This window comes from Pithys albifrons, chromosome 11 (genome assembly GCF_047495875.1).
Source record: "Pithys albifrons albifrons isolate INPA30051 chromosome 11, PitAlb_v1, whole genome shotgun sequence".
Lineage (NCBI taxonomy): Eukaryota > Metazoa > Chordata > Aves > Passeriformes > Thamnophilidae > Pithys > Pithys albifrons.
Window position 1 is genome coordinate 6,795,194 of NC_092468.1, and position 72,089 is coordinate 6,867,282.

General features: G+C 39.8%; 2 protein-coding genes across 10 annotated transcripts; both read right to left on the bottom strand.

Moving 5' to 3' along the window:
• Window positions 1-13,532: 13,532 nt before the first annotated feature.
• RBP1 (retinol binding protein 1) lies at window positions 13,533-28,549 on the bottom strand. Its single transcript, XM_071566438.1, has 4 exons — window positions 28,477-28,549; window positions 27,687-27,865; window positions 16,730-16,831; window positions 13,533-13,628 (listed from the first exon to the last, which is right to left on the bottom strand). Exons 1-4 carry the CDS (start codon window positions 28,547-28,549, stop codon window positions 13,575-13,577), a joined length of 408 nt encoding a protein of 135 aa, XP_071422539.1. The 3' UTR covers window positions 13,533-13,574.
• A 1,352-nt stretch (window positions 28,550-29,901) lies between these two features.
• Window positions 29,902-52,766, bottom strand: NMNAT3 (nicotinamide nucleotide adenylyltransferase 3). 9 transcript variants are annotated; one of them, XM_071566524.1, is made up of 6 exons: window positions 52,650-52,766; window positions 52,253-52,284; window positions 43,301-43,437; window positions 36,083-36,266; window positions 32,027-32,136; window positions 29,902-30,538 (listed from the first exon to the last, which is right to left on the bottom strand). In XM_071566524.1, exons 3-6 carry the CDS (start codon window positions 43,407-43,409, stop codon window positions 30,129-30,131), a joined length of 813 nt encoding a protein of 270 aa, XP_071422625.1. In that variant the 5' UTR covers window positions 43,410-43,437; window positions 52,253-52,284; window positions 52,650-52,766; the 3' UTR covers window positions 29,902-30,128. The 9 variants fall into 9 exon arrangements, with proteins under 9 accessions (XP_071422625.1, XP_071422624.1, XP_071422626.1 ...); XM_071566523.1 differs by lacking the exon at window positions 52,650-52,766 and adding an exon at window positions 52,488-52,541; XM_071566525.1 differs by lacking the exon at window positions 52,650-52,766 and adding an exon at window positions 47,523-47,567 and having other exon boundaries at window positions 52,253-52,279.
• Window positions 52,767-72,089: the final 19,323 nt, after the last annotated feature.

Here is a 72,089-nt window from a genome sequence, read left to right on the forward strand (position 1 = left end):
TCCAATATGTATGTTAAAAACTGAAGCTCTGAAACCTGTTGTGTCAGGTTTCAACACAGGCATAAGTTCTACGGTTGAATAGTGAGACCTTGGAAATAAAGCAAATAATGAAAAATCAAATTACTTTTGCTAAAAGCCTGAGTAATATTTTCAGTCTTTATTTGTGTGTGAAAAAACAAAGATGGCATTTCCTCTTTCCTATGGATCAGTATTGATTAGTGGCAGTTTGAAAAAAACTAATCTCATAGAAAGGGTCTGAACTGACAAGACTGAAAAGTGAGGCCCAAATGCTGTTTGTGTGGAATGATTCAGCAGTCATGGATGACATTGGCCTCCAGTTCCTCTCACTGTGTCTGAGACCCGGGCAGAAGAGAATTTCCATCCAGGCAGCTGAACAAATCTCAGCCCTCTTGCTCTCTGAAGGAGCTGGTGGTGCATTGTTCTTGGAGAGGTTCTGCTGTGAGACCCTGTTGGGAGCACCACATGAAGTGCAGAATGACAGGTCACACAGAATCCTTCCTGTGAACTTCTGGGCGTGGTGCTTTGCAGAGACAGCAGCATGCCTCCCACTCTGTCCTTGCCTCATTTCATTTCCCTGTTAGATTATCTAATATGCATATATAACACAGGAGAAAAGTGCTGTGTACTCCCCCGTTCAGCCCCTACACTCCTCATGCTTGACAGCTGGGACTTTTGCCTATAGTTACTTAGTTGTTGTTTTACACATAGAAATATGGCAAGTCGTGGAAGCTGTTCTTAGCAACTGAATTCCCCTGAGGGATCCAGACAGAAGCAGCATGGTCACAGACACCTATTATTATTTTTAACTTGTTATCACATGTGCATTCACTAGGTTCATTTTTATTTTTAAGACAATTAATCACTTGAAATGTATTCAGTGATGGCTGCTATTGCAAAAGCTGTCAAAGGTGCTGTCTCACCAGGCCTGGGGCTCTGTTCTGCACAAACATGAGGACTAACACGATGACAACTGAAAGTACACTAGGAGGAGGCACCCTGCTTCTTGTCAGTGTGTTGGGTGGCTTGGGAGTTCAGCTGGGTGGAGAGAGTCATCAGCTACTGGGCAGAGACCTTAGCAAGAAGTTGCAGGAGCAGCAGGAGAGGGAAGAATGAAAAGGTGTTATTTGCAAAATGAGCTCAGCAGAGAGGATTTCATGGCACCCTTGTTGGTTGCTGTCCCCTAGTACCAAATGTCATGGAAATCCCTTGGATATCCCTGGCTGATGAGCTTTCTTGCTGGGGCAGACACAGCTGAGTTTAAGCCAGACCACTTCAGTCCTTGGGGCTGGAGTTTTAGGTTCTGACTCTTGAGCTTTATTTGTTCAGGACCGCCCAGAGAAGGACTGAAAGCCTGACCAGTTGTGCTCATAGTTGTTGGCTAAACAATCCTTATTTGACATCAGTTCGTAGCTGGTCATGCCAAAACAGAAATCTGCAGGAACAAACTTTTTGTTGACACCTAAAAGAAGGGAGAATTCCTGCACTCACATCCCAGCAGAGGAGAGGAGTAGGTCTGATATGTTGATGACAGCCCAGGAGGGACAGGTGTCCAACAGTGCCGTGGGGTGAGGGTGTGCACATGGCACACATGGTTATGCCACTTCAGCACATTTTGTGTTTACCTTCAGCTTAAACAAAGATGCACAAAAATATGGTTTTAATCATTCCCTTAGAGAGAAAATAATTGGCTTTCTGCCATTGGATTTTTTGTCTTTTTTTTTTAATCAATGTGTTCAGTCATTTCTGTCTTGCTCCATCTGATTTTCCTGATGGAGTTGGATGCAGATGTTAAACACTATTAATTAGAAGCCTTATTCCTCACTAAGGACTTTGGCTTAGCTCTTAGAGACTTCATAATGTCACTAGTGGTCACGTTACTCAGTTTGATAATATTAAAAATATCCAGTAGATCCTACTTGGTTGAGAACTCACTTTCCTTAAAGTGGTTTACATTATGAAAAATGATGCTGTAGAGAAATATTAGCCAATGGATAAAATTGACCTTGGTTTTCAAAATAAATGGGGAATACTGAATTTATTTATTCCTTAATTCTCCTGAGCACTTATTCAATGCTCTTTACCCAGGCTTTGAGGAAGGAGGCAAAAATCATTAGCCTTTGTGAAATCAGAAGAACTTAGGGAGTGACATGGTCTGGCCAAGGTCATGAAAGAAGCCACTAGGCAAGGCATGTTAGTGAGTATAACCCTTTATGTTATCCCTAAAATCATGCTTCCTCCTGGGATGATTTTAATGTGGAAGAAAACCTGAAGCCAGTTTAAATGCTTTGTCGTTGCCATTAAGGCTGCTTAAATTTTCTCTTCAAGGGTTTTTTTTCAGGACCTGAATTTCCCACATGAGCTGCACATTAATATCTGTAGCTGTAATCTATAACTTAATTGTATTTATTCTGTGGCAAAGTTTTGTAATTGCAACTGCCACTTCTTATCTTCATCAGATAAAGGTTGCATTACTGAGACATTGGAGTGGAATACTGATGGATATGTTTTGAATTAAAAGAATCTATAGAAAGCAATTTGAGGTTTTTTCTTTGATACTTCTATGACAAGCACGATTTAACTGAGAAAATGTGCATCTCCTTTAGCTTGTTCCTGCCTGACCATAAAAGCTGAAATGTCATTTTAATGCAGGGTGTCATCCATTAGAAGAATATTTTAAAGAATCAATTATATCAAACAGAAAAAGCTCCTTTTACCTCAAGTTTTCATGCACCTCATAAGTGGTTTAATTCAATGATGGAAAGATTTTGCTTCAAGTTCTATAATCCAGATAAACAGAAAAAGTTGTGTCAGCTGTTGCAATTAGTGCACAAATTTGAATTCACTGTAGCCCTTCAAAAAAAGATTAAAACCATACTTGTGATAACCTGAAGGACCCAAAGCCACAGTCCCAGAAGAGATGTAAATTGGGTCCACACATATTGATGAAAATTCACAATAACAGTCTATCTGTTTTCTTTCATTGTACTGCTACCAGCGTGGAGCAGTTACAGAACTGCCACCTTAGTCCTGAGAAAATTCCTAGAGTGAGTGTATCTATTTCCTGAATGCTTCCTTTTTGCCACAAATCAGTTTTTACTGCTTCGGATAGAAAAACCCCACTAGCTCAGTAACCCAGGGCAAAGCCTTCACGGTAACTGAGTGCAATCAGCCCGTGTTGTTTCCCGTCTTGCAGAGCACAGGCCTGTCGCTATTTCCTGTTGATTAAGGGATGCTCCGTGTTGTAAATCTCCCAGTGCTCTGTGGTTATTCTTTTCTGGCTGCATCTCCAGCTTCACAACAGCATCCCTGCTGTGGGAAAGGCTCTGGCTTCATCCTACCCATATCTGTCTGAAGAATGAACCAGCATTTAACTCTCCAAGGCATCCTGAAACTTGTTAGAAAATAATTTGTTGTGGTAACAGTGGTGCGTAGATGTTTGCCTGTTCTTGTGGTGAATTTCTGGCTCTGAGTTGGCAATTATTTGATAGAAACAGCATTTCAGATGGAATTTTATAGTAATCTTTAAAAACAATGTAACTCGAAAAATCCAAGCATTGTCTGATGTAGCTAAATGAGTTGGTGTGCTCTGTGTTACTAAAATGCAACACAGCTGACCCTGCAAGCTGCCTCTTAAGGCAGGTGTGTAGTCAGTCCATTTGAGAACCATTGCTGGCGGGCCAAGCAATGTGACTAAGGACACACTGCTGAAGTGAAGATTTCTCCCAGACATCTGACAGGATGGGCTCTGAGCAGCAGTGAGACCACGTGGTTCAGGAGCTGGATGCACGTGCATGCAAAGCAGGGGGAAGGATCATTTATATTTGATTTATTGATATTGCCACTGGATGTCTGAATCCAAATATAGAATTGATAACTATGGCAATAGCAGTTTTCAGTAGAAAGCACCAAGAACATTTGATATAGAAGATAGAAAATAAATTTTTTTAAATTGTGCATTTTAGAAGAAAATGTGTACTTGTAGATATAGATATACCTATACCTACATATATAATATAGCAGAATGGCAGACTCTATTTCACTAGAATAGTAAAAGGAAAGATAAAAATAATTGAGAATTGAAAACCTGAGGCCTAAATAAAATATCAGATTAGGAAAGGATTCCTCAGAAACTCAGTCGTTCATGATGATATGTATCTCTAGTTTATGTGTGAAAATAAAATTAATCAATTGACCAGGAGAGTTACTTTCAAGAGAGCATTTGAAAGTTACTTTTACAAATTTCCATTATATGCTTCCTAGAAATTGGAAAATGATACAGGAAGGAAGGATGGAAACAAGGAAGCAAGGAAGGAAGGAAGGAGAAGAAGAAAAGGAAGGAAAGGAAGAAAGGAAAGGAAGGAAGATAAAGAGAGAAAGAATCCTTATTGATGGATTTTAAAATGCTTTTTATCTGCTATATAATTAGTATAACAGCTTTCCTTGAATATTGACAAAAGGGACTTAAGGGAGCTGAATGAATAACCATGTTTATCTCTGACTTGCTAAAACAATTTGCCACTTAGTGCAAAATGAAGGTATCCACTCTGATCTGTATTCCCACTTGCCCCTTTCAGACTGTATATGGAGTTATAGTTATCGTGGTTATTTGGCTTCATCTTGATTGTATGGGAATATCCAAATGACTGGAGGTTTGAGCACAGAAAAAACTGATATGGAAACAAGTATCTGCCTTTTAGGAAGGTAGACACAACTGTCAGGTGTGTGAAAGCAGTGCAAGTGAAGTGTCAGCTTTGACCTCTGTGATAGCAACCATTATGAGGAGTCTCCCTTCCTGACAGTGGGAAAACAGAGCCCTGTGCTGAAATGAAATGTGTTACTTGTAAAAATATAGATAACTGGGCAGTTTTTTCTGACTTGCCAAACATAAACAGAAGTCGTTGCAGTAAGTTATATATCTGTTAGAATGATGTTTATCATTGCCTTTGTTGCTAGTAAAAGACAACCCTGTCAGGGAAAAGAAAGTGTCTTGGTTACCAGGGTTTTGTGCTCCATTGCTTCCCAGCTGAAAGATGAGCCTTTTGGGAAGAGCACTGCTGCCTGAATTAGCTCTGTTATCAAGAGATTGCAACTAACAGGCATCTCAAGGTAGGAAAAATGTCTGTTAGAACAATATTCAGCATGAGAGGGGGAAAAATGATGCCTTTCCCTCTATGTGACTATTACAGTTACATCTTCAGCTAGCAGGCCTAAGGATTCATACAGCACCGTGTTCCAGCAGTGACAGTGACAAAGTGCAGCGTGGTTGGAAAGTCTGTGAGCCCTGTTAACAGACAGTGGGAAATTGCCTCGTGCCTGCCATTCCTTGAAACGTGCTCATGACCTTAGAGGGCTGATTTGCTCTCTCTGCTAAACAGAATACCCTTCACTCCTGAGTAAAGGTTATAGCACTGCGTGGCAATGGGACACAGCTGAAGTTTCAAAGAAATCAGATCATTATTATAACCATTTGTATGGTGTCTGTTACACACACACACTCATTAGACTGAGTCTCTAACTGGGTGCTCTGAAAGTCTGGATTTATAGAAAGCAGCCCAGAACTGCTCCTCTTATCCTGCCTTTTATCTGACCAGCTCAGAGACGTAACTTTTGCTTTCTGTCAGGGCATAGCATTGTGTTTTAATAGTTTTCATATCAATGCAGAGATCTCAGTACCTTGCAGAAACTACCACAATCCCATACAAGCACATTTGCAATGCAGACAGTAGGTTGAATTTAAGTGTTTAATTACAACAAGAATACATACCTGCATTAATCTTAAACATGGAAATACTTTTGAAACCTTTGGTGAAATTACAGGTAGTTTTGCTATCTTTTCAAGAAAAAAAGTATTTAAAAAGTGTGATTTCCAAAAATACTTTAATTGTGAAGAGATCAAATTATCAGCAAAGAAGCACCAAGGGGACCCATGGTACAGCTTTACAAGACTGAATTTTCTAAAAATAAGGAGCACTAGCACCATAAAGTAACGGAGTATGAAGAAAGGAAAATCTTACTTTGCCCAAGCTGTTCCATCAATAAATTTTCTGTCTGATGAAATGCACATTTTGCACAAAAAACAAAAATGCACTCCAGAAAAAGTTGTAGCAGGTCCAGGAAGAGCTTTACTTCACGGAGAAATATCTCTTATGAAAAGAGCCCTTTTCTGTTGACACCTGTTACATTTATTTTTCTCTCTTGGCTCATACAGACATGTTTAGGAGGAGAATTCACCAGTCCAGATAAGCAGTGTGCCATCCTGTGTTTAGGCACATGATCCAGTGTCTTGAAGTCTCATGCTTCAGAGATGAACTGTAGTGAACTTTTGGGCAGCTCTGTAATTGAAAGCTGTACTTATTTTGCTATTGATGATTTTGCTGTTGTAGGGCTTTTGTTTTCTTTTCATTGTGCAGGGAGGATTTAAAGAAAACCAGTGTTATTTATCTGGGGATTTACTCTACATTTGCCTCCACTTCACTAAGATTTAAGCATTCCTTTTTCAAATTTTTAGTGCCCGATGAGTACTGAAAACCAATCACTTCAGGGGAATATGTGACTGAGAAGACAGCAAGATGCTCCTGAAGTGGGAAGCGCTGCAGGACATCGGGACAGCTTTTCAAAACTTTGGCTGAAGACAGAAAAGGGCTCTCCTAAAAGAATCCATGTGATGTTCAAGCAAATTAGATACTTGTTACCTGTAAATTTTAACTAACAATTAAGCAACTGGTAAGGTTTTTGACTGACCTTCAGTGGTTTGAGTGCCTCCCTGTTTCTTTGGTCCCCAAAGTACTTTTGGAAATACAGTCAAAAATAGATGCCACCACACAGAGCTGGAAACAAAAAATGGAATTTTATGTAATGTGATACTTCAATTGTTTACAAGGTAGAATTGCTGTGTGAGAAAAATACATTAGAAAGGGTTGTGCATATGTTGAAAAAAACATTTTCTAAAATAATTCTGCCTCTGTGTTTGGGAGACATTTGCCTTGCGTTCAATTGCACAAAAGATGACAAGGAAAGTTTCTAATGGAAATTGGGGGTTTTTTTGTTCCTTAAGGAGGTGGAACCAGACTGTTCACTATTTTGCTGTGGAACTCTAATGTTCTACTTATTTTCTGTTTTGCTTGATAGGGAATGAGTCATCTGTTTCTGCATCATTTAGGACAGCGTGAAATGTAGATTGCAGTTCTTGTTTGTCTCTCCTAAGTCAACCCCCGTGTCTGAGATGGGCTGAAGTTGGTATGATGTGTTACTGCTGCAGAGTGTTGTGAAAGTCTGTTCTATGCTTTTGGCTGGTTTTTAGGTATAATAGGTCTAAACCTCACAAGTAATTCTTTCAGAGTAATCTGTGAGCAGCTTTTAGGAACTGAGGCAGTGTCTGTGTGTAGAGCTGAAATAATGGAACATATGTGTTGTAATACAGGAGTGGTGATGACTGGCTTTCCAGCTAGTGCTGTTTAGACCATATGTTGCCCTTAAGGATTGTCCTGAGTAATGAAGTGTCTCTGATGAACATTGGCATCAGTGATACAATGGAGGGGATCGACTGCATTGCAGAGACCTGCACTGTTGTACCTAAAAGCCAGTGTTTGGAGGAGGTGTGTGGTGCTGTGTTTGAGTAAGTTCTTTGCTGTGTTGCTGTAACATACATATAAAATGGCACCTTTCTCTCCTTTTCCTCTACAAAAATAAACTTGGAAATGTCAGCATCAAGAATGGCAGCATGTTTCTTGACAGGATGAGTGAAAGATCACACAGTCATTTCACACAAGTGCTGCTGAATTGTGTTAATGTCTTCTGCATGCCCTTTACATGCCCAGCTGGAGAGGAGTGTTGGAAATTTTAATGGTTATGGGCAATGAGCATCAGTGTTTTGGTTAGAAAATATAAATTGAATCATGCTGATTTAGAATTAGAAAATGGGAGCAAGGAACTACTGTAAGTCTTGTTGCACTTGACTGAATGTGAAATTTCAGTGAGCTCTCCCCATATGCTTTGGTTCTAAGCTCCACCAAGTTATAATGGTGACTGCATTGCATTATAAACCTCCTTTTTCAGTAAATCCACTGACTGACACTAGAGAAATATTTGGTGGGAACATCAAGAGAGAGAGGAACTTTTCAGTGTAAATGAAGCTTCAAATTTCAGTACAATTTTTCATTAGCTGTTTCTTCATCTTTTCTTGAGTTTCAGCTCTGCTCTTCCGTAGTGTTGGTTTGTGTAGCTGAAAGGGGAGGGGAAAGAAAGGCCAGTCAAATAGTTACAGGAAAACTTTGAAAGTGAGTCCACAATACTGATAAAAGCCTTTCTAAGGACTGCACATCTTTGAAGTGCACTGATGATAACAATGCTCTGTATGTTTCTGCACATGTAAAAAAAAGTTGTAAATGTTAGCTACTCTATAATGCTTTCCTCCACTCCTTTAACAAAAATGTTGCCATTGAAAGAGGGGATTTTATTTTGCCTCCAGGGTACAGAAACTTACTTGTCCTATTGAAGGGTTTGGTGAAGAATTGAAATGCCACTCTGTGTAAGTGTTCAGTGTGGATACTTCTAGTTAGCTCCTAATACAGGGAAAGTGCTGGCCCTGGCAGTAAAACACATGGCACTGATTTTTGAGTACTGACTTTTAGGAATACTTTTGGGCACTTTTGCTAGACAGGAGTAAATTATTCAAATGAATATTTGCCTTGAGGTCAAAAAACCTCCTGAAAATAGCAATAGTAGTACCACATAGACAGTATTCCAAGACAAATGTGCTACTAATAGAGGATGAAAGGATGAAAAACTGTGAGTCTGCTATGTGATTACAGATGAGGCTGTCCAAAAAAGAATATAATACAATATGATATATTCTAGGAAGTTTTATTAATGTTGTAATGGAGAACTGTTGCTTTTTACTGTCAACTTCAGTTTCATATAGTAGAGTCAACCAAATGATTGATGAAAGTGGATGTATCTAGTGGAGCACGTCATTCATGCCATGCCAAGATTATTGCCCTCTACAGCTCAGTCCCATGGGACACTTCTCAGGAATCTAATGTGCCCTCTTGTTTTAAGGTATTTGCCTTTCACCCCACTCCTGTTTATTTTACAATAAAACTGTTACATAGATCACACTAAACATCTCTTGCCCATCTTTTAAAGTTGGACTGTTGCATAAACAAAGACTGCAACCCCAACTCTTATTTCAATTCTGGTTTCCATGGCTTGTAAAAGTTGCTCTTAGTCCATGTGTTTCCATGGGTGTGGATTGAAGTGAGAACACTGATATTCTGATGTTTTAAAAAAAAGCCTCTAGGAATGAAAACAGACAAGGTTATACACTAGAAGGGGTAAAGAAAATCTATGAGGCATGGACCAGACAGAGAATGGCTGTTTGGTGTCTCTTGTGTCACAAGAATTAGGAGAAGGTACATTCTAATGGCAAGTAATAGGTTCAAGCAAACAAAAAGAGGTATTTTCTCAACAAGGGACAGAAGCTGTTCTGTTTACATTCATCCCACAAGTCATTGGAGAGTTTAATGAAAAAAAATATGGTGAAGACTTTTAAATCCAAAGATAACATATTCTGGCTTCAGCTACAGCTCAGTAAGGTCTGGGAGAACATTTTAGTATAATGTTAGTCACATTTTATTGCATAGAAATCCCAAACTGTGGGAACAGAAGTAGAACAATCAGGGAACTGAAGTAGAACAATCAGGTTTATGGAACACATTGGCCTTTGCTCTTCAGTTTTTGTCACCCTGTTATGGGTTCACCCAGGTGGGCCTAGATTTGGGCTCTGAAGTGTGGACTAGGCCGAAGCTGTCAGCTGACTTGAGCTGGGCTGAGCTAACAGCTGACCTCTTCTAGCCAGTAATTTTGTATTCCATACCACATTATGACATCATCTCCAGGGAAGTAGGAACCAGTGTGGGAGTGGTTAAGGCAGTCGCTTCTCAGCCCTCCTCTTGGGAGGACGCACGATGCTGTCCCAGGGGGGATGGAGAGGACCAGGCCCACCACTGGCTCACAGGGTACCTCAGGAAAGTAAAATGTGTTGTTCTGGGTCTCTCCTTTCTGCTTGGGTTTGTCTCCCTGGGGAATAAGCTTCTTCTTAAGTAATGTGTAGTTAGGACAGTAGAATTTGTGTGTTCGTTAAGAAGTTGAGGTGGGGAACTTGTTGTTGCAGACTTGTGTGAGTGTATATTTGTACTCTCTTCTAATTGTCTCTTTCTTTCTGTGAAAAATATATGTAGATTTAGTATAAATGCAGTTTGAAGTGTTTTTTTCTTTCTCCTCTCTTTTCCTCCCTTTCCCTGGTGTTAGGAGGGAGGCTTTTCTCTCTGTGCTTGGGGGGGTTGGCAGTTGCTTATCTCAAACCAAGACACACCCAGAGTTTTCTGGACTGAGAATAAAATCACAACTGAATTTAACTTTCAGGAATTGTGCAATGCACCTTTTTGCCTTTCCATTCACACTGTTGCTGTAGCTCGTGGTCTTTCCCTACAAAATAATAACATCCAGTATCTGGAAGTAATGCAGTTGTGCAGAAATGCAGATTTGGTATAGGCAAACTATAGCTGAAATTCTGTGGAAGATCAAGAAACTCAGTATGAAGTTTGATGCATGAGTAGGAAGCAAATCTGAATATGAATTCACTGTCAAGGTCTTGGCTACTAAGTGGTTATGAAAGTAGGCAGGGAGGCTGATGTTTGTGGAATGTTATACACTCAGCAAGCATCTGTTTTATGGAGAAAGTTTTTAACTACATTTATATGGTAACAGGTTGTTAAAGGTTCATGGAAACTGTGTGGTTATTTTATCCACATCAATTGGAAAGCAGTGTTGTGGAATCAATGAATGAACATAATTTTCCTCTTCCAAGGACCAGGGTTGCTGCAGTAGACATAAGAGGTTACAATTATGATGACAAGCAAATGGGATGATTTGAAGTGAACGTATTCAAAGGGAAATATTCCTGAAGTTTCTTTATTTTCCATCCATGAGCTGTGCCAGTGCTCTGTGAGTTTGCCTCCTCTCCATAATTAGCAGCAGGTTACATTGCTTCTGGTTGATAAGCCATTAGTTATTAGTACAGTGCTAAATTTGCCCTTGTACCAAATGACCCAGAGTGGAAAATCTGTCTGTTTGATTACAATAATAATAGCTTTTAACAATTGGATTTACTTAGCTAGATGTTAATTGATCCACTTACAACCTTCTGCAAAAAGAGTTTGTGAATGTTACACAGACTGCAGAGAGCTGCAGGCAAAAATTAGAAGACAGCTGGTGAATTAAGGGTTATGAACTGCCAAATTCTATTGTAGGAAAACTACATTTCAAAAAAGGTCTTAGTCACTGCTGAACATTAAAAGAATTATGCAAAGTTTAATTTTGGATAGTGGTGTGAACCATCAGTTTGTTACACAGGTATTTTCCATTGTTCTCTTGCTTTCCTTGAGGCTGCATAGTGAAGATACCTGGAGCATGTCCATGATTATGAAATCCATAAGTAGAAACTTGAAGGTAAGAAGTTTCTGTATCAAATAATCTTTGAAGAAAAACAAACAACAGATACACTGAAATTTGGGAACTGGGATATCCTCAACCTTGTGTTGGATGATAAACAGCATATTAAATAGACAACTATTTCAATTTCACTTAAGCAGAGCAGTATATTAAGCTGAATTCCCCAGGTTTTGCTCTCCTACAACCATTCTGTCTTATTTAATTGTAACCAGTTTTGATCTGTCCCACTCCAAGTAAAAACCAACTTACCCACCACTAGCTGCTGGTGTATATGTCAGTCAGTCAGGATATCCATTTAGCTGGATGGCTAACACACTCTTCCATGAGAGATAAACAGCCTCTTCATGTGTCTGGTTAACTAGGCCCAAGCATAATTCCCAGAGACTTCCTTAGGCATCAGCATTGCCAAGGAAAAAAAATACAGGGAACCTGAAGTAAATAATTGCATTACATGTCTGTAATTTTAAGTAGTATGAGCCACAGCTGTTGCAATTGCAATACAAGAATTTACATGGCAAGGGAGTATTTTTCAGCTGTTCATCACATTGGGATGCTTAAATCTTCCTGGGTAATATCTTCTGTGCACTTTCTGAAGTAAAGCAAACCCCAAACCTTTAGAAAATTGAATTAGATGTCCGTTACAGCACATCTGGTCTACACTCCCCCCACACACAGTACTACTGAAATACCATCATTAGAAAGTTTATCATCCCTGCTGGGCTCACTTTAGAGTTTACAATGACTGTTTCTGAACCTCCTTTTCTTCATGTTGCATCATGTTCCTAACTTTTCTAAACAGGATAAGTAATAGTGCATCTTTTAAAACAGTCTCTGGTTAGTAGAGAATGGTGGCATTTGTTCCCATTCACGTGTCTACAATCTCTGAGGCAGTACTGGGTTCCCAAGGAAGGCAAAATCAATGCTATGCACAGGAGTCTCAGCCAAGCAGGGAAGGGTAAATCACCTTAGAACACTTTAAAACATTTCAGACTCTGCCACAGCAACTTCCCCACTGATGGAGTCCCTGAGAATGGCTGGTAACAGTTCTAGGAGACACTTGGTATTCTGTTATTGCTAAAGGTCTGATCCAACCAGGCACCCTGGATCCTTGTTTCTTTTTGAACTTGATGCAAATTGGTGGTGCTGGGCTAAAAGTATGACAGTCTGGTTTGCAAATTATTCCTCCAAATAATGTTTAAATCAGCGCTGGAAACTGCTTGGCCAAAGCTTTGCTATGCACTCAGACTGAACAGGAGGACTGTGATGGGTCCTGAAAAACTCTGCAAATGATTTTGTACAAAGCAATTCCAGTCATATCTTCATTGTGGTGCATGTAGAACTATATGCAGTTTCTAGCAGTGATCTTACTCTGAGTTTCTCCAGAATAAGAAAAAAAAAAGCATGGGCAGATATTTGCTAAAGTGTTTAGAAAAGAATTGCCCCTTAGTCATGCTTCTGTTAGTACTGTTTTTCCAGACTATTGATCCATAACTTTACTCATTTTGAGAAATCAGGTTTTTATTTTTGGTGGAACACTTCCAGGGCAGTGTTTGCTCCATTGTAGCTAATGGTCAGATTCTCACTGGCTTCAGTGAATTCAGGATTTAAGTGTAAACTCATCTGCCAGCTCTCATTTGCTTCCTCATAGCCATAGTTCAGCTTTTGAAAACAAGACCACCTGCAGGCCCCTTGTTAAGGCTGTGAAAGGGTGGTCTTTACTGGGAGTAAAAAATTAGCTTACAGGGTCTTAACTTCAGCCTCTTGTTTTACACCTAACAGTCCTATTTGGATGTAGTAGAGAATTATGGCACGCACACGTTTATAGTGTTTAGTATCTTTATTGGCATTTCTAAAAATACTTCTATTTGCAGTTGAGTTTTTTAAATTATTCCTTAAAAATATTTTATTCTAAGTATACAGTTCTAATGTGACCTTCATTTCTGTGCTTGCTCTTGCCAGTGATGAGGTTCAGTATTAGCATTTGGAGATTTGGTGGTGAGTCTGTAAATTCTACTGTTCTTCACTTCAGTATCAGCAGTAGCTCACTGTACCTTCTTAAAGACCTGCTTACACGTGACTCCACACACTCTTATTTCCTAGGAAGAGAAAATAATTTAAAAATACAATTTTTACTTAGAACACATACATTACAGATTCATGTGTATGTCCACCTTAATTTGAATCCACAATTTTCTATTACATTAGATTTGGAGGCTTGTACATACTTTAGCCTATTTTTCATCCTAAAAGAAAGCATCTAGTTTGGATTTGTCTTCTGGTAAAAGTTATTTTGGGATCTCAGATCTTCAAGGGCCAAATATTGTGCATTATTCTCTATTTGCAGTGTATGTAACTGCTTAGGTCTCTGAAATGGGCATTTCTGTTTTGGACACATAAAGAAGGAGATGGATTTGACTGACCAGTCCTGAATCTACAGAACCACAAACAGGCTGGAGGCTCACTCCAGCAACACAGAGAGTGTGGCTGCAAGAGCACAGGCAGCTGGGTACAGAAGAGCTGATCCAGCTCTAAAGGCAGCACAGCAGTGAGTTCTGACTGCACCTCAGCACACTGGATGCCTAATGCCATCTGCTCCTCCTTTGTGTTCCCTCTTGCCAGTCACTGGGTCCCTGTGGACTGGGCAGGTGCAGGGGTGTTTGCACCCTGGGCTCTCATTTGTGAGCCCTCCTGCTGTTTACCTGCTTCCCCTTCTCCATTACTGCAACTGTTTAGGTTCGTCCTGAGAAACGTTCACAGTGGGATGTGGGATGTGTTCAGGTGGGATGTGTCCAGGTGGGATGTGTGCATGGGTCAACAGGTTAGGTGGAAGAAAAATAGTGTGGAAGCTCTAAAGTGACACAAAGGCAAAGGTTATGTATGACCCAGCAGAAGGGATGTACTTCTAACAAAGCTGTTGGAATATTCTAAGGAAGGTGTGCACATTTCTTATGGGAGACTTTGATAAAATGACATCAAAAAGCCTTACATGAAGTCAATAACCTTAGTGACATACATTGCTGACCCCAATAAGAGAAAGTGCTTCATGATGAATTGGTGGAACAAGAAGACCAGTGCAGTGATTCCAGTCAGGACCTGTTGTGTTCACTACCCCACAGGTAACCCAGAAGGAGAGTGCAATAAGAGCCGAAAGATCTGCTGACAATGGCAAAAGCCTACAGAGCAGAAGCAATCAATAAACAGAAAAGGACAATAAAACTCAAAAGGAAATGGAGAATGGTCAAATAAGTCACTCACATAAAATAAAATCTAAGGAGGAAAAAGAACAACGAAGTGCAGAGTGTAGAATGAAATGAAGAAAATAGGAAGCAATAAACTACTAAAGGATGTGGTCCTACTCTCTACAGAACTGTGCAAAGAATTAACACTTGGCTCATTGTGTAAAGTTCAATAGGATCATAAAGCTATCAAAGTATCAATTTTTTAGAGATAACTGCTCATTGTATCAAAGCACTCTCAAAATACAGGCCCTGCTAATCTTAGCTGGTCAAAAATAGAATACTAAATGGGACTCTTTACTGTATTTCTAACAGAGAGAGTTACATTAACACGGATTCAGAGAAGTAGAGAGGATGTCTTTTGAAGTTCATGAACTATAAAAAGTGATAAAATGGAAACATTGGGGAGTGGACTCTAAAATACTTTTTGCATGAAGTAATTTTGTACTGAGTTCTGAGACAGATTGTGATAAATTGTGCGAGGGCCAACGAGTGCACAGATGTCTGCATGAGCTGGCAGGTGTGACACAGAGCCCTTCTCAGCCTTCTGGAAGGAGCCTCAGATCAGCCAGATTACCTTGGGGTACCTAAAGTGGCACTAGACACATAGATTTGGGAAACAATCTGAATTTCTGACTTCTAAAATCAACCTCTTGGCAGGGACAAGCACAGAAAATGGTTTGGGCTGGAGCTGCACGGGCAGATTGAGTGGCTACAGCAGGAATCAGAGCAAGGACAGCAGAAATCAGGACTAAAGAAACAGGTGCTGGGGACTGGAGATGGGAGGAGATAATGAGTGCAGAGCTGGCAAGGGACAGAAACCAGGATACTGAACAGAGAAATCCAAGAGCAACTAGTGCTATTGTTTCATCTCTGTATCTACATGTTTCATGTGAGTGCATGTGTGTGGATAGTTGAGTGCAGCAAGGTGTAAGTTCAACTTCCAGGCCAGACATTGTCATGGGGAATTGCAACCTGTTTGCCAGCAGAGACTCTGAAAGGGCTGATGCTCGGTGTTATGGCAGCAGCTGATGTGAAGCTGTGTGGAAATACTGCAATGTGCTTCATGGAGGCAGAATGTGTGCACAGGAAATTCTGGAGTCTCCTTTTATCCCCCGCTTTGGGTGAGCCCACAGCCTCAGCTGCAGAGTGATCACGTGCACAGCAACTTTCTCCCTACCTGCACTAGGTTCAGTACCGAGTCCAGATGATAAGACGTCACACACATTCACTTCCTGAACTGGTTCCTGAGGCTTCCTGGTAAGTGTGTTTAGTAATAAGGAGTTGGGGGTACTTTTGCAAAGATTTCATAACTTTGCTTCTGATCTGAGTATCTAGAGGATATCTATTTAGACTGCTGAATACTAACAATCCTGAGCAGTGAACAAAAAAGGAGGCTGGATTTTATTATCTCAGCAGGAAGACTGTCTTTTTCCCACATTGATGAGGGAGTGAGGATGTATGAAGAGATATAGAATAAAAGAACATGCATCTTCTTTCAGGTCCTGTTAATTTAGAAATATAAAAATGATGATCTGAAAGAACATGCATTTCAAAGACTTAATTGCTGTTTTAGTTGTCTAGGCTATAATGCAGTGTGGCCTGTAATTATTTTAAGAGAACAATGCTGCATTTCCCCCTTATTGTTGGGGGTGCATTTTCAGCAGCTCCCATCCTGCGTATTTTACAGACTGTGAGAGGGACATTCTGTTCAATGCCTTCCTCAGTGTGAATTCCAGCCTGGCATGTCTGGACAGACAGAGCAGAGCTTTGACACAACCAGTCTTTGTAAGGGACACAATAGTGTAATGGCTCCACATAAAATTGTTGCTTTAGAAACAAGTCAAATGCTGCATCACTAAATAGTTATGTCCAAGTAAGTCAAAACAACAACACACTCCCTGCTGTGTTACATCTAACCCTTTAAGAAATGGCATTTAAAACCTCTTACACGATCTTACCAGGTGCATTTCATCTCCTTCAATCCACTGGGTCCAACCACGACCTTCTTTTTCTCCATTCTGTACACAAAGAAGCTTATCTCCATCCCAAGATACAGTAGTCTAACAAAATAGACATGTTAGTGTTACTGTATTATTCTCTGATATTATGATTAGTTTCCATGAAGCAAAACTTATCTCTATGGTAATTAATGATTAACGTATCTCATAAGAATTGTAGTGTGTTGTAACACTCAGGATAATGACAAAAGGAATGAGCTTGAACAGAAAGTTGCTGCCCAACTGCTTGCCAAAACCTGGAATGATAAGATAAAGATGTTTAAATGCAAGGAAAAATATCATCAAAATCACTGGTGATGAGAGCACACTCCTCTCTCCCTGCTGACAAACAGCAGCCTAATACTGCATGTATAAAAGGAGCCAAAAACTTGAGACTCAGTTTGGATTTTCCACTCTAAGAATGATTTCCCAGCTGAAAAAAATTCCCACTTACTGTCATTATGGATGAACAAGGTTTGAATACTGAGCTTTTTTTTCCTCATGTCTTAATTTGCCTTCCTTTACTGAGTAGAGTGGTTTGGAAGGATCACTAAGGTGGTAACTCTCCAGTATTCTACCTTTGTAACTGAGGCTTGAGAAGTCCTTGAGCTAGGACTGGCAGTATGAGAGTGAGTGAGGGGTTGCAGTATTCAACATGGCAGTTCTGTGAATTCTGGTGCTGTCCTGAGCAGTTCAGTAAAACTTCATTCATAAAACTACTCAAATGTATGACAGTGCATCCTACAGCTTCCTACTCTGGTTAGTGTTTACTGACAATTTGCCTTTCACATCTCCCTAAGATAAAGAGGAACAATACTCTGTATAATATTGAAAGATGGAAGAGCAGTGACAATTTGTGCTCCATGAGGATAGTTTAACATCAATATTAGCACATGGCTTTTAAATCAGCTTGTTTGAGGTGACTCTGAGGACTAAATATGGAATTATTGTCTATCTTGTAAAAGCCTTCAGCCACTGCCTGCATGAGTAGCCTAATACAGAGCAATGATGAATTCAGATGTGTCATTAAAGGCAACTTACTGCATCCATCCTGTGTAGTTTCTAAGAGAAGAAGTCAGCCTCCATTTTTCATTCTGGGAATTAATACCAGTTCAACGCTCAAGAGCTATGCAGTCCTATTCATTTAATCTGTGTATGTCACAAACAATTAATTCTTAAATGATAACCATGATAGCCACGATCTCTGCAGGAGTACAGCCAGCAGGCTCCTTCCATGGGGAGCTTTACACTAAACAAGCGTGGAAAATGAATCAGTGGAAAGACTGCCAGAGTAGACAATCACAGGCAAGGCACTGGTTTTGATCCCATGTAGTCTGCACCACACTCTCTGAAGGACAAACTCGTGTGTCTTTGCTAAAAATCTCTTCAATTTGGAAGATGCATTCACAAATTTCCCTGTTTGCTTTTGTAAAATGATGTATTTAAACCAAGTAGTAGATAACATTTTAATGAAACCATATCCTCTTAATGTAAAAAATGCTAATGCAGGAAGGAGCAACACATTTGGGTAAAACTGTAGTTTATGTGCTCACTCATAATATAAATCCTCTCCCATATCTGTTTGTATCTGTAGAACACCCACTTAGAGAGAGAAGATAACAAATAATAGGAGTCAAAGTGAAAAATGTTTAATTTATAAGCTAACATATCTAAGAATTTCTGATTCTAAAAAAGAATGTAACAGAAAATGAATAATAACTTGTACATGTGAGGAATACTGTGGAAGGAAGCATTTGTATATGAAACTTTGCTTCATAACTGCACTTATTTGTATCCATTGAGTATTAGCTCAGCATAGTTTAATCATTAGACTAGCTTAAAAGTTATTTTTTGTGAGTTTATATGTGAATTCAATGGCAATATACCATGACAAAGTAAAATTCAACTTTATTAGTCCTACTAACGTTCAAAGTCAGTTGCGAAAGTTATTAGGCCTGATAACGTTCCTTGCCTTAGTACATTTGGGGGCAATTGACAAATATTTGTAGCAGTGCAAGGAAATGTTAACTTTTTAGCCTCCAAGGGTGATGGAAATTGTTTCATCTCAGAAAACAACACACTATTTTTCCCTAACTTTCTTTTTTCCCAGTCAAGATTAGATATTGCTTTTTGCAATTTGGTGATAACCACAAGGAGTGTAATACCACAGGCCGTTAACCAAGCTTCTTTATCAGACAGCATTCCCTGTTATCACCCTCTGCCTTCCCTCTGAGAAATATCAATACTGCAGGGAGATGAGTAAACCATACCATTTCTGATTTTTGTATGTAGCTATATTGCTCTGAAGGTTATAAAGGACAGAATATTGCAGGAGAACATAATGTCCTTTTCTTTGTTAGCAGCACAACCCCTTTATGACAGTGAGATTATCAGCAGCACCTGTATCTTTTCTTTCTTTGGGTCAAACTGTAATGTCTCAATGTCTCTTTTATTAAAGACACACTAATACAGAAGATAGAAAATTCTCTTTCAACTCAGATTGCAACAAGTTCTTCCACTCCAAATATCTCTATTGACACACACATTGAGTGCTGAGGTCAGAGTTGCTGTGGCTGCTCCATGTGCACCCTCTACCAACACCTAAGGCAGAGCAATATTTGAGTCAGAACATAAAAATAATACTCCAAAAATATCACTGTAGGGCAAGTGTTGGTGCATATATCATCTCTCTTGCTGTATATAAAAGGAAAGATTTATCTTTAAAGACTGGATCAGGAATTCACCACACTGTAATCAGGAGACAAGCATTTGAATAGATTGAGGCAGCTCTGTATGACCCTTGAATTGCTGTTGTTTCCCTCTGCCGAGACTATCAAGATAAACACTTTACCTTTTATGTAAAGCTACATTTCTTAGAAAAGTAGGCGGTTTTAATTAACCTTGTTTGCCCTCACTTTGATACCAGTGTTACCTGAGGTTTGCCTGACTGCAGCCACTGAGCCACTGCCTCCTGCCCGGAACAGCCGGAACCTCTGCCAGGGTGTGGGGGACACAGCACGCCCAGGCAGGCAGTCCCTGCTCTTCACTCCCCTCCACAGCAAAAGGAGAGGTAGACAAACTCAGAGGACACTGAAAAGCTGCACTTGCCTGATGGTAACAGAACCCCGTAGAGGAAAATGTAGCATTTCTCTAAAACTGAAGACTCCTGCCTGTTTGAGCATCTCGTACTACTGGCAGGATAAATGGAAGACATCATTTATTCCTTCCAGCTAGGTAATACATAATTAGTCCATCATAAGCAAGCTTAAATTTTGTTTACTCACTACCTGATCGTACTTAAACCTAAGATGAATACTTCTTAGGTCAGATGCTTGTAATTCTGTAGGAAACATCAATAGAGAATGGTGATTAATGCAATTAGTCGACAATGCTATTGAAAATAGTAAAGGAACACAAGAAAAGGTAATGGGAAAGATAAATAAGAGTGAGTCTTGCCTTAATTTGACTCTTCTAAAAAATTCTAACCACCAATAGTGCACATTTTCAGACTATATACTCTTTGTTCTTGAGGTGTAATAATAGAGAATGGAGCTCCTCAGGGAAGTGCAAAAGCCTTTGAAGCCTGAGAACACAAAAGAAGTTCAAGTTTTCTTTAGTTTTATGGTATGAGTTCTGTAGTCTTACATTTTTTTTGTACTCTAATACTTTCCTTACTTGGTCATTCACACAATTTTGTTAGCGATTTAATCTCTTTGTGCTGTGAAGATTTAAATTCATGTGCGTAGCAACATCATCTCCCTGAAAATTAAAGCTGGAAGAAATTATGATTCAAGTATTCTCATTACTGTTTTCACTTATGAGACAAGGTAGATTTATTAAATGAAACATTTAGTAAAACCAAAGCCTACTATTGTCTATGTATTTGCTTTTTCTCTTGCAGCAGTAACAGGACTGAAATCTTGCACAATTCCAGCTTCTAGTGGCAAGTCATAATGCCCCACAGCCAGAGATAGTGACTGTGGTCATCAAACATGTTATCAGAGAACTTTGCATTTCCCAGTGAGGTCTAAGGGCAAAGACATGTGATGCTGGCTCTGCAAAATGGTTCCCAATCCCCTTTGGTTTTCCTGCTGTGCTGGCTGGTGTCATGTGCTCTGCAGCTGAAGGTACATAATGTATTTTACAGACAAATGAAAGAAAAGACCTTTCTCTGAAGTAAGTCATGAACATTTTTGGCTAATGCCACATATGTTTTTGACACATTGCATTTACAAATACGAACTGCAGCTACCACCTTTCATTAAAAAGATGTTATTGATTTCCCATCTGCAGGAGTACCAGTTCTATTTTTCTCCTACTTCTCTTCAGATTGTTGTCTCTATAGATAGGGCAGAAAATGACTGCAAAGCTCTGGAAGTGCACAACACACTCTGTGCTCCATCTCCATCCAGTCATTCCCTGCTTGTGAGAATGACATGTCATTTTACAGCTGTAATTATGATTTAAGAAGGATTAAACAATGGAAAGTCTTTTTTTCAAGTCAGATGACACAGGAAAATCCAATTTGAGCTGTGTCCTGTACAGTGTTTAAAAATAACACCACAGAAAATATCCTGGAACCTTTGGTCAAACACGGCAATATATCCAATAACGTATTTAATAACTTCTCAAGATAAAGCATTTTCATCTGTACTAAGTATCAAAGTGATATAAAAACCTCTGGCAAGCAGTTTGCAGGGGGAATTTCCATCAAAGGAAGTGCTGATGGAATAAACTAATGCTGATGTTACAGTCAAAGTCCAAAGTAGCTGTGAAGGGGCATCCTGTGATGTGGTCTGTGGAGGAGGCTGCCGGAGGCAACAGCCATGGCCAGGGTTTGTCCTGTAACCCCTTTTATCTTTTCAACTCTGCATCTGGCAGCTTGGTGACAGACAGCTAAACAACTGGGAAACCAACAAACCCAGCAGAGAAATTAGTGGTAGGATTCCTGGACTTTATCTCCAGATCCTGTTGCTGGGCTAAGGCCATACATTTGCAGCCACACTGTAGCCACGTCACGAGAATCTTCTTTGCTTCTATTATTGTCAGCATCTCCACTGCTATAAAAGGGGCTTGGGATTGGACCAATAAATTTTAGATCAAAGGTAAGCTGCTGTCTGATAGGAGCAGATCTTAAACTTTCAAATTCCTTATTTTGAATCCTTGCTCATAAGAGAAAAAAATGAAAGCAATGCTTAAAGATGTGTTCCAGGGAGTGGTGCAAAAGCTCTGATCTATGCAGTTGTCAATATGTGGGAGAAGGAATACAATCAGTATTTTGGACACTGCATGTTGCTTCATTTCTTAGAAATGCTGGGTTTTTTTTCTCTTACTGAAATAAAATTGTATACAAATAATGTAAAAATGGGAAGACTTGTGTATATCCAATGCCAAAAAAAAAAAAAAAAGAAGTAAAACCCAGCACATCTAATTCACTTTGTGCAAGCATCAGAATCGATTCTAAGACACTTACTGTTTAAATTAATGTGTATAATTGATTTATCCCCTGTGTAATTTTAGCAAGATGCAATTGTACATAGCACTAATGGCTTGTCATTCAAAACTGGATTTGTTAGATCTGGTCCTCAGCTTTTCAGCTGATTCTTTCTGATTGCACTTTCTGCATTCATAACTCTTGGAGCTTTTTAAAATTCACAAAAAGCTGAAATGCCAAGCCCATCCAAAACCACTTTCCCTACAGAGGCTCAGTGTGCTAGCAGTGGCTGTGTGAATAACTAGCTCAAAAGCTTCTGATCAATCTCAGATTTTAAACCTGAATCCAGCAGTGCAAAAGTTGAAGTTTATGGCATCTTAAATTATAGGGCAAAAGATCTGGGAGATCTGCTTTGCTACCACTGCAAGATGTGCTGAGCATGTCACTTCCAGGCAATGAGCAGTAATGCCAACAGAGGAGGCAGGGTGGGACAAGGCAGCAAAGAGGCAACAGCTCCTCCTTACTGAGGCACAGAGACAGGAGCAACAGAGTCTGAGAGAGCCTCAGACTGAGCCAGGAGTGGACCTCTGTTCTCTGGACCTCAAACAGCTTCACTGGGAGGCTGTTTACTTCTTTTTTTTTTCTTCCTCTGTTGTGAAAAGCAGTTTGTAAAAGGTCAGAAATATCAACAGAAAACTACATGAAATCTACCTCTTTTAAATTATTTAAAAAAATAGTGATTATGCCAGTGAGGAGCTGGGAAAATTACAGTACTGCAGAGAGAGAGGGGGTACTAAATTGGAGAGAAGATTCAAGTTCTAGAAGACTGTTGTCCCAGCAACAGTGATTCTAGAACAATGCTTGATTCAACAAAGTATACAAGAAAATACCTACATGCCAAAAAGGAGAGCATGTAAGGGTACAGAAACAGACCAGCTCTATCAAAGGGATCAAGTAAAGACATATTGATGGTCTTGCATCTTACTAGACAGGCACAATTTATCTTGAATCTTCCCATCCTGTGGGGATCCCTACTGAAATTCCAAGAACTGGAATGTTGTTTCTTGGTTGTTGATTTTTGGCGACAAAGTCCTAATTCCAAAATCTACTCTAAACTAGGTTAAGAGCTGTGAATTCCATTTGTGTAACTGAGGAACCTGCCTAAATAGTTAAATAAGCCTCATGAGCCATGTGATTTTGTAACAGGGCTTTATTCTGACCTAGTAATAGTATAAATCAAATTATGTGCAGAATGACTAAACTTCACCCAAACTAGAGAGGAATCAGTGTCGTATTAGGCATGCTTGTAAATTAAAACTGCAGTTTCAAAAAACTTATCTCCCTTGGGTAGGATAAGGCACACGTAACAGAATGGCCCATGAGCAGTCCTTATGTGGCTGTCTTAAACATTAATTGGCTCTATTTTCAGGAGGTACTTCATATGGTAAGATAGATGATAGATCTGATGAGTGAATTCTGCAACTCCCAAATCCTCATCCTACCCCTCCCCCCAGCAAATCTTAACCATGACTAGCAGTTATATGGGTTCCAATAACGGAGCCCCAAATACCCATTTGTTAACTTATTCATAGTTATATTCTGCTTGAATTCAATTTTTGTTGACTAAATGGTTAATATGTATTATTCCCACATTCAGTTTAAAATTCCTGCTGGCTTCTCTGTTTACCAGTCCCCAGTTGTTGTCATTTCATTTCCTGCTTCAATGGAAGAAGGAAATTACTGTGCACAAGGTTCTGAATTACCAGAGCATCCCTCACTAGCTTGGCCAGATATTCAGTTCTAATGCAACCAACACTGCTTTCAGTTATCCAAGAAATTCTGCTGGTCTGTATTTAGAACATAAAATCTTGCTTGATTTTTTAAACAGATCCCTTGTCCTTAGTCTCCATGTAAGGACAGATTCATTCTGCACAGTGTGATCTAAAGCAATTCAGTCAAATGCTTGAATAGCAGAGAAAAATTATAATGCAAAAGCTTTCTCTGACTTTAGCAGCAAAATTATTAGAAAAGTAAAAATTTAGTAAAGTAATTTTTGCATCTGAGCTATCCCATTCTCAAACTGCTTTGATTCACCAGGTGCAAAGACTTGGAATGTGAAACTTCAGCCTTTGTTTCAGTCTTTAAGTTTTTTCAGTTCACTTTTTCATAAATTTTTAATTATGTACTAAGCAAATACACTTTGAAGGTACATAAGGTTTGTATCTTCTGCTTAATGTCAGATCCTGCCCCATTATGTGTACTGGTACATATTTCACATTACAGATGTTTCCTCAGCTCCACTGTTTACTACTGATGGTGAAAAAGGGAAGCAAAATTATCTGCTGATGAATGAGATATATTCTCAGAGATGGTTTTGAATTAATTGTTTTTCCCCAGTAACATTTACATCCATGAAACAAAGTTTCATACTTAGTGCAATCCCTGAGACCCTCACCAAATCAGTCACAACCAGAGACTATAGACATTATCTTTAAAGTCGAGGACATTTCATGATGAGAGTGGGAACTTCACTGAGAATTAAGATAGCAGGATCAAATACTCAGTGCAGGAAGTACCAAAGCCAGAGTTACCCATTTAACTTTAAATTTTTGTCTTGGTACATTTTCCGTGGTTAAAATGCAGAAACACTGATGAAATGACCAAACAGAGAAAATGTCACTTAACTTTTATCCAGGAGCTAAAATCTCTGGGGGAAAGCCCGTGGAGCGGCACGGCAGCATTATGGAGCTAAGTGGGTGTAGTTGTGCTGCAGCCTCACCCACTTGTGGCTTCAGTGGGCACTGACACCCACTGCCCTCCTTCAAGCACCTTGCACTGGGATTAGGGATCTCTCCTGTGTGCTCAACCCACACAGAAACTACATCTTCACCCTACAACTTCACCCTACATCTAAAATAAGGGTCAGCAAAGCTTTTTAGCCTTTCCTCATTATGGGCAGTATTGATTTGGAATTACTGTAGTTACACTCTGCCCTGACTGACTCAAGGATGAGTTTTACAACTGAAAGGGGAACACGGTTTCAGTGAATTACACCCAAGATGTAACCTGTTCTCTGTGCTAACATTATGTTAACCATGGTTAGATGATATATTCTTCATTAAAAGCAAAACCAATCTATACCTATAGGGTGAATTACCTCTAAGGTTATTTTTTCTAGTCTCCTGATGATTGCTCTGCTATATAGATTAATGTTTAATGTGCAATTTGTCTTATCCATGTTACTTTGTACTGCTCATACATTGAGCTGCTTGGATAAAACTTGCCCAGTGGTCTGCTCAGTCCACAATATAAATAACAATAATTGGTTGACAATCTCTCCCATTATAAGGGCTGACTAGTAATGATTAAGCCATTTATGGCATGCAGTTCCATAGGCTCTAGATGAGCAAAGGAAACACCAAGAATCATATTCAACCTTTGCTTTTATGGTGGTTTTCTTTGTAACACCACTCAGGGAGTGGTCCAGTATCTCTCATAACCTCCATGACCCTTCTCTCACAAAAGTTTCTGCACTGTTGGGAGTTATTTTGTTGCTTAACAACTGCAAATTCTGCCTGACATGATGTTTATCAGATTTGGACTGAAGTGGCTCCAGAAAGAAGCTGCTTGTACTTTTTGCCTTTGACATAACAGACCTCATGTAGAAATCTTTAATCAGAAGACTGGACTTCAGTGGTGACAGGTTGCTACAAGGCAAGTATAGAACCAGTGATGGGTGACCTGAACTGTCCGGCTGCAGCTGGCATTTGTTCTTGGAAGCCACAGAGAGACATGGAGATCTCTGGAGGGTTTTGTGGAGTTACATCCCCAAGTCATTCTTAACAAGAAACCAGTCAGCATTAGTGACTACCCTGGGTCTTTTCACCTTCTGTTTCCAAGGCTGAATAAGCATTTTGCACTAAACAGTAAACAGATAAAATGTTTGAGTAAACTTTGAAAGTAGGGTGAATTAGGTTCTACTCCAAATCAAATAGCTGTTGTAATGGCTAAAATAATAATTCCCTAGTTTCTTCTTTCTGGTTAAACATTTTGAATTCTCCCCTATCACCTAGTTTAGCAAAATAGGCTAGAAAATTCTGCCTTGTTATGAATAATAAAATATTTTAGGATATTTTTCAGGAAATTAAGAGTTGTGTGTTAAATCTATTTAGCCCTTTGAAAGCAGGATTATGGAAGGACCACATTTCCCTGTTCTGAATCTGATTTTCTGGCACAGTGGGTGCCTGACACATTTTGTAAGAACTCAGGGCAGGTATTCGCTAGGCACCCTCAGAGCACAAGGACCTCTCATGCAGAAGAGATGGTTTAGTCCTCCTTTAAATGAGAGTCTAACGGCATTTAAGTACAGATAATAGTTAGATGGAGACAGCTCTGTGCGCACACAAACATTTTGAGCAGATGTTTTGAACACTGCTATCCTGGATGGGAATTTAGCCACATAAATCCTAAATCCTTCTTGGGACTCATAACTGCTCAGTGGTTCTGGACCTCATTATCCTGAGAGCCCTCCAGAGCCAAAAATGCCCAGTGCCATTGGGGCATTTCCCAATGCACAAATACTCATGTTCCTCCCTCTGCGCATGTTGGATCCTGCACTCCTGTCACACACTTGCACCCCCTGTAGCAATGAGTACAGAGGGATTACTTGAGCCATTCTTTTCCTTTTGGTCTCAACACTTTCTCCTTTCCTGCCACGACCAGAGCAAAAGCAAATTTGCATATTCTTGTGTTAGAGAAAAGTATTGGATTTAAATGGCACTATCTTTCCAAGACTGGAAATGTATTAATTCTCTTTAATGTGATTTCTCCTCTGTAGCCCCTTCTAATTGCCATTTGTTTATCAGCTTCTTCACTGTAGAATATTACTAGTGTCATGCTTTCAAACTCACAGCTGAGAAGTTGGCATTCTCAAGTTTTTCTCCTGCTAATTGATATTTATCAGTCATAAGATAAAAAATACTGAGCAAAAAGAGCTCATAAGAGTCCGAGCTCAGAGACAGAGTCCTCAGTGTTTTTCCATTTCAACAAGATTTGTTTCAGCAATTAATGTGCCTGCTCTAATAAATGCTTATAATAATCTCAATTAATATATATTTACAATTTTAATTAACTTGTATAAATTTTTCAAGCACTTGGCCATTTTTATACATGGGGGCAAGTGCCTGGTCCTCTACTAAAAAGAACATTCAATGAAGAGATTCTGAAAATGAACTGTGAACTTTTTGACTGAGAAATGTCCTGGTATAAACTGAGCAAAGTTTCACTGAAGTTACTAATCATTCCCTGATAAAATTGCTTTGTGCTCCTGACTAAAATTAGTAAAGGCAGGCTCAGAACTGTAGGTACCTCGTGGCAAACTAAGAACAGAAATAATTTTAGGAATAGGCACATGGAAAGGTTAACAGGTGAGGTCTGTGAAAGGCCTCAGATTAGTACTATTCTTGTTACAGTTCTAATTCTTACCATGCACTTGCGATCATCCACCCCAGATAAATCCTCCTCAAACTCCTTTCCTACATCAAATTCCATGATGTAGTTTCTAAAAGTGCTTAGAGTTTTAATGATCATATGATCCCCGTTCTGAAGGATTTCTTTGTCAGGCTTTAGCAAGTTTGCTATTTTTCTTACAGCAACATTTACATCTGAAAAAGAAAAAGAATTATTTTTATGTAGAAAAGTCTTCCACAAAAAGAAGCTTGTCACTTTTAGGGAGAACTAAAATGAAAAAAGATAAATAAAATGTCCAGATCTGTCAGGTCAGCCTTCTCATCAGGAAAAAGTTCATAACCTATTCTTTTCACTTAATGTTTCGATTTTCTCATTAGGTGGAATCTTAAAAATAATACCATTTGTACTGGACAGTTAATAAGGCCTTCACTATTTCTATAGAAATACTAACACAACATCAACTACAGACAAAGTTGCATTATATGTAGCATTGATTCTTTAATAAACCCCAAAATCGTACTCTTTTTTTAAAAAATTATGGTTGTTTTTTAAAGTTTGAAATCTGCCACTTATCTCTTCAGGCTATATAATTTAATCTCTGTTAATGTAAAGTTTCAAGATGGCAAAAAGAAGAGGCTGCTTAAGGCAAAATAATTTTGCTTAAGGCAATTCTTAAAGTGCATTCCTGAAAAAAAAATATTTCTCACAAAAATGATTTATGGCTGTACAAGAAAAAATAGATTACTGTAAAGACCAAGGTGGCATTTATTGATTACTTATTGAAGAAGTACGAAGGGAACCTTACCCAGTGCTTTCAGATACTCCTCAAAATTGTCATTGCTGACCATTTTCCAGTACCCATTGAAATCTGCAGGCATCCCTGCTCTGGGTATTGTCCCAGCAAAGCCTCAGAGCCGTGTGCTGCTCCTGCCCCACACAGCTCACTGCCTTTTTGTGGGCAAACTGCAACTCTGCTTTCTTTTATCTCTGTTTTAGCCCACCAAGCTATGCAAGTCCTAATCAGATTACTGCTGAAGTGCTGCCTCTAAACCCTTCCACAAGGCTGAACCTCTGAGGTTTCTAATGACAGCACGATGACTTGATTTCAACTGAATGAAACATTCACCTTTCATACAACTTCTGTAAGGGAGATCCATTTTAACCACGTTACTCTTCCATTTCTCATGCCACTCAGGAAAAAAAAACCCTTTTAAATAGCTTTAGTTTAGGATATCAGCCAAAGCTATACAAGTGCTTATCTTGTGTGGGGTTTGAGGCAAATTCTTCTTCCTTCAATGTTTTGTTTCAGCTACTTTATACCTTCTTCTTTCCAGAAAATGATCATACAGATTCTTTCAGTGAAACTAATCTGGGTTTGGCTTTACTTCAACTTGTTCCCCAAACTCCTTAATTCTAGAGAGCTCCTAATGGAAGCTGTTTGGCCAACTGAGGGCTCACAAAGGGCCAGTTAGGTGGGAGCTCCTATTAAGAAACAGTGGTTAGTTTTATATATTGATAAATGTTACATCACTACTGAATGCATGCTTTCAGTTAAGAAAGTTTGAAACACAAAAATAACACTTTATAGAGGTTTCTATATTCTTTGAAGGTGTCTTCTGTCAGAAATGAGAAATACTCAATCACCACAACAAGCAACATAGAAAAGAACAGACTTTTCTGGCTAAAATTACAGCTCAAATACTGAGCCTTTTAGATATTTTCATTTATTTTCCACTGCTTATTTTCAAACAGAATAATTGAAGTTCCTTTTGGATATATTATCTACTTCAGGGCTTTGGCAATGACTTGCCCTTATAGGAGACTCTGGATCAGAGAAGCAAAGAAACCCACTTTAAACGTGGCAAGAGGATTGTGTGTCATTTGAGAATCCAGAGGCTTCAAGTGGCAGAAGTGGTACATGTGTTTTCAAGTGCCTGCATGAAAGAAAGATTTATTTCCATCTTTTGGCCAAACTGCCAAAACTCAAAGGGTTTTTCAGGGTCTTATAGAGTCAAAGTCTAGCAGTAATAGATATTTAAACATATCTTATAGGTATGATTATATATATATATATATATATATATATATATAAAGTTATGGTTCATTCTATTTTGCTATTGCAAACTGTAAGGCATCTTCATGTAAAACTCTCCGTAGTGTTACAGAATTACAATTTAGGAAAGTACTATGTTTGACCCATAAGTATTACCACAGATGAATGTTTATTGTGAAGATCTCGTTTATTTTCACAAGAAAGCTGTTCTTTTTGTATTTTAAGCTATGCAGCTGAGCATCCCAACTTGCTTAAGCACTACCACACAAGGATTCATGTATTTAAAACACCACATGATTTCAAGGAATTTTGGACTGATGTGCTTTCTTTTTATTAACAAGAAACAACCTTCTGAAGAAATACATGAAAAAACTCCCTGTCTGTCAGGTCAGAGCCTGCAGACATCAGTCACTCAGAGGGGTCACTCCTGTGCTGTGCAGTTTGAGAGGCTGAAGCAGGTCCCCCTCGTTCCTGCGCTCGCTCTCCTCCGTGTAGATGTTGTGCTGTGCTATGTAGGCGATCACAGAGTCTGGCAGGAGGTACTTGACACTCAACCCTCTGCACAAGGCAGAGCGGATCTGCGTGGCACTGATTTCATTCTGAATCCATTCTTTCACCAGAAAGATGTTGTGCTGAAATTGAGTTAAAAGGGCTGAGTCCTTGATATACTGAGATGGATCGGAGCCAGCCCGGCTAATACAGACCAAACCAAACTTCTCCACTATTTCTTGGATGTCTTCTTCCTTCCAGAGATTGGGTGTCTTAAATGTCTGTAGAAAATCAGCCCCACACAGCAGCTTTAATTCTGGTAGAACTGGAAAGGTAAAAGGAAATAAGAGATGTTTATCATTGTGCAGTTTTAAATCTCTTTTAACTCATCATTTTTTTATTTCCAAACTTCCTCTGCCATTTAAAAAATAATTTAGCTTTACTGCAGTTTGGGTTTTGTATTTTTTTCAAAAGGTGGCAAGAAAAATTCAATTTAGATTTTATGTGTCTGGTCACAATTACTTTACCACCTACTTTGTCATCACTCAGCATATACAACATTAGTTGTACAAAGTTAAAGGAGAATTCTTCCTCCACTCAAGCAAGTCAAAAGTGGGGAGAAATGAATAAAGAGAATGACAAAGTGTATCTAATGAAGTACCTTACTGGTACAGTAAGCCAGTTAAATGACCTACAAAATTTTATTCCATTTTTAGACAAATTTTAATTGGCAGAATATTTTACGGGTATTTTGTGTCATGTGCCCATGGCACTTTTGCTCTGGTACAAAGAGGTCTGAAGACAAATTTGCTGTACCTTTACTAATGACCAAGAATGATACTTCACCAATACAGGGATTTTTTTGTTCTCTCTTAATTTCTTATTTGCTGTCCACTGCTTAAGCCCCAGCACAGAACTATCTCCTTCCTCAAATCTTTTCAACATAACTCATCATTATTCCCTCGAGTATTTTACAAACATTGACTGGGTATTGTCACGGGCTTATATGCATGTGAAATGAAAGGGAAGGATGGGGGTATTGCCTTCATTTTGCATTTATTTGTGGTTGTAAATGGTTAACACATCTGCAAGTCTTCTACAAACACCTTAAATGAGCAATTCAGAGAACAAGAAACATCCCAGTGTTGATGCACAAAAAGCAGATCTTTTCTCCTCTACCAACTGTAAACATCCAACTCATCAACAGCCATGAACAACTGACATGTATTATTCATGTCCAAGAGATGCTGCAACACTACGGGAAAAATGTAATGTATCAAAAATCTAGCAGCATCCTAGCAAGTCAAAGGGCTAGGGAACATGATTAAATAGCAAACTGAAAGCTGACATTGTTCCAGAACCTGCCATACTTCTACTGTCAGCAGAAGCTTTTCTGGCCAGAAACACAGTAAACATCAAGGCATCAGCAGCATTGCTGTGGCATCTGTATACTTTGTCTGTTGTATAATACTAGAATTAGAATTCTAAATAATCCCTGTATTTTTGGTATTTTTATTCATATATTCTGTGCTTTGCAAAATGAGCAGGGCACAACATACATCTCTGACATAGGTAAAGGGATGCTTGTAAAACCAAGAATTAATATAACCCCAAGGCCTCCTATCTGAGTGGGAATTACCACAAACACAGCACCAGCAGTTATACTGGCACTTGGCATGGCTTGGTCTGGGCAGGCAGCTCCAGCCCTCCAACATCAGCAGCTCCTCTGTTCAACATTTTCATTGACAGTGTAATCTGGTAACGCTGCACAGCTGTTAATGCTAAAGAGTCATGTTTGCAGTTATGAACTGACCTGGGTGCTGGCAAGAAAGGGGATCCCCCGCAGATCTTTGGGTGGGATATTTCTTTTGCATGAATTCCTCCTTGGACCAGAGCAATCTGAGTGATTCATTATAATGGTGCCTGCATTTAAAATAAAGGCTTCTGTGTGAGATAATCCTCTCAGAGATGCAACAAAGCGATTACCTGGCACTTTCTGATTCAGGAACAGAGTCTGCTTTTATGCACTCTGGATTTGAATACAACTTGTTAAGAATTTGGCATATTCATTCTGCCAATTAGTACAATGTAGCTAACAGTTTGTGGAACTAAAAAGCAACCTCATTTAATGACACTCTGGTTTTTAAACCCTTTTTGAAATTCCACCATTATGGCAATTTTGGTAGCAACTTTACATTAAAAACACTGTGGAAGTTTTTGCTTGAAGAAGGATTAAATGACACTTCAGTTATTAATTTCTTGTTTAAATACAACCCTTCATGATCTTTTTAGAACATGTGCTTAGATTTCAGGAAGCGAGATTTTTGTTCTCTCTCTTCCTCTTCTCCATTTAAACATGTTCCCTGTGTTTTCAACTTGTAGTTTTCCCCTTCATTTTAATTAAAAGAATTCAAAGAAACTAAAAATGTGTGATTCTTGCATGATTTTTGACATCTGTTGTGCTTCTAATTTTACTGAGTTTAGATCCATGAAGGCAGTCAAGGATCCCCTTATCAGTTTTTTCAGGTTTCTATTTTTCTCTTTTGCTGCTCCTGATCACTGGTGCTGCCCTGCAATACTGGTATTGCTGCCTAGTGGTAGGGCCTTTTCTTTGATCATGAGGGCAAGTGCCAGTGTTAGATCCCAACACCTGAGCTCCCTTCCTTCCAAAGCAGCACAGCCTTGCCTGTTCAGCATAGCCCCTGACTTGCACCATCCTCAGCCATGCTGTTGCTCAGACTGGCATGAGCCAAAATTGTTTCAGGAAAGAAGCTCATGGTGGCACAGGACAGGCAGGCACAGAATCAAGTCAGTGTCCAACCTGTCTGGTACATATTGAGCTGAAATGACCATCAGCTCTTGTATAACTGTATCAAAGCAAGACAATGAGTTGCAAGGTACAGTCTGAACTCAGGACATGTACAAAGCCATGGATGACCCTTGGAATGACTGGTATGAGGAGTGAATTTATAGTGTAGGGATTTAAAAGTACACTCTTCAGATCATGTAAATACTTTAGCCACGGGAATAAGTTTCACACGTGCCCAGGACCTACACCCACACAGGCTGTAAAGCAACCCCCAGTACTTTATGGTGCTCAGTCACTGGCTAAAGAAACTGCACAGACAAGAGGTGAGGGACATATGGGAGTAGAGAGTAGGTACCAGTAGCTTGGTCTGTGCCTTCCTACACTTCTAATTTTACTTGTCTTGTAAACAGGCTGATGCTATGTATAGTCAAGCACACTGACTGTGTATCATGGTCTGACATTCTTGGGCCATGATTCAAAAATAAGAACACTTGACAAGGAGCTCCCTGCAGGAGTAACGTTACAGGCACTGTACGATCAGCAGGAGTTTCAAGGGCTGGAGCAGGGAGGGTTATGTTGCTGTAAAGATACTGCAAAAAGTACCAACCAATCTGCCAGTTTATTAAGCATTTCATGAACTGTGTATGAAGCTTTGAATAACTACAGAACTCACTCAATGCAGCTCTTTGCCAATTCTTAATTACTTCAGAGTGTATCTGCATGACAATCTAATCTACAATACATGAGGAAGGAATGCAGTTCTTTGGTTACTGACAGTGCTGCTTCCCTGTCTAGCAAGAACATGCACGAATAGTAGCTATGTGGAAATTAGCTCTATTATGTTTCCTCCTCCTCTTGAACAAAAAGCCTTGGGATAGTCTTCAAAATTTCCATGCTCGTTTAATAGCACCACCACAAGTGGGATATGAGCTTTGCTGCTTAAAATTCTTTTTGTCTCAACTACTTGGGAGCCTCTGCAAAATCCACAGATTTTGATGAAATGTGACATTTTTATCGCACTCGGTTAAAACAAGTACTGTAGGAAAAGGCCATTCATGTATCTCAAGACAAAATGTTCTACTGCAGGTAAGTGTACAATTCAAAATACTGATAGGAAGAGACATTTAAGTACAATAATGATTTTTACCTTTGCCTTGCAATAGGAAAATCCCTTTCTATTGGTACTGAAGTTTCTTACCTGAGGGAGCTTATAGTGAAGGCAGCAATTGGTTCTTGGTGCTTTGAGCAGGGAAGAAGCTGTAGACTAACCCTGAACACATGTGAAGAACAACAGCTCCACAATAAACCATTGTCTGTTTATACTTAGTAAGGATCTAGCTCCAAAACCAGCTCTTTCTTTTTTTCTCACTTGTGACACTTAAAATACAATCTAAAGCACAAACACCTGCATGTGCTATTTCATCAGAGTGCTGCTTCCCCATTCCATGGACAGGGTTTAGCACTGGTTCAGCTCATTAATATCAGTCAATAGTTGAGGAAAAAAATTATTTTAGCTCATTTCTGTCCCTAACAAGCTGCCATTTTAACATTTTGTGAACTTACTCATAAAACTAGAGGTTTACGTTCTAGGCAGACCAGAAGTCTGGCTGTTCTTACCACAATGATACTGCTTTGCCTGAGCAGAAAATGATACATGTCAGTTTATTTACTGTACCTCTTACCCTAAAGAACTCTGAAGGGGATTTATAACTTGCAAACCCAATCTTGCAAGCAGTGCTTGCTTCAACTGGAGCTGTTCAAGATCAAGATCTTGAAGTTTAGGACAAAAATCCCATACTCAGCCAATATTGCAGGAGAGACCTTTTGCTGATTTCTCACACTGGAATATACAGCTGTGATTAGAGAAAAGAAGTTTCCTGTAGAGACAGGGTAGCATTGCCTAGTCTTCCTTCTGCCCCAATCCTGTTCTGCTGCCTGGAAGGAACAGGCAAAAGGAGCAACTAGATGTCTATGTTCCCTCAGTGAAGCAAATATAAGCAGAACTAAAAGGCTCCTCTAGTTGTTTTGTAAATATGTAGTGAATTCTTATGCAGGCTTTTGTAAAGAACTAGGTCTGGCTCTTAATTGTTTTCACCTAGAGCCATAAAGAGGCAGATGTTGAAAGGCACAATTTAGAGCCTTAAGCTACACCAACACCTGTTTCCAGTAACTTAAAGAATGTGGACAGAAATGAAGAATCAGTGCCAGCTCTTCACAGCACACTTGGTGTAGACATCAGTAAGTCTTTCAGTTTAACTGTATCTGTTGACTCCTGTGGCACCTGTGTTTCCAAAAGTGGTTAGCACAAAACATGGTGTTTTCATACCATGTCCATAATGAATTTATTACCATATGGGAAAAGTCATGTTTCAAGGTCCATGCATCAAGTTAAAAGGTTTTGGACAAATTGTTTCATTTTTCCTTCCAGCACAAAGCCACAGCAAACTCAAGAGATTTAGCAGAAAACATCAGCAGTTATGGGCTTGGGTTTAACTTGCCATTAGAGTTAATAAGAAAACTTTTCAAGGATGTGTGAATAGATAAACCTGGAGGCATAATAATGCTAACATAGCTCATCAGGAATAGGGCTGCTCCCAAAGAACAGAATTGTTTGTAAACTCTCTCATTTTCCGATTACAATCTCTCTATTACCTGCTTAGAGACTTAAACCCCAGAAAAATAACATGAGAGCCAAGACCTTTTCTGCAGACCCCTTTCAGTGGCCATAATTTTGCAGAGGCTTAGCAGGTGCATCTAACTACTTAAGGGGCATTAGTGCAGTGCTGTGGTTACTGCACAGGCTTGGGCACCTGCTTTGCACTTGCAAAGGAAAGACTCGTGGTGGGGAATCCTGGCTTGTAGCCCTTCTGAAGGAAAGTGCTGTGAATGGCCATTGCTCACAGGTACAATATATTATCTCATAGCACCTGGTCATAAACAGACACGTTCTGCTTTGCCTGGGTGTCCTACGGGAGCAAGTTCTGTGCACTGACCTGGGAGACTGACAGATTTCTGGCAGTCAGTAATTTCATAAAGACAGAGAAAAGGTAACACAATTACCTTAATACTTTGACTGTCTCTGTCCACGTGTCCTGCTCGCTCTCCCATGGATCAACTCGAATCCAGTCAGATGTCTCCAGTGCCAGTTTAGCCATTGCAATCCTGTGCCTTGCTGAAACCAAGCCTTTCTTTCCATAGTTGTCATTAACAGGAGACATTATGCCTTCAATCACCTGATACCTTCCTTTTGGAATTAAAGAAAAGGAAAAAGAAAATCATGTCCTCTTCACAGAACCTTGAACATTTTGGGTGGATAGGACCTTGGGAGCTCATCTAGTTCAGCCTCTTCAAAGGTTAACTTCCATGCTTAACTTCACAATTTTAAGACACCATGAACACCTTAATTTGGGTGTTGGTTTTAATACATTAACAGCAATCACAAAATTAAAAGGCAGCCTTTTTGTTCCTCTGTGAACTGCTCACAATTACTATCAATATGTTTCTCCCACTACATGATTCAAAAAGGAAAGCTGGGGGAACAGACAATTGGAAAGTAAGTAGAGATATTCATAATTTATGTTTCAAAGGATCAATATTGTTAGATGTGATTGTTTCATAGTCCAGTTAGTACAGCTTTGATACAGCCACAGGCAATTAGTGACTTAACTGACCACTACTTTGCTCTTAAACATCTGATACTTGTTTATCAAAAATCATTGTGCCTTTTCCTTGCATTAAAGAAAAGAATTATAGCATATTACTGCAGCTGTGATTAATGTGATTCAAACAAATCAGAAGATTGAAGAACAAAGACAGGGCTAATGGAGTCTAAAATGAGACTTACAAACATTGGCTTAGTAGCCACTAAAAGACCCATTTTCATATTCCTGATCATGGTAATTAAATTTGAAAATACACCCGTATTTTTTCTACTCCTGTAGCATCACATAATCATTAACACAACAGGCTCCTTTTGTTAAGATTTTGCAGTTCTGTCCTCAAATAAGAAAACAAAATGTAGCTTTCATTTTGATAAACTATCAGGGAAACAAATCGCTACTCTAAGCTGCAACCCCCAAGAAATGGAGAGGAGAGACTCATAATTTCTGATACTGGCACATGACAATTTAATATTCTAAAATTACAATCCAATTTATTTTGTTGCAATAGGGTAAAATTTTCAAAAGAAATTCATTGAGTTGGACTTAAAAAATAGTACTAAGATTTGATGAGATTTGCATTCTAAGATGTCAGTTCAAACCATCCACTGTTTTAAAACATTCTCATTACAGGCAAATTGAGCAAGATAAAACTTTTCAGAAACATGCAAAGATGTGCATATAATTAACTCTACCTCTTGATCTGAAATTGGAAATAATTTCACTAGATATATGAGCAACAATTATTCTCTGGTACTCTGATATTATACAGTGCTATAACAAATTGTCATTGAAAGGGAAAGAAATTACAGTTTGAAATCATTTCTCACGTAAAGGGAAAGAAGCTACAGTTTGAATTAATTAGTATGTTACCTTATTAAAAGCATTTTCCTACACAATAATTTTATTTTCTGCATTTCAGTTTCTTTCTTTTCAGTTCCTACAAATATAAATTGTTCCCTTATATTCTAAATGAATATACTAAATATAAAGTTTTTGTGACATGATGCTAACCAAGAATGATACGGGTCTGCCATATCGCTGAGAGCTGTAGAGATTTCAGTCTCTAGTCTCGCCTAGAACTGCATGTATGGATAAGAGCTCCTGATGCCATATCAGCTTGTTCCAAAGCAGAAATTAACCCAACTGGAAGAGAAAAATGCAGGTTGATAACACTTCAGGTACCGAGAGTCAAACACAGGAACTGTTTGAGATGATTCACAACTGAGTAACGCACACTATGCAAACACGAGGCACACGAGAGCCTTCCACCTAAACATACAAGCTGGAGCTGTCAAAATATAGGAAAACATTTTATTACTAGCTCTAAATAACTTGTGTGCTCTTGAGTAATTTAAAAGTTCACCTATTCAAATATGCCTCTCAATTTTGGCAGGCATGCAAAGAGGCAATCATTAAATTCTGTCACCTTGGGCTTTCCTCAATGTCCACTGCAATTCTCTTCTCTGCCCCATAAATTATTACAGGTATCTTCTAACCTTTCTTTGTTCAGAATTGTCTTCAAATTCTATTCCTCTGGAATGGTATTTGTTTTCATCATGAAGTATGTTATTATTGCTTGACCTAAGTATGTGTAAAAATCCTCCAGGTCCTTATGTGGCTTTGGTTTTCAAAACATACCTGTCAAAAGCAGCAAAAAATTTCCTCTTGCTGTGAACTTATATTCTCTGAGAACTGTTTAGAAAAACGTGTTATTGGCTAGAAAACTAAATATAACAAAAGTAATAAAACAAACACTGTCCCACAAACATGTTAACATAAACTGTTAAGGAAAAGAGGTATTTAGTTTTCTGTTATAAAGGTCACTGTCAATTGTTTCAAACACAAGCAGAAATTGTAAAGTTAAGTTAGTTTATTAATACTAAAGCAAATTCATCACATGCCAATTTCATATAAAATTGATGTGTACTATGGGGGGGCTTCTAAAGATCAATTTCTTCTAGTGGTAAGTCTGGAATTCACCATGAGAAACTACACAAAAGGTAAATAAGATAGGTAAATAAACACTATCAAAACCCAAATAAATACTTCCATACATTTGCCCACAACTCATTTTCCTCTCTGTCCCAGGAAGACCCAAAACAGACTGGGAAGCTTTGTAGGTTTCTGGTGTGATCCTGACCAGCCATCAGGATGGTGGCATTGCTGTCCCTCCTTCCCTCGTGTGCAGAGCAGCAGCCACAGCACGAGGCTGCTAAGTTAGTGTTATGAAATAGTACTGGTTTAGCACAAGTAACATTTCTAGAAACTTGACTCCTTGCTGAGCAGTGCCTACAAAACATAAGTCTCTTCTGCACTTCTATGATAGTTGAGGTTTAGGCACATCCATTTATCCAGCCTGATTCTTTACACCAAAGTACACCCCAACACTTCCCCCAAACCATACCCAAAGTAAACAACCAAAAACCTCCAAACCACCAAACCAAATACTCTAAACACACACATACAAATGCAAATCAAAACCATACCAGAGTTCAAACACCAAAAAACCCTTCACCAACCCTAACACAAAAAAAACCCCAAAATGTCTAATATCCTTGTTCAGATTAAATAACAGAAAGATATAATCCTGTGCTTACCTTCCCACGACATGTATGTAGGGATTGCCAAGCAAGAAAAAGACAATGAGCAAGACTTTTTTTACTTCATGTTCTGTCACCTTCTGTGAAGGGAATTCAACAGAAGGAAAATCAAAGGGGTAAACAATTCAAAAACCATTGCATTGAAAGTCACATAAACAAGGAATATGTCAGAACAGTAGTGGGCAGTCTTTGAGGAGAGCTCTATATAGAATGGATGGTCTTGGCTTCACCACTCCACAGCACCTGAAAGATGCAGCCACTGAATTAGCTGAGGTGCACAAACATTGCAGTGACAGGTGCCAGATGAGCACCAAACACAATCACACCCACGTGGCTGACGGGGCAGATTGACCTCTGTGGTCAGACAGCCACTGAACACACTGCTCAGCTGCTCCAGCAGCTCAGTGACTGAGCATGCACAGCCATCAGTCCCCAACAAACGCTCAACCACCTCTACAAATCACATCTACAATAAACCCTTTGTATCAAGATCTTAGAATACTTCACTTCTCAGCGTTCACTGGATCCAGAGAAAAGAAGGAAAGGCAGTATCTATGAAAAGGAGTATTTCCTCTGAGAAGGATGGACAAAACCACTGTCTTGTGAGTAACAACGTGAGTAATACAGTATTGGAGCTCTAATCATAAGACACCTTATTCTGAAATGCTCCCATCCATGTAGCATGCCTGGGAAGCAAGGGTTCTCTCCAGTGATGTTATAGAACAGAAGGCTGTGATTCCCAAGACAAACACAGGGATAACACAAACAGCACTGCAAGGTGGGGATGCCCACCCTTTATTCTGCTGGGCTTTACAGAAAGACAAGACTTGTGGAACAGAAACCCACACTTCTTCCACTTAAGAAAGCATCATTCAGGAAAAGTTTAGAACCTGAACTGTATGCACCGGTAACAGTATTCAGAAAATGGAGTTTGATGTAACAGAAGTATTTTCATTAGTGATGTAGTATGTCTTGAGATGTCTTATATTTATGCTTTTGCTGCTTTGATTTTCACCTCTGCAAAGTGCACTCTGTAATTCTTTTGTAATGCTATGCCACACACTCACCCCCCTCTTCATGCACCTTTGAAAGGTAAAGCCTAATACAATTAACCAGGGACTGCTCTAGTCAAGCAAGCACTGCAGGAAATGTCGTAATGAAAAGGAAATAATCAAATATTTATTTCCTTTTCATTTTTAAAGCTGAGGCAGTTTTAAGTAATGTCTGTCAATATTTATGGTACGTGTCGTGAGCAACTACAGCTGACCTGATCCTATTCCAGTCCTGGATCTATAGTATCCAAACAGTAGCATCAAACTGGGGATTTTGTGTTATTAAATTCCAGTTATCAGACTTGTTCCAGCAAGAACTGGAACATTTATGCTGACGTGATGGTGTTACAATCTGTTCCTATCTCTTTCTTGAAAATACCATTCCACTTCAGTCAGGCACAGCCCTTGAACAACATAAACTTCCAAATTCTCAAGGCTAGTTAGTGATTGATTATTCCTTAGACTTCTCAGCTCTGCTTTCCAGCACTGCATCTCACACAAACCATTAATGGTCTCACACTTTTCCCCGGTTTTCATGATAGTAACTCGTTATCCTACACCTCCCCCTTGCATATCTTTTCACAGATAGAAACAACCTGCCTTTCATCCCCTTCTCCTTTGCCCTCTATCCCTTTTGGTCTTACCTGGTAACTGGTGATGTAAATATCTTCCACTAGCAATACTTGGGAAACAAGATTCTAAATATCTTACATAGATTGATTCTAGTAATATTTACAGTGAAAGATAAATAAAAGCACCTGTCAATAGGTATTAACAGATTGGCAAGGTATTTGCCACAGTCACTGGACGTTTCAAGAAACAACTTTAAAACAAGGCACTGGATATCAGAAAATTTTAGCTGTGTGTGAGAATGTGTCAAGCACCAAATTTGCATGAGTAGATTCAAAATCCAGACAAAGAGATTCATTAGTCATCCAGGCACACGTAGCTATGTCTGTTGTATTTAAAGGCAGCATGACAAGATTTGTTGGCTGATAACAGAGAAAGGATGAATTGCTTGACATGTGGCAATGAAACTGCAGATACTGCTTTAAGTACCAGAAACTCAATAAAATTTTCTACTTGGAATAGGAATGTATGAAAAATAAGATTAGGCAGCATTTGAAACTTAAGTGATGTACAAAAAGCTGGCAGACAGAATTACTGGAGATGTCAGTCAGGGTGCACATCAGGGACAGCCGTGACATTCAGAACAGTAAAACCTGACTCTGAAGTCACAGAATCACAGAATTGTTAAGGCTGGAAAAGACCTCAAAGATCACCAAGTCCAATGGCTAATGCAGCACTACCAAGTTCATGACTAAAACGTGTCCCCAAGTGCCACATCCACACACCTTCTGAACATTCCCAGGGCTGTGGTTGGAGTGAACTCCAGCCAAGGTCCTGCTCAACTCATCTGGGACGGAGCAGAACAGAACTCCTGCAGTGGCACCAGGCGCAGCCATTCTCCCAGCCCAGAGATGTGCATGCTGGGTAATCCTGCCCTGCTGCCCCTCACCTTCCCAGGCACTCTGTGTGTATGGCAGCTCTGAAGTCACTGCTTCCCCTGAGGAGGGATCCCTGGGAATACAGCAGCCTGCTCCCTCTGTTCAAACAAGCTCCAGCCATGTACCACCACTGTTCTCCAGCTCCACTACCAGCTGCCAGTGTGCAGTTAGTGCTCCTCAGCAAATAAGCTCCAATTTTTCCCCCCCTTCCCTGGGTAACTGCAGAAGTGGGAACAGAACTAAAATCATGAGAGAATGACCAATTAATTTCCTGGATAGGAATGATTCTGCTATAAATAGGCATCCAGAATCAGACATTTTTATTGCACGCTGCCAACCCCTTCTGCTTGAAAAACTATATTCACTGTGGCAAGAAGGACCATACAGGAGATTTGTACACCCACACATAAAACGGGCTGGGTAACTGAGGGTTCTTGCTCTGCAGACGTGCTGGGTTAAGCATTCAGAAAGTGCAGTGACAACATTGCAGGCAACTCAGACAAAATGAAGACTTCTTTAATGCATAAACCCCTTATACTAGTTGGGATTCACACATTAAGCTAAGAAGTCAAAAGGAAAGTTGCACCCTATTCAGAACTAAGCACTGGCATTAGAGAGGTGCAATGTAATGAAAAATTTCCATGTCAGCTTTTCACAACTTTATTTTTAAGACGATTTTTGCTGAACTTCTTTAAGTGACCTGCTCTGAGTAAGGGGTAGTCTCTTGTCACACAGACCCTGGAGCAGACTAAATGATGAACTGTGATTCACCAAGAATCAGAATTAATTTCCCAGTTCAAGCCTTCTTTCAAGGCAAAGAAATGTACTGGACTGTAATGTATGACTTAAAATAGAACTACTAATTGATCTCACATTACCTTTCTGCTCCTTACACACCTGGGCAGCAGAATCAATTATAAAATTTCAGTGAGACAAGTCAATTAAAATCTCTTTTTAAGGCTTTATCTCCAGTGCTGCAGAAGCAACAAAATAATTTCACAGTTACAGGACAATAAAGACTTGTAGAGGCTGCCTTCAGAGCCAGCTCTGTCATTCCTCCTCATGAGAGTCAAGGTATTCTCATAGTACACAGAGAATATGTAGTTGCTGCCTTTGCTGCACGGTGGTATCAGTGGGTTACCAGATTTCCTCCCCACTATCAATTTTACAGCCAAATTCCTTTTATTATTATTTGCTGTTCTAAAACTGCTGATGAAACTTTCACTTTATTTGCATGAACACTCATTATACCTGTTTATACACTGAGCCAAAGGAAGAGGTAATGTTAGACTTCCCATAATAAATATGCCATGAAAGCTTCATATTAAATGATCAGTAAAGAGAATTACAATTAAACCAGCTATATAGTGACAGCTTATCCAAGTGAGTATAAAACCCTTTCCTTCCTTTGCCCAGCAAACCCGTGTGAGTGTGATCCTCAGCCCACCTTACTGACCTGTTTGGTGCAGGTGGTCTCTGGCCACCTCAAACAACCGCATGTGCATGTTTGTGATGGGGTTAAAGGAGCCACAGGCCAGGAGAATGACAGGTATCTTGCTCTTCATCCTGACAGCAAAACATTAAACCTCCACCCTAAAGAAAAAAAAAAAAATTAAAAGACAAACATGACAAAGAGCAGCCCTGGCCCATTGTTCTAAACAAAAAGGAGCACCATTTTCACAGCTGTGTATCCCTCGAGCACCAGTGAAATACCAGGAGATCAGTCCTATGTATTATCACGGCACACAGCAAGACCCTGCTCAGAAACACAGGTGTTCTTTGGTATTAATTAGGAGAACAGCCACACATTCTGCTTCCCCAGATGGCTACATAGTACTTCTAGAAAATCGTATTGTCATTAGTCTTAAAACTGAGCAATTTTTACGTGGTTTTTATTCTTAACTTGCTTTTGTCAGAGAACGTTTTGTTCTGTCTGTCAACCACATGTAGATCACTTTGGAACCTGCAGGCCTGCTACAAAAGCAGATTTTTTTTTAATAATTTCTTACAATGAACCTTTGCAACATGTGACCAAAGCCCACATGCAACCCCCAAAAGTACAGGTCTGACTTCCTTAGAGGTGGGCAGGCGGCAGCTGGGGGCAGCTGGGAAATGCTTCTAGCCAGATTATCAGCGTTTGACAGTACACTTCTCTTGCTGGATGGCAGAGCAAGTGATCATGGATCAAGGGCAGGGAGCAGCAGCAAGGGCAACTACAGGTGTTACAGGAAAACTCCAGGGACATCAAAAAGCTAAGAGCAGGGTGAATGGGTGGGGACAATGCTGGCAGAAGCCTTGCAGGGTCATTTACCACCAATCCATACACAGTTCAGTTAAAATGTCAGCTATCTCAGGAAAAATGGAGCAGAAAGCAGTTAATCACTGTGCCTGGACCTACTTAATTGCATAGCTCTTTTTACAAATGATCCAGAATATACCTGGCATGATAAAAACATGTATGTCCCACACAGATGTCTGTGAATACAATTTCTTTTTCTAGGATTTGAAATCTCTACAATGCTCATACATACATCTTGTACATGCATTTCTCTCCCTGCTCTCTGGCCTCCAGCCTTGTCCATCAAACGTTAGCAGTCTTCCTGAAGAAGACACTTGCATCCCGAACTTCAGAAATCAGTCTTGGGTTAACAGACCAAACCCAATCGGGATTCTGTGCTCTGCTCAGCCAATCTTGCTCTCCATATGTGGTGTACCCAAGCACTGTAGCTCAGAGCCCACCTCTTACTGTTCCCAGTCCTTATATTCCCTTTTTTTAAAATTCTCTGACTTGGAAAAATTTAATAATAACAGTTAAATCAATGTGAAGTTGATGTTTTATAGCTGCCAACTCTATCAGTTCATTTACAGAGGATTTACCACTCCAAAGAGTGGGACTGTACCACTTAACAGCATTCCGTGCATCTAGAAGCAAGTTTTACTATTTTCACTTGTGACATGATAGCAGTTCACAAACTTTTTATAGAGAAAATTCTTTGAAGTGTAAGTTCTATCTGTACCTTGAGGATCTAGTGCTCAATATACATATAAAGTTTCTTCTATAATGTTTTATTTTACTTTACTCATTTCTCATATCTCACATCACACTAGGGGAGAAATGCTGGGGGGAAGAGACTTGCTGGCTGTAGAGCCATTGAAAGACAGCAATAATTTTATGATCTACAGTTATAGCAGCTGTAGGAAGCACATTTCACAGCACCTTCTCTTCTCTCTCTCCTCTGATTTACTGTCCCTGTGTGGACACCAAACAAGCTCATTCATGAAAACTGTATGCAAAATCCACAGGTTCTTTATTCAGAAAAAAACAAATCCAAAGTTTTGGTTTCAATTACCAGGAATTCTGCAAATGCATTTTCCTTGTAGGAAGGTCTTTTTGCCTCGAAGGAGTGAGCAAAACATTATTATGTGAATGGGAGCTCTTATACCTGCTGGTTCATGGCTCTTCATGCTCTTCTGCTCTGGTGAAGGATGGTTTACACTTCCATAGCTCATCTTTTGTTTGCCATCTTAGCTGAATGATGGCTTTTGTTTTTCTTTTAATTCTACAGACTACTCTATTTCTCACCTGAAACAAAGATTTGACTGCAGCTCTTAGTCACTTGTGCCCCAGAGACTCTAGGGAAAGAATTCAACCTGTAATTCTTAATGATAATCAGACAGTACCAATAATGGAAAATCTCAAAAATCAAACCACCACAAAAAAGGCTTAAAAAACCCAAACCAACAAACTAAGAATGTACTAATAGTACATATGTAATGAAGATGTGTTTCATAGGTGTTTTTAAACACATATACACCCCCACCACATACTATATATAAAAATATTTATATATAAAAAAATAATCAAAAGTGTTTTTATTCCTATTCCCAGTATAGTCTATCCTAAATCTATTCAACAGGTCTAGTACAACTTCTGAGATTTCAAACAAAACCTTCTGTTTCAGCCACTGTCTTGGCTGCTGTTCATTACCTAAAGGTTTAAAATCATTAGAACACCACTCAGAATAACAGGAAAAAAAAAAAAGAAGATAATTAAGTTATTTTTCAGCTAAGCTCTCTTGAGAAATCAAACACAGAAGACTAAACACAGAGCTGGTGTGCCCTGCCCTGGGCGCAGGTACCAGCAGCCCTGGCCAAGCAGGTGTCTCTCTCTAAGTGCCAGTTCCCACACACCCGAGTGTCTGCAGCTGGGACAGCTTTCCACAACAGGTACAGCATGTGGCAATACATAAAGGGGCAGTCACCATCAAACTTAAGCCACATAAAAAAGGTTTTATGATGGACAAATCATTATAATCTTCATTAGAAATTTCCTGCAAGCTCTTTTCCTGTTGCCTATATTCCTGCAATATGTCAATAGCAGATGACGTTACAGATGACCACAGTTAAGTTCTGCTGAAAGTCAGGAATTAGAGCCATATCTGATTAATTATCAGCAGCACAATGGAGTGCTGAGCAGTGCAGGCTGATTCATGAGCTGTTAAATTAGTAAACTGGAGAACAAGACACTGATACGTGCAGGCTCTGAAGCACTCAGCCTTGAGGTAAAACTTCTGCAAGGAGCAGAAATAAACCAAATCCTAGCACAGGATTGAAGTGTTATCTCCTCTTGTGAGGGTAAATCTGGATTAATTTAGATGAAATTTTGATTTGAACAAGTTCAAAGCTGCCCATTTCCATTCACTTACTGGGCCACATTGTTACCTCATATATATTCATGTAGATGCACTGAATCCAGCTGAGTTACACCCAGTGACATTATAAGAATATTATGGTTGCAAGACATACTTTCAAAGTCAGAAAATAAAAAGTACATTTTAGCAGCTGACCTAAATCACAGAAAACCACAGTACACAAATGTCCCTTAAAAATACGACTGGATATCAGATTTTCTCACACTCTTAATAATGAGAGCAATTCCCGTAACAGAAGTTACTCTGGTCAGTAAGTTCCCAGCATGTGCTGTCACTGAAATCAATCCTCCACAACAAAGAATCCCCAGCTTCCACTTTAATAATTAATATTAGTACCTGGGTGAGAGAAAAAAATGAAAAATGTATAATCTAGGGTGGTATTGTATTTACTCATCAAAAAGTTACTCACCCCAGCCAAGAATTTTGCAGGGTACACATACATATTACACATAGCCCAGCATGGCGCCCTAATCCTCTAAAATGGCTTTTTCAGGGCCACACGGTGAGTCATATTATTGTTAAATTTCAGTGACTCAGGTGCACCTCATTTCTTTGGCTTTCACTGGAAAGTCATTAACCAAGTGCATGAAAGGAGACATGATTTCCTATCATATTCAGAGTATCAAAAGTATGAAGTTGATTCTTCCAGTCCCCACACCAGACTTTCAGTCAGAGAATGCAAGTGCCATTGCAGCTTCTAGGAAGCCCCAAAATCTAACCAACCCCCAGGCTGGCTGCAGTATCCACTAGAGCAGCAGATTTACAACCTTGTAGCAACCATGCCAGCTTTTCACATGTATCTTTGAAGCTGGCTCAAAGCACAAATATTATCTTTAATAATGCATAGGGTTCTTTTGCTTAAGACAGAAGATCTGCTTAATTTGGGGGTATTGGCTATTTTTATTTCATCTCTGTCCAGGCAACAATTTTTCCAGCAAATAAAAAACCTTTCCATGGACAAGTTACCTTACAGATAACTGCAGTATTTCTGTGGCCCAAACTCCAAGTGCCCTGGTGGAAAACAGAGAAAGCAGCCTCAGCAGAAGTGTCTCTTCCTCTCCTGAAACTACAATCCTTCAAATCACACTTCATTAGTTACATCTCTGAAATCAACTGAAACATGACTTTTACCTTTAATTATTTTTTTATTCTGAATAAAAACTAGTTCTCTGTTTTCAAATTCCATTCCCAACTGTTTCTGCTCCCTTGCTACAAAGAACCTGCAGCTGAAAGGCACTAAACAAAACAATTCACCATGAAAAGTACACATGGACAAAGCACAAAAAATGTAAATAATAAATTGAGAGCAGGACTCTAACAATCTGGAATACATGCAAATATAGAATCTGCAGTTAATAATGTGCATGGTATTGCCTTCAGTAATTTTCAAGTGCAAAATATTTGAGCAGAAATATTCTTTAGCACAACTTTAAAAACATAGTATTCACAACTCACACAAAGCAGTGCCCATGGGCTCAAGTCCACAATGTAGTTTTTTAAACCTGTGAGTTGTTGCACGTTTCAAACTTATAACTAGAATTCCACAGTGGGGCACAGAGTGTGTGGCCCCTGAGTCCAGCCAATAAGAACCCCACAGAGATCCTCCCATGACAATGTCCTATAGAATCTATTTTTCTTAATATTCCTAATATTAAGAATATTATATTTTATTAACAGTCTTAATCATCCTGAAAAATAATCATGCTTACAGGCTGCTTATTGCTTGAACAGCAAAAAGGGATGCAACAACTCAGGAACAGGGAATTCAGAAACCACCATTCCTGCACATGAGCAGTAAATTCCCATGTTTTTATCAGGCCTATATGTGCATTTACTAAATACTTCGAGGTTCTTAGATTATCTGTTATCCTTACACAGTAAACACATGAAGAAAAACCAAAGCATGTTGCTCTCAATGTTCTTCCTCTGCAATCTCTGTGAAAATAATGAAATTATTCTCATTTTCTAAGAAAGGTTTTACATCCTAACTGCCCATAAAGCATTTGACAATATTTAGGCACAGAGATCTGTAGCAGTTCCATCTGGTTACAAAGCCAATACCTCACCAACCCAGAAATATGCAGAAATCAGGTAAACAAAGACCAGCTTGTTCACCTCCCCAGAGCCAGTTTGGTGGGTAGTGCAGGATCTCAGCCTGCACCACACAACAGCAACCCCTGCACATTTTGCAGCATTTCCACAAGGTCACAAGGACACAATCAGCTCCTGGCATCTTCTTGTATTTACTGCAGTATAAGCCTCATAATTACTTATCCAATAATGCCCAGTGATCATTCAACATCTAACACTCAACTCTTATCCTATTCCTTGTGCACATATCACACTAATAAATAAGCTTTTTCTTCGGCTACAGTTGTATAAACTACTCTAAGTAAAGCCAATAATCATTCTTCTGCTTGCATGTATGAGTCAGTCATCCACAAAGAACAATATATTGATGTACAGAAAACAGAGGACATGCAGAACTGCAACCATGGGTGGATGTTTTTAAGCAAAAAACCTGCTGATTTAGTGAAAACACCAACTTGTCTGTCAAAACAATCTCTTGCTAAAATTTCAAGAGTTTCTGTTAAGAAGCCACTCAGAGTGTTTTTTTGTCTATCAACATTGTTGCAATTTTCTCACAACTAGCAAGGCACACTTAGCATAACCTAAGGCAAATCTCAGAAACACAGCTTGCATACAAATGGAAGATATTTAAATCGTAAAGAAAGCATCTCCAATCACTAAATCTGCTCTTATAAAGCTGCCTTTAAAAGGTAGCAAATGAATGAAACATCTAAAAGTGCTACCGCAGAACATTCAGATGCAAAATAATCACACATAGGAAGCAGAGGGAATTGCAGGATTTCCAGAACAAACAGCAAGACCAAAGTGAAAACATCAACGTCAACAATCCCACTAATTACTTTTCAGTTTCAAAAAAGGGTAACTATTGGCCATCATGCTGTGTTAGGAGCAACTAATTCCGGACACTGTTTAGGTAGTTAGGAAAGAACATCTCACTGGCTCTACAGTTACATGGAGCAGGTCTCTTAGCAAAGAAAACAATTAAAAAAAATTGAAATCATTACTAAGAGGGCTATCTTTCTATGCTTCAAGGTTTACCTGAACATCTGCAGAAAGTAAGAAGGAATTCTGCAACATATAGAACTGCTCAGTTTGCTAAGGTGCCATTTTCCTTGGAAACTTCATCTATTAGTTACTGCCAGAGGCAACAAACCCAGCTCAGCAATTGAGGTCAATAATGAATATATAGAACTGTTGCTTGAAACAATGTGCCCTCCTGCACCCACTGGTAGCATCCAGGTGCCCCTAAAGTGTAGCACACCTGACAGTGAGAAAGCTATTGCAGCTAAATTTTTAAGCCATCAAAATGCAAAGCATTATATGTGCATTTCTAATACTAATATATTCATTTTCCTATTAAGACTTACAATTTTGAATACCACTGAAGCAGTTTAAGTAAATGGTTCCTAGGCTCAAGAGTTTACATTACTTCTTATCTTTATATTTTAATTAAATGATTGCATTAGAACTTTGTCTTGTACAACCAAAGATTTGGAAACTATACAAACATGTATTGCCCTGTCTATTATCCAAAATGTTTTGTTTCCTCTTTAAGAACATCCTACCTGTGTGGGGATTTCTATCCATGCAAACAAAAAGAAGAGAGATTCTGAAACAACTACAATGAAATTAGGCACCTAATTACAACTGCAATCACATTCCACCTACCACCTAAATGTTTGTAAGTTGTTCTGATAAAGTATACACTAATAACTACACTCACATTATTTTCAAATCTTTGCATCTTGTCCTAGTTCAGCAGGAGGGACCAGTTAACACTGTGTGTGGGGTGATCAAAGCTGTGTATTCTACCCCCTCTATTCATTCCCCAAGGTCAATGGGCCATTAGCAGCAGCTGCCCAGGGAGCCATTAGCACCTTCACACCCAGCCTGAGGGGGCGGAGCTGCTATGGGCCATCAACAGTTCAACAATACCCCCTGGCTCCCAGAGTTAATCACCCATTGTGTGAGTCCCCGCCCAGGGGGAGGGACTGGGTGCTCCCTGAGGGTACATAAGTGGTGGGTAAGAAGACCTTGGGAACTTCTTGTCCGATCCAGAGGAGCAGTAGGACCTTGATAGGAGGAGAACTCTGCTCTTGCCCAGGCTACAGCCCTCGCCTGCACCAACAGGTTTTTTGTTTCCTTTTGCTCTGGACTTGGGGGAGTCACAGGGGTCTTAGCACAAGGGCTAACAAACCCCCTTGGGTTTGTGCCCCAGGACACTGGGTTATACTGCTGGGTTTTTGTGAGTTGAAAGCAATTTCCCTTTTGTGTCAGTGTATTTATTGTAATATTATTAATAAATTTTAGCTCTGACTTATAATCTCTCTCATGGTGAGTTCATTTCCCCTGCTGGTTCACCTTTAAACCAGCACACACCTCCTCTTTTTTTGGTGGCAGACAAAAAAGTCAACAAGATGCTGGGCACCATGAGGAAAAGTACCAAGCCCATCACACAAAGTACTGTTTTAACACCACAGAAAACCAGGGTGGGACTGGTCTTGATTGCTAGGAGCAGATTTGGTCTCAGCTCAAGTTGGGCAGTTCCAATGGCCAAGGGAAAGGAGCTGCCACTTTTCAGGGACTGTGGTTTGGAGAGGAGGAACCTGGGAGAGGCTATAGCTGAGTTTTACAGAATGATGAAGGTACTGGTTAAATTGAATTGCACAACCTCTCCCTGCAGTATCAGACCTAGAGTGCAGTCAGTGAAAGCAGCAATAAATGTTACAAGAGGCAAAAACAACACCCTGAAAGGATACATTCATGTCTGGTACTCCCAAGGAGGCAGCTGTGGCTGGTGGCAGGAACACACGGCAAAGCAAGGGGCCAGGTTAGTTTCCCTAAACTCCATCCCCTCTCTCCTTTGCCTGGGACAGATCCCTGGGCTGGACAGCATTTCTTCTGTCTTTGAAGCTCTCCATTGTACTTTGTGAGCCTACATGGTTCATTTCTTAGTTTCTTCTAGTTCTTGTTACCAAAAATGCTCAATGCTTGTGAGGGGTCATACTCACATTTTTTTGAGTGGCAATTGCACAGCTGTGGATTTGGCTGGTGAGGTTTAGGCAGTGCCCCTGCAGGGCACCTGCTCTGGCCAGGGCAGCCTCACCCTGCCAACTTAACCTGCTCCACACGCAGCAAGAGCTGCTGAAACATCTCAGGAATTAAATCCTAAGAAATCATCACTGCAATGAAACCCAGTTTGTCTCATTAAATTATTTTAAAAGGCAGGAGCTCAGATAGGTCGAATTCCCCTCTGACAGGACTGTCACCTGTTATGTCCTCAGTGCCCTCCTCAGACACCTCTGGACTTCACAAAGGTCTTTTAGATAATCAGAACGCTAATTAGCTCATCACAGCTACGCTAAAGTCTAAAATCTGCATTTCTGGAGTTAAAGGCATGAAGGTAATTTACTGCTAGAACCACACAGTGGAACCAGACTTCAGCAGTGGCTGTGCTGCTGCAAAGCTTGGAGGAATCCAGCACCAGGGAGGGCTTATGGAGCCAGAGAGCAGCTGTGGCACAAGCAAACAGCCTCTCAGAGCGAGGGAGAGAAGGACGAGTAAATTGCATAGATTAAAAAAAAAAGAAGAAAAACAAGACTAACCATATATCCTCTTGTCCTCTATAACTCTGGTACTGGAGTAGGTGTCGGGGGGGGCGGGGAGGGAGGAGAGAAGAAAAAGCGCTTTAATTTTCTGTTGTAAATACAGGTATCTACGCACACACAGAGGCACATATACTCCAGGATACACGTTCCTGGTGCCCTTGGGCAGTTCGACCCAGCAGGGGCTGTGTAGGCCGGTCCGGTCCCGGCGCTGCCCCCGCACCGCGCTCGGAACCTGCGGGACCGCTCCGCGCGCTGCCACCGCCTCTTCCCTCTGTCCCTCCTTCCTTTCCTCCTTCTTTCCGTCCGTCCTTCCCTTCCTCTCCTCCTTCTCTCCGTCCGTCCTTCCCTTCCTCCCTTCTTCCCTCCTTCCTTCCGCCCTTGCTCCCTCCCTTACCGCTGCCCGCTGTGCCCGCAGCGCCGCCCCGGCCCGGCCGTGCCGCCCCCTCGCCCCTCCCGCTGCCGTCCCATCTCGGCGCTCCGTCGCGGTTTCTGGTGCCGTCCTATCTCGGGGCTCCGCTGCTGTCCCCGGGGCTCCCGGGCGGCCCTGCGGGGCTGTTCTCGGCCTGCCGAGCTGGAAAGGGCTCCTAAGCCCTCGTGGCTTTCCCAGGGCCTGCAGTAATGGAGCTCAGCGCTCTGCCTGCGTTCAGTGGGCTCGTGGAGTCACCTCCTCCTCCATCAGCTGTGGAATATCTTGCAAAATACACAGATGTTGTAAGACGTGTGTTAAGTACATTTCGCAAAAAGCGAAGTCCAGAGAATTTTAAAGTAATTTTCTTCTTTGAGTTAAAAAAGAATCAATAGCATAGAACAAAATCTTTCCTTTTATTCAGCCCTGGGAACACATGGGATGACTCCACCAAAGACACATTCAAGGAGACTTTTGGTTCCCAGGTTTATATACTTGGTTACAGCTGATAACCCCTCCCCAAAGTCAAGCAGGATATTTTGGGTGACTTTTAACAGATCTAATGGGCTGCTCTTCTCTCTGCAGCCCTATATTTCCTTTTAACTAAACGATGCCACAGCTTCAAGCCTCAACCTAGACAAATTTTCTGTCTATTTCTTACAGTTTAGCCTTTAATCTAAACAAAGTTTGGGTTTATTTGTTAAAGTTCAGTTTAGAGCTACAGGGTTAAATTCCTCTTTGTCTAAAGCTATGCATGGTTAAGATAACTGACAAACTAAGCTACAAGTTAAAATTAATGTAAAATACAAAGTTAGTACAGGTCTGATTAAAAATTAGTAAAGACCATTATGATTTTATAGAGAAGGCATAAAATCCATTTTCTTGAGGGGTCCCGTATCAATTCCTAGGCATATAAAATGCGGTTTCTTGAGGTGTCAGAGTGTCCCCATCTGGGTTGAGATCAACCCCAAACCTGCTGCTGTTCACAGGGTTGAAGGGAAACAAAACTGCTCCTCTCATCTGACACTGGTATAAGATAACACAGGATTGTGCATTGCATTTTGGAGCTTTACTGGGTGAAGTGCATGTGCAGAAGATAAAGCTGCACTCAGGACACGAGTTGGGCTTGGACCTCGGGATGGCCAAGGGGCCGTGTCAGCATTTGGATCTTTGCCTCAGGACTGGGAGAGGGGATCACTTTTGAGGTTTAACTGCAGAAACTCTGAAATCATTAATTAGACTCCCAAGACAAGGCAGAAGCTTAAACAAAACCAATCCAGATAGGTGTATAAAGTACCATATCATCTGCTTTCAGGCATATATGGGTGTGGGTTTGGGTCCTTCTCCCTAATGCTGAATTTCTTACACGAGCAGATGGTCCCCGGAGCTGTTGGTACTTCGGGGTGGTAAGAGCGGCAGTGTGGGCTGTGCTGAGCTTCTTGTTTACCTGTGTGTGCCTGTGAATGTCTCCATGACATTTCCTTGTGTTTCTTTTGTCCTGCCCCTGTTCACATGAAGTTTTAATTTTAGAGTGCAACTTGTAATTTGTGATTTTTGGGAAATACTATTGCTAGTGGTGATGTTTTTCATTGTTTTAAACAGGAAGAATGTGGGACAAAAAAATTTGGGCATATAATTTCTTATATTTAAGCAGCTCAGACTATAGATGCTTAACTTTTAATTCTGTGGGATTATATAATGATGGCAAGCCAGATTGGAAGTTTTGACATTAACTAATGTGTATGTATAAATAATCTTTTTTATCAAAGAAGCTACAGCAATAATTCCCCAACTCCCTTTGAGAGACAAAAGTCCATTTAAAAAAAAAACTTTATGAAGCTGGCATCCTAGTGCATAATGGACCATTTATTTTGGCTGACCAGGCTTACTATTCTGAAAAGGAGTAGGTAGGATTAAAACCTCCTCTTTCTACAGTTTGAATTGGTGTTATGTGTTTTGGGAATAAATAGGATTCCCTATGAAAGGAGACATTGTCCTTCATTTACAAAAAGATGACCTATCCAAAGATTAAATCTTGTGCATCAAGCTGAAAACTAAGGACAAGCTGCTGAGTTGACACAAATTAATGTGGCTCAACTGATCTCAGTGGGAGCTGCTCTGTGCTGGCTGAGGTTCTCTTCTTCACCAGTTTTGTTGTAAACTGGATTGTAGTTGTAGTAATAATTATTTCTTGTCTGTTACCTTTAAACATAAGCTTTCCATTTCACACTGGTTTTTAATAAACTGTTTAATATATAAAATGCTTTTGGAACTGAGAATAATTTGCTGATAGTAAACAAACAGGGCAGTAGGTCTGATCCTGAGCTGTGTTCTCCACTGAGCCCTCAGGAAGTGGATGAAAATGCAAATCATGACTGAAGTGCAGTGATGTAAAAGGGGTGGAAAGAGATGAGTGTCAGACAAGAAAGTTGTGCAAGTGCTGAAGCACTGAGATGCCACACCACAAGAGAGGACCAAATGACCACAGAGAGTGCCATGATGATTATGAAAGATGATCCAGTTAAAATGTGTCTTGCAGCAGTTAAATGAAGATGAAGTTACCCTAAAAAATCATGTAGTATTCTGACAATTACCTAAAGATAATGGAAATCACTGCACTGGCTTCTACTCTTTATCATGGTATTATTTTCATGAGATTCAATTCTGGCCTACTTTCAGTGCCACTTTGGAGCAACATGTTCTGTTACTCTTTTATTAGTACTAAATGAAACATGTCAGAATACACATGTCAAGGTGTAAAACTATGAGTATGAAATTCCAAGCCTGAGTTTTTCCAGATGCTGTGAATCAGTTGTTGTAAGAAAATTTGGCACTGGATGTAGTGCTGAACTCACAAAGCTCTCAGGGTCTTACATGAGTTACGCACATTGATGCTGTAGAATTAGGCCTTGTAACTGTAAAATCTGCCAAAACAGCAGCATGGCAAGTCTTTTAGTTCTTGGCTTCTGCTCTGTACAATGTGTAGTTTAGATCTGAAGAAAATTCCATTGGGATGAGATGGAGAAGCAAAACGTGAGAGAAACATTCATAGCATTCATTAACCTCTCCCCTCCATACCAGAATTGGAAAGCATTAACTTGAAGTCTTGGTGATCATTCACTCAGCTTCATCTGTGAAGTAAATACACAAGCTTTTATCTAAAAATTACTTAAATGCTGCAGTTACAGTTAGTGTGGACTTTACAGCAAATATTACAAGCACAGGTGGAGGAGAAAATGTTAACTTCCTGCAAATGGAAATCATTCAGTGGTTTGATTGCTATTAGAGTTAAAGGCAAACATTAGCAAATGCATTATTACTGGGTGAGCAGTAGAAATCAAAAGGCTAAAATGCAGCCCAGAAACAAAGCAAAGCAGACTCCAGTGTGCTGATGCCTCTGAAGCTGCACAAGATAAATGAGCTGAGGTAGAGACAGGGCAAAATAAAAGTGTGTCTGAAAGCTGAGAAAAAAACCAAACCAACTTAAAAAGGGCTCAAAAACAATCATAAAACTTTTTAATTTGGCTGCAAGGAAGTGTTATCTAGAAGATAAAATACAAACACTGAAAGGGAGATAAATAACTTTTTCTCACTTGTTTTAGGCTCCATGATGATGAAAGCAGGTTGGGTTTTTTTGTTATAGGTAAACAGAATGGAATGTTTGGTTCATTTCTTTCTTTCTCTTCATTATTAGAGTCTGTCACACATGCATTTTAAATTGTTTTGGTTTTTTTCTCTCTCACTCCTTAATCCTCCAGTGTTTGTAAAATTATGTCAATATGTATCAATTGTTTTTGTCATTGCCTCTACTTGCTTTTATTTTGAGTTTTAGTGAAGCTTAAAATAGCTTTAAAATAGCTTGGTTTGGTTGCATAATGTTTCAAGTGACATTCCATATTATCTCTCCAGCACAGTAAGTGGTATTATTGATTGATACAATCTTAACATTAGGATTGTTTTGTATTTTAATCACAACTAAAAAAAAAAAATGCAGGTTGTATCAATGACACATACCCAGTCCAAGAGAATTTTTGTAAGATAATTTAAAAATCAATTTTTTAATATAAGAAATTTAACAGTGAGTCTTTTTTCAAGTGGATTTTATGAAAGCATTTGGCTTCTTGCTCTTCCTTTTTATATTCTTTGGGGTCTCAACTGTTGGTTCATGTTATCATGCTGCTGTGTTCTTCTGTAACCTGCAGAATTTCACCTGCAGGTATTTTTAATAATTGTATTGGAAACCACAGCACCATTTTTGTCAAATGTCAGCTCTTCTATACCTAAAGCCTCCCTATCATTGAAAGTTTGAGATTTAATAGTTCTGCTGAGTTGAAAGTGAGAGTAATACCACTATCAAAAAGAAACAATTCCTGTTTTCCTGGTATTGCTTTGTTTTAATTCAGAAAGGACTGAGACAAAAAATACTTCTATATATTTCTGTACAGCAAAGGTGCTGTGACATCCCCACTGTGTAACATGGGTAAACCAGCAGAGTCAAAACTTTTCTCCATGGCACCACCCAACCCTGGCACTTGCTGCATCTCTGCCTGTGTGGTCCTCTAATGATGGGGGTGATTTTAATTAAATTAGTTTCAGTTAAACTTTAGCACTAGTCAAAACTGAACTGTATTATGGTGGCCTGTTTTTTTTGATAATTTTCTAACTGCACAGATTGATCTGTTGCACTGACAGGGCAGAAAGAAAAGCAAGTCTAATACTGCAAAGCTTGTGGGTTTTCATAAAATTGGGTATCTGACACAATACCATTCTACAAAGATATGGAGAAGATTTTGTGTTCTTTCAACACAGAACAAAGACTAATTTCAAACCTTGAAGGTTTGTTTTGAAACAGAGCTGTCATTTTTTGGGAGCTCTGAAACTTTTAGAATAGCCTCTCCGTAACACAGAATTGTGTAACATAGGAAAAAATGGGTATAATATGTGGCTTTCATTATTGCTTTTCTGAGAGGAATTGCAGTAAATGTTCATCATTTCCCCACTCTAAATAACAGAGAAGCTCCAGGCTTCAATTCCTGCTGCTGTAGCCACAGGTTTGCTGAAATACTCAACTTTGTTGATGCTTTCTGAGAGCAAACTGCTCTGTAGTTAAAGATTTTTTTTCCCCCATGTAACCTCCTTTTCTTCTCCTCTCCTAGAGTTGTCAGGAGGAAACTGAGGAGGTTTTTGCCTTCTCCTAAGTGATCTTACAGTTAGTACACCAGGATTTTTGTGGATGAACAAATGGTCAGCAGAGTGTGGGGTTTGTGTTCTGGGGAGGCATTGCAGTGTCCCTATTCCCACAAGAGGATTCCCTCTGTGCACACAGGGGATGGCACCCATGCTCTCAGCATGCCAGGGACAGTGGACACCTGCAGCCCCTCATGGCAGTGAGATATCTCCCTTTCCTGGGCACCTGGCACTGCCATCCTCCTCAAGGACTACTGAGGCACAACATGATTTTAATTAAAAAAAAAAAGTAATTTTTTTTGCTCATATTTGTAAACTTCTCTAGAACGTGCAATGTTGAATTTTAAAGAATAAAAATTAAACGTGCTGTAAATACCACATTTTACTCATTTTTAGCTACGGTTTCTGTAATCTTGGGCAGGTAGAGGATTTCTCTCTCAGCCTTCACCAGTGTAGATTTTAATGACTAGACTAGAAGATTATGTAATCTGTTTTATATAAACTTTGAAATGATACAATGAGGCATAAATTTAATGCTTAAAATCTTGATTTCAGTGTAATTTAATAGAAAAGGTCTTTCACAAAGCAGTTCTGTGCAGCGCAAAGCATTGAGGCTTCATCCATCTTTATTGTTCCTCATTTAAGCCCAGCTCCACACTCACATGCCAGATGGCAGCTGCAGAGGAGTTTCAAGTTATAGCTGCAATAGATGAGAAGATAAGTGCCTCTTGAGGAGGGGAAAGCCAGATTGCATATTCCTTTCAATTGCACCTGATGACTTATTGCTAGTCACTAATTGGTTTGTCCATACACAGGCAATTCCGATCCAGCAGCAGTTCTTACTTTATCTGCAGTTCTGTTCTTCCTGCAGAGATCATGGGTGAAATAAACCCTTGCTGAGAAGAATATTTTATATGAAGATCTGTGAAAAGCAGACCTAAGGTTTTTTTTTTTTTTACTTTTCATTACTGCTGTGTCAAGATTTTTTCCTTCAGGAGAGCCATAAAATCTTGTGTAACTGTCATTGTTAGTTATTATTGAAAATTAGCATAGCTGGCTACAGTGTGCTAACAATTGACAATATATGCATATTAAAAAAAGAGATAGAAATCTGTGATAAGTCCAGCTTGCTCTATTTTTCATTAAAGAGATGAATGTTTTAGTAGAAATCTTCCTTTTATATATATATTTTGAGTGCATTTTCATTTTAGTTCTGGGTGGGGCATGTCAGAGACTGAAATGGTGAATGGCTTAAACTGTTAAGATCACCAAAATATGTTTGTCCACTGTAGCAAACTGCAAAACATCAGCTGCTCATCCAGGGAAGCCCACCCCTCCCTGCAGATGCCTCCTAATTTGGACTGCGGAAGGACTTTGAGGGAACACAAGGGGGGTGCTGTGGTCCAGCTATCCCACGTGCAGAAGAGCCTGCATACCTGAAGCTACAAATGGATTTTCAGATGAAGGAAGAGGCTGAAAAGAGGCAAATCCTTTGAGGTGAGATATTCTCTCTTTTATGATGCCAGTGTCCTCTCTTGCCTGATGGCTCTGCTGTGAAAACCCCTTCAGGGAGCATGGAAAACATTCACAGCCAGCCTGAGCTACACATCTCCAGTGATGGACCACAATGGGCCATGACTGATGCTGACATAACAGGCAGCTGTACCGTCTGGAAGGTGTGAGGGATTTATGGCGTACCCCATGATCCAGTATTACATCACCCACTGTAAAACCCAGTGGAGATACTTGGCATTCCTACCTGAGCCTTTGTATGTAACTCATGTAATCTTTGAGTGTTAGAGTCTTCCCCTGCTCCCAATGGATTAAGTCCAACACTTCAACAGGACTGAAACCACCACTTCAACCAACAGACATCGAAGCTGCAACTGCAAGTTTCCTTGCTGGATCCAACAGGTGGTCCCTGTATAGATATAATTTTATTTTTATCCTTTCTTTCTCTTCCTTACTCATTTTCTTAAGTGTTATTTTTATGCTTTAATGTTGCTGTATTACTTTAGATGATAACACCCAAAATGGCTACATACCTGTTTTTGTTTGCAACCAAATTGTTCTAAAATAAACTCCATATATATATACAAGCACTGATTATTCCATGCCGTTTCACTGTAATCCACCCTAAGGGATTATTTACAAGAATCTGGGTTACCCTCACCTTCTGGGGCAGGTTGTAACAGGGCATTTGACTTATTTACACTTCACACAGAGAACAAGAGAGCCAGCTATGAAAAACATAAAGTAACTCAGGAATGAGAAACCACTGGTTTATTTCCACTACTTAGAGGCCATCAGCAGCTGAAACATCTCTAGAGTTTTGGAGCAGTGTTGTTGCTTGCCATTGTTGTTGATAAAAGACAAAATCTATGTGTAATGGTACAGCATATAGCCAAGCTTGTAATAAGCCCTTTAAAGGTGAAGTATCCACTTGGCAAACAGCATCCCTCATGCAATGAAATGTCAGTAATTTCCCAGCTAATGCAGAACCAGCATTATCTCCTGAACTCTTCAATTGAAAGCATTTTCCCAAGATGTGTTTTACTAAATGCAGTGACAACATAATAGAGTTATGTGCAAAGAGAAAAAACCCCAGCTGTCTGTGTAATAAATGACTATTAGTTGGGCTGAAGAAAAAACCCAAGGAAAACCAGGCTATGTAATTAAGATCTTCAGTGTTCACTATCTTCGTTGCCCATGTGTCTGTAATCACAGCTCCAACAAAAACAGAAGTATAGGTGTGAAAGTGCAACATATCAGGGCTGTAATGCCATTTAATAGGTAGAGAGCATATCTTGTTAAATAAACATGAAGTAAAATAAATCACTGGGAATCAATGGCACTTCTCAAAGGTATTCGCACCAAAGCAGGGTGTGAAGGAGTAAAAATATTCTTAACTACAACAGGACCACATTAAACATGTGGAGAGATCACTGGGGAGATTCCCAACATTTCAACCCAATTGTGAATTGAGTTCATTTCCTGGACATTACTGTTTGCTTCAGAAAATCACTAAATTGACTTCACCTGTGGAGGGCTTGACCAGTAACAGACAAAAACAAAATCCCAGATAGGCATCCGACCACAAATGAAGCTGTTTAACTCTTGGATAGGTATGGAGGCAAAGCCCCCAGTCCTCAGGGAAATGAAATTTGGATGGCACAAATGGGTTAGAAAGCAGTGAATGCAGATTCCAAAAATCCTGGATTGAGTCTTTTCAGTGTTGTATTTTGTTTTTCCTGTATATAGGCTCCAGATCTAAAATATACAGGGGCAGTTGGAGTGGCCCCACTGCTACAACTGAGCCAATGGCTTGCAGCTGACAGGACTTGAAATCCTTTCCATGTATGGAAGGAATTACCGTCTCATCAGCAACCACAGGTGGGTGACAATGAGCACTTATTTAACAGAGCACAGCAGCTTCCCTTCTGGTGGGTCGGAAGGTCATTTCCTTAACACAGAGGGTATGTGCAGGTAGTCCTGGAATAGAATTTAACAAATATGCCTCTTTGGGGATACCTTGAGTTTGCAAGTGAAAGTTGTTTTTGTGGTAGTGACCCCCTTGGGGAGGAGCTTTTGAAAACAGTGCACTCATATGGGATCTTTGGAGAGGGATCATTGTGGTAGTTTCTATCAGAGCTTTGGTGAAATTGTGACCTAATTTAACCAAGCACCTCTCAAAACACAGCTATGCATTGGTGGATGAAAATGTTTGTGGTACCTTTTGTCATCTTGCCCAATTGGGTATTTTGTAGTTTAAAGCATTTCTTAAACCTTCTGAGGGAAAAGAAATGACTGCAAAAATAAGGGAAATAGTCTGTTATGGTTTGAAGTGGATGGCTGAGAAGATGTCAAGAATTAAGGTAAGTTTGCTAAGAGATGTTTGAAATGGCAATATACTCTGTAGTTATCTGAGAATAAATGCTAATAATGATGAAGTATAGCACAGTCTGCATGTGAAATCTCTTAAAATGCTAACTGGAGCATTATCAGTTTACCAGGTAGGATAACAAGACTTCTGTCAGCCTATATATGTTACAAGGTAGTGAAACAGGTTTTATTAGATATAAGTATTCCTTCACCAGATTTGATTGCTGACAAATCTACATTTGTGATTTTACAAACCACTATAAAAGTAACATATGCCTTAGTTCAGGGCATTGCTGCTTTACTCCTGGACCATTAGGCATTGGTTACAGTTAGAGGAAATTCAGAGGCACCTTTGGGCCAACAATGCAGATGTGGCAAAGTTTCTTTGTGAATTTATTGCTCTTGAAGGTGCTGGCTTGACTGACACACTACAGAGCAACTGCACCTTTAGACGTGCAACTTCCAAAGATGGAAAAAAATTTGGTACAGCTAAGAGACAATTTTTTCCCAGTGGAGGGAAAACTACTGCTTTTTCTCTTTGAGATTAAATGTAATTTGTTGAAAATTGTAGAGGTTGTTTTCTTCAGTCTTAATTTTTATTCTTAGCTGAGTTCAGTGGGGTTGTGTAGCCTAAACTAATGTCCTTTAAACCACCAAGGCTGGTTCACCTTGGTTAGAATTGTTTGGTGAGAACAGAGATGATGGAGATGCTTGGGTTTTGGTGAGATGAAACATCATATATTTGCAAATAAGCATTTAGTTAAAAAGATTTTTCTTCCTGAGCTGGCAATGTTGGGGTGACAGGTCTGTATGAACAGTGAGGACTTTCTTGTGCTTGCTTTTTTGCATAGAGATATCTGTGTGTCTGAGTAATAGCAACAATCTCTGTGGCTTTTTTTAACTTGCTATTTTAAATACTCTAACCAGTGTTTGTATTTGTTAGTACGCCGTGTCTCACACATCTCTGCAAATACAGTGATGAGTGATTTATTTTTGGGGTCAAACCTGTTACAGAAGGTGCTGTTTTGGTGACAGGTTCAAGGTGCTTTTCAATGAATCACTGCTCTAATAAATCATCTTTTATATCTACTAGCATATACAAGTTAAGGCATTAATTTCCAAGCAGTGCCTGTCATGAATATGTAGTTTAAAAAAACCTGAGATGAATAAAGCATATGGCCTTTACATCTCCAGACCATATCTGTAATTCACTGTACATTCACGCTGATACACAGACAAAGGTGAATTAGTTCCAGACAAAAATGCGTCAGTTCTCCATTGAATAGTCAATTATTAAACATATAATGGAATCTCTGGTTATGAAGGCATGCTCAGTATGTGCACAGAGTGCATAATTTGCACCAGAATGGAGCAGAATTAGTTTATTTCTAAAAAATCCAGGCAAAATTATATTAACATGGGATTAAAACAAGTTATTGCTTCTGCTGTACAACAAATGGCCTTACTTTACTTCATTTACCATCCCAAAGAGGTAATTTCAGAGTCTTATTACATGTACAAACCTAGAAAAATGGCAGTAAACAACATTATTTTTATTGCCCTGAAGAAATAATCTATCCAATTTCCAGTGTTCCATTTTGTGGAAAAATAATATTTTTTGAGAAGCACACGTGAAGGTAAATGTTCCAACATAAATGTCCTGGCAGCTGTTCCTGTAGCGATTTGGTTGAAGAAAATGAAGGAAAGGAATAATTTATTGCTGAATGATGAGAAAAAATATCATTAAGTGTCACCTGCATGAGGTTTTAAATATTATTCATTCCCCTAAATCTACAGTAAAGGTTTTATTCAGGAAAAACAGCATTTGCCTCTTGGATTGTTGACAGTTGACATTGTCACTGAAGTGTGAACATTATTCAGGATGTGGCTGGTCACTGTTTTACTGCAATTGCATACCATGATTCATGCATTAGCCCACTGGTCTGTTGCATGTTTTTGGTTAACATTGGGCAAGCTGCAGATTTATTGCAGTATTTCAAAGGCGCCATTGGAGTCAACAGAGAGGTGTGTTAGGCTGGCTTCTACTGGGTTTGACTCCAACTCTATTCTTAATTGTGTGTGTGTGTGACTTGGCTTCGCGAACGAAGATTTTGGGGAGGGCTGTCCCCCCACGTGGGTGTGCCCTTCCAGCCTGTGCAGTGCATTTTAGGTGAGGCTCAGTGTGCACAGAACTGGCCCCACCGTTTAGGTCCTGAGGTTCATCTGCCACAGCCGAGTGAGCTTGAACAGTGCCAGTGAAGTCCTCAGGACTAGAACCTACAGCACCCGGCGTTTCCCAGGAGGTCTCCCATCCAAGTACTAATCCGGGGCTGACCCTGCTTGGCTTCCGAGATCTGACGGGATCGGATGTCAGGGAGGCATTTAACTAAAGCAATTATGTGTATAGTTAATGGTGTTATTCCTGTACATATTTTCATGTTTTATAAGAAAAATTCTTTTTCAGATCTATGACTTTCAGAAATACTTTTTACTAACTTTTTGGTGTCATAAGTAATTATAGTTACTTGCATACTCCATTAAAATAATGAAATTTCACCCTAGTGAGATTCAGCGTTTGCCATTAATTTATTTTCCAAAAAGACTTGAACAGTGCGTGAGATGATATCCAGTTATTACTGACATTTTTGGGTATATTAAACAGGAAATATGAGTGAAAGAGGCTTTGTATGTCTAAATTGATATACCCAACAGAAAAGAAAAAGCAGACGTTGTGTAACTGTTTGTGAGATACTGCAAACATTTCTTGGCTAATGAGATGACAAGTACAAGTCAATTTATCTGTATGAAAGTAGAGGAATGGAGAGGCAGAAATTCAGAAGTGGGGACTGTCCATATGTTGTTTTCAGAGATACCTTTTCATCTAGAAATCAGAATTTCTGCTAGAGCTGGAATGCAAAAGTTAGTTCTTCATTCTGCAACCTGTAATTCATTAGACAATTCTTGTCACCATGCTGACCCTCACTGCAAGATTCTTCCTTTGCAAAAGATGCTTAAAGATCAGAACAATTTATATATTATGTGTAAAAAATTCTTAGCTGAGTTACTTAATACAGAAGAAAAGTTTGCAAAAGGGGTGGGATAACATTTCTCCATTTCTATATAAGGTATTTAAATGCATCTCTGAGTGGGTAATGCAGGGGGGAGTTTTTGCTGCAGTAAAACACAGAGAGAACAGACCACAATGGTGTAAAAGCTGCTCTGTCGTGTTTCTCTTGAGGTGAAATAATCCAGTCTTGCTTAAAATTGTTACCTTGAAATAGTGTGATATGTTGTGATAACATCTTGAAGGTAACTCAAAGGGAGTAGACTTTAAGAAAAGATTTTAACAGAAACTTAGCAAATGAGTGTAGTTAAAACTACCAGTCCAAATCCTGAACATATAATGCACCATTAAATCCTAACCCCCAAGCATCAATGTTCTAGCAGAGCTCTCACAAGAAATATCTTTGTCTCTAACCATTCATCCCACTGGGATTCTGCAAGTGAGGCCTCCAGGTGGGAACCTGCCATTAATTGTGATGATCTTCCAGCACCTGCAGTCCAGGCATTTGCCAACAGCTGCCACTCAATGAGGCTGTCACTCCTGAGCTCATTTATCCTCCTGCTCTAGTCATTCATCAAGCAACTTTTGATGCCACTGAGTGCCTTGTTGATACCACAGTGGATGTAATTGCCTCTGTTACGATTCATGCTGTTACTCCTATTGACCTTTCGGCATTGTTTTGTTCTTCCCAAAGAAGAGGATGTTCTCTTAGCTGTGGGGCCTCTTGGATTAATGATGTGATCAGAGTACAGGGAGGACTGTCCTGAATATGAAACTATCTCGGTGTGAAGGAGGGGCTCAGTCTCTGAGACTTTTTGCTCATATTTTTGTAGCTGCAGGTATAAACCTCAGAATAAGGCCACATCTGCCTGGTCGTTCCTCAGGCAATGGTTGTCTCTTACATTAGAAGCTATTCATGAGAGAGATATTGTTCCAAAACCTTTCTCATGGATATGCTGTTGTGTCCTCTGAAAGATAAGACACAGTTGCACTCACAAATTCATTGAGTCCTGGGGGTAGTGCTGGGGTAGCTCAGGTGTTTGGGAACAATGTGTCCTCATGTTGGCCCCAGCTTTGGTACCTCTGCTGAGAGGGGGAGGAAGGTGTGGCCAGTTACCATACTTGCTATTGCCTGTTTGGGTCTCGGGGAAATGGTTATTGGAGTTCTGCCCCCAAGCAAAACTTTGTCTCCAAGAGCCCCAAGATAGTCTAGAAAGATATCTCAGTACTCTTGTTTAAAGAGAGGGCTGTTCTAACATAGTGGCTTTTAGCCAAACTCTCATTTTGCTTGCAGCTTGCCCGAGTCTCTTCACCAGCACTTTGGTTGCCTGTCCAAGATACCTCCATTGTTCTTTTCAGGTTCACTTTCCTCCTGCTCAACTGAGCAATTTTACTGTTTCCTCTGACTGCTTATGCTAATCTAGGCAATGTTTGTAATAAGAAAACTTCTCCAAACATGCAATCATAATGATATGTGGGGTTTTTAATGCAGCAAGGCAGACATGAAAGCCATGATTTGCATACCTGGTTTGTCAAAATTAAAAGCTAAGGCTTGTGTTGCCTAGTGGCTGTTTCCGCAGCAGGAGAAGGGCAATTCAGCCTGTTAAAAAAGACATTTCCTAAATAGTGCTTGGATTACAAAGGGAGAGAGGGGAAAAGGAAGCAGCAATTCTGATGGAAACATTCCTGAAGAGCAGAGCAGTTTAGCTGCCTTGTTTCTTTCTTGCCCATAGACATCTGTAATTCAAATAACCAAAAATCCAAACAGCAATTCCGTTTGTCCCAGCATCCCCTGAGCTTTGCCAGGCTTCAGTGTCTTTACCTTAGCAGAGCTTCAGTCCTGGTTGCTGGTTCTGCATGACTAACCCTTGTACACAAGGGCCACGTTTGCCTCTCTGCATCCTGGTGCCTGCAGAGCCAAAGATTGCATAATGGAGGGGAATGTAACTCCAGTGCCACTTTGTGCTGCTAATCTTATAGGAGGAGTGAAGGAAAGAATGTGCTAAAACAGTTCTTCGTCTTTATTTTGTCCTACCCAGACTTTTCTGCAGCTGTTCGAGACTCATCACATACAGGTATTTGGATTTTAGCTCCAGTAAGTTTGTATCCACTATGTCCTGCTGAAATTCGGTATTCCATTGCTTGCTGTTTTCAGCTTTTCTGTGTTCCTCCCAGCGGTGGTATTTGTTGGCAGCAGTCTGACCCCACACAGAGCCCTTGGAGGGCATAAGTGATCAGCTTCAGTGCCACTGCAGGATTATTAGTCTTTTGGAATCCAATACTGTAAACCCCAGCGGAAACAATGAGTGATTTCTTTGCAAGATAAAAGTTATGAACCTTCAAGGTACAGCATGGCATTTGAATCAAGAACTGGTTAAAAATGCATGAGAGGAGCAGGGGCTCTGTGGAGCAAATATTACTTGCATATGCAGAAAGGTTAAAACAGTTGTGTCTTTAACCTCTAGTTTTTGTTCATGTATACAAGATGTAAAACCAAACAACTACAGAAAGGCCTGGCCCCTTACATAAAGGAAGGGAAATCACACAGTAAAGCAGTAGAAAAGGGGAGGGGAAAATATCCCTGAAAACTTTAATGTATGTGAACATTGAAATGCAGGGAGTGAGGTCTGTAGTGCCATACTTGAAATGACTCAATTTCTTTGCAATTTGCAGGAAGTGGCACAATGAGGTGAACAGGACTGAAGAAGGAAAACTATGCCTGATGTTCTTACAAAGATAATGGACTTTGCTTAAGCAAAGTCTTAAAAGAACTCCAAGAAAATGCCCAGAGGAAAAAAAAAGCATTAATAGCTAGAAAATGTAATACCTGAGTTAAATAGTTTCACATCTAAAATAAAGCTTCTTAACCCAAGAACAGTTCAACCAGCCATGGATATGATGTTCCTAGAAACAGGCATATTAAAGGAGGGTTAGGTTAGAAGAAACATAATTAAAATTTAATTTATTATTCTTGAGCCCATACATGGTAAAGCTGAATTGTGAGCAGGCCATAAAGGGTTCTCTTTTAAAGTTTTCTGCAGTGAGGATGCTGGTGCTCATATCTCTGAAATTGCTTTATGGAACTGAATTCACCTTTCCTACTAATTTGGCTTTCTTTACTGATGAATGATGAGATTCACAGAAATAGTAGGAAAAGTGGTGTTTTTTTCTAAAGACTTGCTATTCAGTGAGGTTAATGACATTGGCGCTGTGTTATTCAGAAAATGAATTTTCCCTTAAGCTAGAATAAGAATTCTTCAAAAGAGATGCTTCAAAAAACCTGGGTAACTTTTCCCCTTATCAATCACTGGCACTTGTTACAGAGGAACTGATGGTCTTTAAGGCATGTGTTACCTTATCATTTGTGTGAGGTATGGATATACTGACTACGTTTTGGAGAGGAGAAAAAAGATACAGAGAGCAAGGATAACTGGAATTTTGTACAGTAACTGTGAAGAATGGTTTTTAAAATTCCTTCTCTAAAAGAGGCTGTGTCAGGATGGGCTTAGAAGAAGGAAGGAAAGTAAGAAAATCTGATGCAGCTATTGTAAAATGTGGCTGCCCTTTCCATGCCAAAGAAAGGGTTGAAATAGGTTTGACCAGCACATACTGAAGTACATAACACAATAAAGAACGAAGTCAATCCTTTTAGCAGTGAGAACAGTCAATGAAATCTTGATTGGTACCATTCAGTACTCATTCCAAAGCTATGCAGTGCACCATGCCTAAAATCAGTGATGAAAAAGGAGACAGGCTATGGAAAGTTAAAGCAACTGTTATAAAAATTAGTAGGAAATGGTACCAAATGTTTGTAGGATGAAGCTCATTGGTAGATGCTTTGTACACATGTATCCTGTAACTTTAAATGCTACCAGACTGAACTGCCTAAAGATGTAATTCTGTTCATGTATCTGTAAGTGAGACTAAAAGAACACCAACAAAAAGAAAATTCGAATATTCCGAATGCCTCTGTGTAGCATCTGTAATGGAATTTGTGTGAGTATACATCAGTAAAGTCCTTGTTGGAACTGGACTGGGGGCAGCAGTGCACCCTCTGCAGAAAGCCCAGGGAGGGAGTGATCATTTGCTTCTCAGATACACTCACTGGATTAGCATGGAAAGGACTGCTTAGCTTGATTTTTGACACATTTAGAATGGAATTGTCTTTAGTGATATTTTAAATGACAAATTGGCACTGCTAATAGGAAATCCATGCAATTGTTCCAAAAAGCCCATAACTAAAGAAAATACGAAGCGGGGAAATGCCGGATTTCATGCACTAGAGAACAGAGCAATAATGAGCTGCTGCTGAGAGAAGACTGAATAAATGAGAAATGTTGGTCTGAAAAAATGCATTTACTTTGTAAGGACGTGATGTTTATCTCTTGTTTAGCCTCTGGTTCAACACCAAATAGAAAAAAACACAGCTGACATTGCTGCTGTGGGTTCCTGTGTTAGTGTCTGTGGTACTTGGACCATTATGGATGTGTGCCCTATCTGGGCCACTTGTGTGCTGTTCCCTAATCCAGTTCTAGTGTTTGCATTGGAAGTTCATGGTGTTAAAAGCTGGCTAAAACTGCTGTTGCCCAGGTAAGCAGGACAAAAAAAACAATGATTGAAGTTTTTTGCCATAGATTTGCATTTCACAGATCCTCGTGTGTTTCAGGGTGTGCCAGAGCTGGTCTTGTTGAATATACAGTGATAATGTATGAAAAGGATGGTAAAGAGAGAGGGACAAGGTTAATCTGCCCTAAAAACAGAGAAAGCTCCTAAGATAACAGCAAATTTTAGATATTTTGTTTGTTGCTTTGTGTTGGTCTTTCACTATTTCACTCCAAATCTGTTGTGGCCAGCTGTTCACTTGCATAAAAGCTACAAATGTACTTCTCCCTATATAATGATTTTCAATAGGCAAATAACATGCCATGTACCTTGCAAATGTTTGCCATTCTGTCAACAACTTCATATACAGTAGACACTGAAAGTCCTCCTTTCCGTATCAAAAGAGTTGTCATAAGTGGCACAGTCCTGCCATAAGAGATGTAGATGTATTGTCTTTTCCTTTTTGAGCTGTTTAATGTAATTTCCCTCTCTGAGTCAGTAAAGCTGGAACATGCTAATTTTCCTGCTTTATTCATCTAGATTCTCACTGACATTTACAGGTATCCAAACTAGCTTAACAAGCTGCATCAATTGGGGAAGTTTTTACTTGGAAATACCCCCTTTTGCCATGTGTGTTTTGCTGTTGCATCTCACTCAGTGTTGGGCTGTTCCATGCAATGCATGAGAACAACAAACTGGGCTCAGCTGCTGAGTTAGGGAAGATGCAAACAGAATTCTCAGAGCTGTACTGGCATTTTGTCTGATCTTAGATTCAACTGAAGATCTGGGGCTTTAGTCTTGCAGCTTTTGATAGGTGTCCCAAAGGCCATCCCTGAGCAATCTGCTGGAGCTGCTGCGATAAATGCAGCAAAGGACTTTTGCAGAGCAGCTACAATGAGAGATAGAGAGTCTGATTGTGCTGAAAGCCCAGTGCAAGATTTTAAAGGCAGAATTTCTTCACACGACAGGATGTTCAAGTTATTTCTCACTGAATGTGTTCAGAGTATCCTGAGAAATAACACAAAATTAATAAAGGCTGCCATATGATGACCTGTGCTCTTTATTAATATACATGAAATTAAAATATTAGGAATATTTAAATATATTAGATTCCTACAAAGATATACGTAAAAATTGCCTATTTTAATTCTAAGAAAACTCCTCTGCTTAGTTGTCTTTCTCCGTTCTAAATTTTGGCAGTATTGTTGGAACCATTTTTTCTCTGGAGGAGAAAGTAACATTATTCTGATCTGTGAGAATTAATATCATTGCTCATTGCACAAAAGGAGGAAAGACTTTGCATCGGTATTTTGTCTTCTGAAAATGAGTTTGTTTCAGCTTGGCTTTTGGGACCTTTAAGATATTTTTCCATTCTCATTTTTGGAAAATATATATATATCTCTATCTTGATTTTCCTCATGCATCAATATGCCTACCCCTGTCTCCCTGACAGCTGTGTTGAGACTAAACTTCTGATACAGAAGAGATGAAGGAGAGGCAAACAAGGCAGTCTCACAAATTCATGATGAAGTGGTCTAGAGACATGCACAGCCCACACTGGAAAACAAAAGGAATGTTCCAACCAGATGCCAAAATTGAAATTTGAAAAATGTGGCAAATAACACATTGGGTGTGTGTTGTTTTCAGTTCCTTGATACAGTTGAGGAAGTTCATGTTATCTCAGTGGCACCAGTAAATGGCTACAGCTTTGCTCCTCTCTGATCCAGGGGAGCTGAATCCTTCCTGTTCTCAGGGAAATCTGGGCTTGGGGGTGATTTTAGTGCTATGGTGGCTCAGGCTAGTGGAGTGTGTGGGTAATTCTGATCTTGCACGTCTGTGATGTCAGAGTGAATTTGGCATCATCTCCCCTGTGTGAGGTTGTCCTGGTACAACTGAACCCAAGTGTTGTTTGCGCATTGATTGGTTATCATTAGTATGGAGTGTACAGAGCTGCCTGTGCAGCTTCTGCTGGTTTAGGGGAACAATAAACATTAACAGGGGGCTGTATAGTTTAACATGCACATCTCTTACAGATAGTGAAATGTTGCTAAATCAAAGCCTGCAGCATTTAGATTTTAGGAGGTTAAATGAATTTCACTCAGGCAGGTTATATGTGTCCAGATTAGAGCCTGGGTGCTCCTCAGCCTCCACAGCTGTGTCAGCACACCTGCCTTGCTCTGTGGCCTTGTTGCCCTCCTTCCATCCCATGCCATCTCCCCTGTCACAGGGCAGGGGCACAGATCACTAGGCCAGTGTGCTGCTGGGGCTTCCACCCTTGCTGTGTACAGCCCTGTCTATAATTTGCACTCAGCATGTGCCACCTGTGCTATGCCAGGAAGAGTTTTGCTCTCTGAACAGCTGGTGGTAGAGAATAGAGTTCCATTCAGTGCAAGATCAGGCATTTGTTTGCTGCTTTTCACTATGTTGTGTCAAAATACTTTGAATGAGACAGGTCCTCAGGAATAGAGTATTTCCTCAGGCCCTCTGGTTAGCTTGGTTGGCTGAACACTTCAGCAAGAGGGGTGAGCTACAAGGAGAAGTATGAGCTGTACAAGGTCTGGCAGGTGGGCTGGAAGAACATTTCCTTTGCTGGGATGGATGATGGGTGTCTCAGATTCAGATCTGCCTTTAGGTTGTGTTAGCAGTTGTCTTTGCATCCCTTGTTTCACTCACATTACAAAATCCTGTGCCAC

Bases quoted from the DNA above. Each gene is read 5' to 3' on its own strand.
- RBP1 (XM_071566438.1), bottom strand. From the start codon at position 28,549: ATGCCTGCAGATTTCAATGGGTACTGGAAAATGGTCAGCAATGACAAT. The intron at 27,866-28,476 runs GTAAGGTTCCCT...TTTCTTTTTCAG, and splicing joins GGAGTATCTGAAAGCACTGG to ATGTAAATGTTGCTGTAAGA. The intron at 13,629-16,729 runs GTAAGATCGTGT...TTCTCTTCCTAG, and splicing joins AAGGAGATGAAATGCACCTG to GAAATAAGAGTGTGTGGAGT.
- NMNAT3 (XM_071566526.1), bottom strand. From the start codon at position 43,409: ATGAAGAGCAAGATACCTGTCATTCTCCTGGCCTGTGGCTCCTTTAAC. The intron at 36,267-43,300 runs GTCAGTAAGGTG...TAATTCCAAAAG, and splicing joins AGACCACCTGCACCAAACAG to GAAGGTATCAGGTGATTGAA. The intron at 30,539-32,026 runs GTCAGTTCATAA...TTACCTTTCCAG, and splicing joins CCTTTCTTGCCAGCACCCAG to TTCTACCAGAATTAAAGCTG.